This window comes from Dermacentor andersoni, chromosome 3 (assembly GCF_023375885.2).
Source record: "Dermacentor andersoni chromosome 3, qqDerAnde1_hic_scaffold, whole genome shotgun sequence".
Taxonomy (NCBI): domain Eukaryota; kingdom Metazoa; phylum Arthropoda; class Arachnida; order Ixodida; family Ixodidae; genus Dermacentor; species Dermacentor andersoni.
Genome location: NC_092816.1, coordinates 175,733,235 through 175,794,182, shown reverse-complemented (window position 1 = coordinate 175,794,182; position 60,948 = coordinate 175,733,235). Strand labels below are relative to the sequence as shown.

Sequence of the window (60,948 nt, the reverse complement as noted above, 5' to 3'; positions counted from 1 at the left end):
GGAAGTGCCTTGCTGTTTGAGGCTCGAGCTCGCAGCCTAAAGACTAAAACATACCTGCAAAAAGATTCGCAACAATAAGAGTCATGCGTCTGTTGCAGCGAAATTCCGGAGGCCATTCAGCCCATCCTAATATAATGCGAAAGTATTCACTCAGTAAGACCTTGAGCTACCGTAGGCCTCTCAGAAGCGCTTGCATTTAAAGTGGATGGAAGCATCTAGCGCCAGCTGTCAAGATACACAGGAGGCGCTTAGAATATTGTGGAAAAAAATGCGGGAGAAGAGATTGATATAACCGGGTTCATTACAGGCATAGGTAGCGGTGCAATGTAGACATATAAGTTTTGAGGAAGCGAAAAAGTAATTACGGAGATGCAGATAAAATCATACAACAAAAAGTATGTGTGGCATACCTGCTTAACTTAATCAGGTTAGGTGCCTGTTTGTCACTGTCCCGTGTCAAAGGCGACGCCATGACCATCGCGGTCACGGGGGCTAGGGTTGCAAGGTTTGGCTAGTTTGTACCAATTTGGCCGCGTCTGAAGGCTCCTCGCGGAAAAAAGTTTCGGGTAGGCTACTTGGCTACTTTAGCCAACTTGCTGGCGCATTATCTGATGAGTACTACAAATAAACAAGTCCGAATACACACGAAGATACTCCTAGTGGCTCCTACAACATGCAATAACCATCATTGTCCTGTGTACTTGTTTGAAAGGAACGTCGTCCCTTCGAAACTCCTTGTTTAGGAGTGATGCTACAGCTTTTAGTACTGTTTTGTTGCACATATTTTTCGCAGTGCAAGCTTTTTTGTGTGTGCACGCGTGAAGTGGTATGATGGCGATGATTACGATAATATGTGGTTTTTAATGTCGCAAGAGCCAGTTATGTCGAAAGAGCGCCATGAGAAGTGGTAATTTTAATAATTTATTGTGAGTGGTGTGGACAGTGAATTCATCATGGTAGGTGTGACATGGCTTAAAAATGTTCGCTGTTATAGGCGTAAAATATATAGCTACTAAAATAATGACACTGATTAGTTATGGACGTGGACGATGACAATTGTGTTTTAATAAAAACATACGAAAACGAAACTACTGGTACACTAGAGCATCAAGACGGCCCTCGAATACAAGAGCAGGTAATCGCGTGTTAAAATTTCCTGGCCAAATTATTTTAAGAGTGTCGCTTTCGGCTAAAAACTCTAAGACTAATTTCAGGTTAAAAAGCGGTTCATCGCAAAGAAAAACTGCAGGGTGAACAGGTATATTTTCCCGATATGCAGAAGGGAAATACTTTTTCCTCTCTGTTTCTATTGCAGGGCACTGGATAAGAATATCCCCACCCCCGCCATTCAAGAAGTACGAGTGAGTACTGTAAGTGTGTCCAATTCTTGATCGCCAAGGAAGTACTTCCTTGTACGATGTTGTTTTCTCACTTATCCAATTCTGCAGTTTTGGTTTTATAATGTGTAACTTATTCAATGTTTGTGTATCCCACTCTGCTTGCCAATGATTCCTCAATTTACGGCGCAGAAAGGGCTTTAGGTCTGTGGCAGGAATGGGGATATTTCCATCTGTGTCGCTAAAACTCACTGACATAGCGTTTTCGTCAGCTGCTACATTGCCTTTTACACCTTTATGACCAGGTACTCAGCAAACGATAATCGCTTGGTTGCACATATATGCGGAGCACAACAAGCTATACAGCTCATTCAAAACGGTATTCTTATGCTTTCGTAAGATAATTAGGGCTCTCACGACACTTAATGAGTCTGTAAAGTCAACAGCCTTAGCGACATATCTGATCATTATGCGTCTAATAGCCGAAAGTATAGCGTATGCTTGTGCCGTAAAGATACTGGCGTGTGGGTTTAGTGCCCCAGATGTTGAAAATGAGGGTCCGAAAGCTGCGTAAGCAACGCCAGCAGAAGACTTCGAAGCATCTGTGCAAAATTTGTTACAGGAATACTTCTCTTTAAGTTCAAGAAAATGTGATTGTATGTTACCCTCAGGTGCTTGTTTCCATATTTCTAAGAAAGAGGTGTCACATTCTATAGTTTGCCACTCCCAAGGTGGTGAAAGCCAAGTGGGAGCCATTAAGACATCCTCTAAAAGAGGGACCCCTGTTTTTTCTGAGAGTGTTTCCAACCGGAGGGACAGAGGAGGCCGGACACCTGGGCGGTTACGGAATAGCCTGGCCGTGGAGGAGTCGTGAATAATTGAATGACATGGATGATCCACAGCTCATTTTGCCTTCAAGGCATACGAAAGATATAAATGTGTCCTTTGGTAGTATACGGACCATTCATTAGATTCGACATAAATACTTTGTACAGGACTAGTTCTAAAGGCGCCTGTTGTAAGGCCGATGCCTAAGTGGCGGACAGGGTCTAGCATTTTCAGAGCACTAGGTCCAGCAGAATTATAGACTATGGCCCCATAGTCAAGACGTGTTAATATTAGACTTTTGTACAGCTTTATAAAAAAAATTAAATTATGGGGTTTTACGTGCCAAAACCACTTCCTGATTATGAGGCACGCCGTAGTGGACGACTCCGGAAATTTCGACCACCTGGGGATCTTTAACGTGCACCTAAATCTAAGTACACGGGCAGCTTTATAAGGCATCTCCTGTCGCTTCCCCAATCTGTGCGTGACAATAGCTTCAGCAGATTCGTAGTATTGAGGCACTTTGCCTTAAGATACGGCAGGTGTGGCACAAAAGTTAGCTTATTGTCCAGAAATGCCTAAAAAATTGTGTTCACAGCTCACAGATAACTGTTCTCCATTGAGATTGATTACGGGGTCCGCCACTATACCTCTCTTGTTAGAGAACAGGACGCACATACTTTTTTGAGGGTTTAGCTTAAAACCATTTTCTTCCGCCAACTTAAACAATTTATTTATGCAAACCTGTATGTGTCGCTCGCAGATACTTTATTGCATGATTTAAAACTTATCTAGATGTCATCCACATATACAGAATAAAACATAGTACGTGGTATGGCAGTCTGGATCGAGTTCATTTTGACAATAAAAAGAGTGCAGCTCAGCACACCTCCTTGTGGAACACCAGCCTCTTGCGTATATGGACGAGACAGAACGTTACCAACCCTAACACGGAACGTGCGGTTAGAGAGCTAACTGTGCATCACGCTCAGCAAGTTGCCTCGAACTCCCATTTCAAACAGACCACGCAGGATTCCAAAGCTCCAGGTTGTGTCGTATGCATTCTTCATATCTAAAAATACTCACTAGAAAAACTGTTTGTGGACAAAGGCATCACGGATATTTGTCTCGATGCGAACAAGGTGATCTGTTGTGGATCTACCCGCCCTAAAACCGCGCTGTAAGCGTTCGAGTATCTTGTTGCTTTCATGAAAATGGATAAGGCAACGGTTAATTATTTTCTCAAATAGTTTGCATAGGCAATTGTCAGAGCTATAGGCCCATAACTGTTGGGGGAGCAAGGGTCCTTGCCCTCTTTCTGAATAGGAATTACAATTGCTTCTTTCCAGACGGAAGGAATGTTGCGGGCAGAGAACATGAAATTGAAGAGTGACAGCAGTTTTTTGGGGGGGGCGGGCTCAGGGTGTAAGCGTCTGATCATCTCATACGTTATTCTCTCACTTTCTGGAGCGGACTCATTTTAACAGTTCAGTGAGGCCTGTAATTCAGCCATTCCAAGTGGACGATTGTATACTTCATTTGATGTGCCTTTCCGACCCAGAGTCATCTTCTCTGCTTCTCGCTGGTATTTTAGGAATGTATCTGCGTAATGAGATGTACTGGAAACGTGCTGGAAATGTGCTCCTAGACAATCAACCTGGTTGGCAAGAGTATATGCTTGCGTGTTTACTAATGGTAGAGGATGAGGTTCGCGGCTTTTTATATTGTTTACCCTGTTCCAGGCTTTTCTTTCGTCTGTATAAGAATTAATGCCAGAAATGTATTTTTGCGAACTGTCCCTTTCGGCATGGCGGCGCATCCTTCTACCTTCTCATTTTTTTTAAAGCTGAAAAGGGTTTCAGTAGTAGGAGAGTCACGGAGCTGATTCCAAGCCTTAATCTGTTTCTTTCGCGCTTCATTACATTCATCGTTCCTCCAGGGAACACGTCGTTTGATAGGCGATGCCTTTGTTTGCTGGATACATATTGAAGCTTCGTCGACAATAAATGCGGTTAAATATGACACTGCATCGTCAATACTAAGCGCACGAATATCACCTCAGGTCATACATGTCAGCTCTTTGTATCGTTGTCAGTTTGCTGAGTCAGCTTTCCACTGAGGCGCTTGTGGAGAACATTTGTCCCATTTCCTTAATTTTAAAACAATCGGGAAATGATCACTCCCGTATGGATCCTTACGTACTTTCCCCTCCAAGTAAGGCACGACTGTGCTTGAAACAATGGTTAAATCTATAGGTGAAAACGTCTTGTTTGCAACGCTGTAAAAAATTGGCTCCTCTTTATTTAGCAAACACGCACCTGTACTTACGAGGAAGTTTCCAATCAGACGCCCTCTGGTATCACATCGAGAGTCGCGCCACAAGGTATGGTGAGCATTTAGGTCTCCAACGACAATGTTGGATTCCGGGAGTTGTGCAATAAGGCTTTCAAATTCAGTTTTGGGAAGTTGACAGTTGGGTAGAATGCATAACGATGCAATTGTGAGCAGCTTACTAAAAAGCACTGCTCTGACTGCAAGTGCCTCTAGGGACATTTTAATCTGTAATTGCCGGCAAGCAACACCCTTATCTACAATTATTGCCACGCCACCAGATCAGGCATGGGCGTTGTTGCAGGCTTTTCGATAAACGGTATACTACCGGAGAAAGTTCGTGCGTGAAGAATTAAGATGTGTTTCTTGGACACGCAGCACTTTTGCATTGTACTTATTTAAGAGTTCCTTAATGTCGCCTAGGCTGTGAAGTAAACCCCTGGTATTCCGCTGTAATATCTGCGTATCCATAATATGTATGTTTTGTGCTCTGTGTCCAAGAGATTTGATTAGATTAGCTCACGAGACCTTTCCAGGCCCCGTGATACGGAATTTTTCTTTCTTCGCGACGCGCTCCAGGGAGCTGCGCCGTCCCTTGGGTGTCTGAGACGCCAAAGTTGTGCTCGGATCCATCACCTCGTTTGAGGCGGTAGATACAGCCGGGCAGCGGGCACTTTTGAAGGAGTGTTGGGCCGATCTGCACGGGCACTCGCCCTGGGTCCAACAGGCCCGAAGGTCTGCTGGTCCTCCTTTGTGGTAGGTACGAGTATCGTCAGATATCGTGTGAGGCTACATGTTTTAGTGAATCGAGTCATGCTACATTCGGGACGCTACATTGTGGTCGATATAAGGATGCTCGCACTTGTTGCTGTGAAGCGGTATTTGTCGATTTCTAGAAGGTGGCCACATTGTCATGAGGCAAGGAATAAAAAGTTGAAGAGCAGAAAGAAGACACCATGAGATGGAGGCCGATATGTTTTCTTTCTGAAGGACAACAGGAGGATCCCTCTGGTTGGTGAGAAACACCCCTTTTCAGGCTTTGAGGTCTCGTAATAGCCCATCACGAGGCCTGCAGTACACTTGTGCCTACTAAGCAGGTAAGTACCAGTTGCCAGCTCTAGCCTGCATCCCAAAGGTGCGGGCGAATCTCTGCACCGAGACCATCAGTGGTTCGACACGCAGCACCAAGAAGCTGCACCTAGAAGTTTCCATTGGCCTTCTTGCAAGATCCGAACCTCCCCTAAAGAGGCACCTGGCGGGGGGACATCTGTACCCATCAGACAGCACTTCGGTTCCTGGCGGCAACGAGATACAATTTCAGTACGCGCCCCACATACAAAAGGCAATGCTCTACAATCAGGCCATCGTATCTGCTTTCGTCTAGTGAGGAAAAAAAGGCACTCTTGCAATATTTACATAAATCACTTAAATATTACTTAAATATACCACTTGTGTGACACTTCTAACGCTCACACGACGCTGTATAGTAAACACATTTCTTTATACCATATTTATGGTGAAAAAAAGCAAATGCAGGTTTCTCCATGCTTGTTAGCCGCATTTAACATGGTTAAGACAATGCAAGTCAAAGTAAAACAAATAAATACTTATTACTAAAAAGTGCCATTACGATGGGCTGCTCGGCCCAAACTAATTACATGCAGGCGCTTCTCCAAAGTACACGCATCAGGGAGCCCCGGAAACAGGAACCTCAAGGGCGCCCGACAAGAGGCCCGTTAACACGGCTTTCAAGAAAGCCAGATAACTACTGCTGCGCATGTGCACACCGTTCGCACCAAACGCAGTGACTAGAAAAGCATTAGTGGCGTTCCACGTCGCTTATAGCTATATGGGAGTGTCAACTCTTCAGGTAAGTTTTCTGAGAATGGGCGAAGAAATACAGGTAATAAATTGGTTGCTTAAAATCTGGATGTGTGCTTACAGCATCGCATCCGCGAGTCGTCGGTATAGAAAGCTTTTTTAACGCACAGAAGCTATACAGAGGAAAGGAATAAGGCAAGCACAAGCTTCTATGCTTGCGTGAGCTTTTTAGTATCCATGGTTTCTGCTATCCAAAAAAGCTAGGTCAGGGAATACCGACTAGACAGACCTCCCACATCATTGACAAATGTAATGATGTTAAAAGACACGTCGCCGCACTAAAGTCAAAGCTGAAGAGTTTTGTTCACGTCCTTCGCGTTGTTGCAAGAACAAGATGGGGCCCCTCGGAGTCGTCATTACTCCAATTGTACCAAGCAATATTCGTAGGGTATATACGGCACAGCATTCCGGTGCTCTCAAGCATGGGAAGTAGCTGTGTGTGCGCGCTGGAGAGCATTCAAGCTCAAGCATTGCGCACATGTTTAGGCCTCCCACGATGCACGTCAACCAATGGAACAATAGCGGAAGCTTGTACTTGTCCTATTGGGGTATACTTGCCCTGCGAGCCACTTCGAATGTACCTTCGCGTGTTGACCCGACACAGGCACCATCCTCTGTCATCGCTCCCTGCCACCCACCCAGGTTCCAGCTTTTCAAGGTCTATATCGCGCCATTAGAGTGTTTTCCCGTCAAGATTTTCTCCCGCCTTTATTCCGAGCATACCCCCGTGGGTTCAGCCTAAACCTGTCGTTACATTGCAGATCCCTGGATTTACTAAAAAGTCCTCCGTTGCATCTACTGGCCTCAGGCAGCTCACCCTGTTGCACATTTTTGCAAAGTACGGAGATACAGTGCACCTGTATACTGATGGCTCTGTCACGCCATATGCCTCCACTGAGCCCTTCTTTATTCCACATATGATCATCGCTCGGCGGTTTCAACTAGACCATAGCTCAACATCAACTGCCGCAGAACTTCTTGCTATACGGAAGGCACTTCAATTTCTCTCCGAGGAGCCTCCTCACGCATGGACGATATTCTGCGATTGCAAGCCAGCTCTTCAAACGATTGACTGTGTCCTCAGACGGGGCCCGTATTATTCCATGGCCATAGAAATTACAGAGAGTCTCGACCACGCAACTAGAAATGAACACAATGTCACCTTTCAGTGGATATCCTCACACTGTGGTCTGATCGGGAACGAACAGGCAGGCGCTGAAGCGAAAACTGCTTTAGATAATGCTTGCAAAGTACGCATTCCGTTCTCGCGAACACACACAAACGCCCTACTTCGTCGCGTAAACCACAACTCTACGTTAGAAAACTGGACCGAACCAGATCGAAGACACAAGCGATTACACAAATGGGACCAAGAAATGAAATTTCGTATGCCTCAGAAGCTCAAAAGAAGCCACACGAGCATGGTGTCCGGATTCGCCTTGGTGTCACATTCTCCAACCGTTATAGACATATGATAGGTGCCAGTGATACTACCCCAAACTGTGAATGCTTTGAGGTGCCAGAAACACTTGAACATATATTTTGTGTGTGTCCCAAGTACGCGCAAGAACGACAGCAACTTGTCTCTTCCATTGCAAAGATCCATGAAAGAACGCTATTAGACGAGTTTCTTTTGGGTCCTTGGCCTAAAGCAAACAGCGCAGCCCTGGTAACAAGAGCCGCTATTCCTTTTCCCCAAGCCACTGGGCTGGACGCACGACATTAGAGATGCCGCAACTCTGTGAATTTGTATATACGCATCTCTTCCTTATACCATCATCATTCATCAGCCCTTTCCCTCCCTGTCGTTTTTCCCGAGGGTAGGGTAGCAGGCCAGAGCAACTTATAGCTCAGGCCGACCTCTCTGCCTTTCCGTAAATAAATTTCTATCTCTCTCTCTCTCAATGATGTGAACGTTGATTCATTATTATTCGGGTCACATGTAATTTTATCCCTTAGGTTCTAAAAATATTTTATTATAAGCTGTTCGGCAGGGTATTTTAGTATACACCGCAAAGGGCGGCACCATCGTGTATGCATCTTCCTTTCTGGCACTTTCCAACCATGCATCTACGAACGTTCACTCCATGTGTATCGGTACGGACCTGTAAAATAAAATGTGAAATATTGAGTATTTCGCAGTACGCCTGGAGGCGTGCAGCGAAAGGCCTTTGCACGATGAATACTAAATATGCTACATATTCTAATATGTATGTTACTGTGAATTAGAGTGCACACGGTGACAAGGGCAGGAATGACGACAACAAGCACTGACTTCCAACTTTCGTATTTCGATAGCAATTACATGGACACAATATGTATACTTTTGCCGTTGGCGTCACTGTAATGTTTCGTATGAAGTGCAAGGGCAATAAAACTGTCCGCGCGTGTCGTATGCTGTACGTGCGAGTGAAAGCAGGTGAGGGGAGGCGACGATGACGGCTCAATCTGGCGCCTCCCGTGTTCCGTTGCGCGAAACGTGTAGGGGGATGGGAGCGAGGTAGGGAGGAAGGGGGCTGGAGTTGTTCTTCGGCAGCAACAGCGCATTTCACGACAGGCGCAAGGGCAACTGAAGATCGCGGCTCAATCTCGCGCGCGAACGCAAAGAAAGCAGCAGCACTCGCCTTGCGTGCGTGCTACCGTTTTCCATGATTCGCCCTTCCAGCGAAAATGTAATTACTAAAAGACTGCACATACATACGAACTCTTATTCAAGAATCTGAAACTGAGCTGCCACTGCTTCAAACGCGGGTTTCTATTTCGCGTTATGAGACATTCCGTTGGTAGACGTATCAACCACACTTTAAGTATAGCATTATACTCACCATTCTGCTGAGACAACTGCTAACTCATGTTTCAATAAAAAAAAGCACGACTGAGGAAGTGAAATGACGTGCGCTTCTAGTACGGTTAAGAAGAATGTTTTACTAATCACCTGTTTATTATAGTCATTGGTGTATTATCCCAATTGCAAAAGAAAAGCTAAGCCGGGGCTCAGAGCACACCATTGGCTAAATATTTTGGCTTAAAAGCAGTCTCGAGAAATTCGTTTTGAATACGTGACCTGAAATTCATTGCTGTTTCCGGTACCAGTTTTAGGTACAGCATTTTACACAGTACGCCAGCAAAACTCTATAATTTCGCGGGACTAATTGTTCGCGATTTGATAACGTTGGGCATATTCGCTGGTGCTAAAACTTGTACTTTCTGGCTTGTACCCTAGGATATACTGTGGCCCCAACAGTCCACCGCGTGCGTGCGTGCGTGTGTTTGTGCGAGAGAGACAGACAGAGTGAGTGAGTGAGTGAGTGAGTGAGTGAGTGAGTGAGTGAGTGAGTGAGTGAGTGAGTGAGTGAGTGAGTGAGTGAGTGAGTGAGTGAGTGAGTGAGTGAGTGAGTGAGTGAGTGTGTGTGTGTGTGTGTGTGCGCGTGCGTGCGTGTGTGTGTGTGTGTGTGTGTGTGTGTGTGTGTGTGTGCGTGCGTGCGTGCGTGCGTGCGTGTGTGTGTGCGCGCGCGCGCGTGTGTGTGAGGGGGGAGCATTTTCCATTTCCTCTTGAGTGTTCCCAGGTTATGCGAGGAACAACACAAAATGATGCAGCGAGTGCAAGTTCCCGGCGAAACGTGCACAACGTACCTAAAGGAAGTGCTGAAGTTGTGCAAGGCCCTGGACTCTCAGATGACAGAAGAGGACAAAGTTTGTCATCATTTAAAAAGGATCGCCGACGACGTGTACCAGTTCCTCATCGGAAAAGACAGTCTGGACTCCGTAGGTGACGCCATTCGGCACTGCCGCATATTTGAAGCCTCGACAGCTCGGCGTATCACACCAAAGTTCGGTCGCCTGGCGAACGTAACTAACGTCGCCAGTGTTGACGTGGTCCCAGCTCCATCCGACCTTGCGTCAGTTATTCGGTAAGTGGTGCGCCAACAGCTTGACCGATGCAAGGCGGCTTCCCTCTCGACTCCGCGGGCTCGAGAGCTTTTTTCTCACTGCGACCTCCGCGAGACGTCCATCAAAGCCTGCGTAGACGCCTACAACTTCGCTCCTCGTGCAAGAGCGCGAAACCCTTCTATGAGCGCGCATCCCAGTCATCAGTTCCACGACGGTTACTCACCCAGACCACCTGCAGTTTCTCAGGAGTGGGCCGACCGTAACAGTTATCCTGCTACTGGCAATTTCGGGGCGTCCCGTGAGCACCCCATCTGCTTCCAATGCGGTATTCGCGGTCATGGCGCCAGACATTGTCCTCATCGCCGTCGCACGCCACCAGCGTCCCATGAGCGACCACGCACTCTTTATCGGCGTAGCAGTCGGCAGCGTGACGGGACACTCTGGCCTTCTGACTCCAATAGTAGGACAAAGTACTAGGCGAATTACCGTAGCGACTCACCAGCTTCTGTGCGGTGCTCGACGCCGCGGCCTTCCCGCCAGCGCAGGTCTCCATCTCTACGACGACTTCTCACATCCCCGACGCCGGGAAACTAGGCGGCGCGACCAATGGAGATGAGGTCACCAGTCATCAACTACACGCCCCTATGCCTCCGCCAGTCACCATGTGTCATAACAAGATTCGTCTTTGTTTGTGGACAATTTTGCTACGTTGACCTTAGTGGACACAGGAGCGAGTGTCTCCGTTATCAGTCTGGATTTCAGAACCCGACTAGGCAGGCAAGTGACGTTTCGCAGGAGTAACGCTAATGCACTTCGTGTTCTGAGTGGATAGTTGCTCCGACCTATTGGAGTGTGCACCGCGAACGTTTATTTCTCCGATAACATGTATCAAGCCGAATTTGCAGTGCTCGATCAATACACTCACAACGTAAACCTAGGCCTCGATTTCCAACAACAGTGCGGTGCCCCTGTTGACTGCGGTACTGGCGAGCTTTTACTGTCTCTTCTTGCCGACCAACATGCTACTCTTTCACGAGCTCTCGCAATCACTAAAGATGCTGTCTTACTGGCACGTTCCTTATCAGGAGCTCGAGTTGCTGCTTGCGGTGTCGAAGCCAATACATTTGATGCAATTGTTGAGCCTGTGCCTTCGATGGTTGTGAAGAAAAGTTTGCTCGTACCTCGATGCGTCTTCTGTAGCCTGCGGAACAACTACACTGTGGATGTCAAATTTAGCCTCCCAGTCTGTTTGTACAACCCAGCAGTAGGCGACTTGCCTCTGTTTAAGTAGGTACCTCTCTCGGCATAGACGCTTTAACTGATTACACGTGACACAAATCCCGAGAGCACGGGGCTCACCACGGTGTTCCTGAAGACTCGCGATTTAAAAAAAAAATATTAACAAGTCACTGTCTTCAGAAAAGCGTCAAGCCCTGGTCAGCGTCCTTAGCAAGCATGCATCATTATTTGATCTCGCACAGAACGCTAACAAGGTTCGCGTCCCAATTACGCGAGCTCGCCACAGGATCGGCACGGGGTCCGCTCCAGAGCGCAAGATCATCACTCAACAAGTCGACGACATGCTAGCCAAGGGCGTCGTCGAAGATTCATCTAGCCCTTGGGCTACGCCGGTCATCCACGTAAAAAAGAAAGGTTTTGTGTCGACTACGGACTTCTCAATTTTGTGGCGAAAAAGGATGTGTGCCCACTTCACCGGATCGATGACGTTATCGACTGTCTTCATTCCACATCCTATGTTTCATCTCTAGACCTCTGATCGGGCTACTGGCACACACCCATGCATTCAGCTGACAAAGACAACGCTGCTTTTGTGACCCCATACGGCTTGTCGAATTCAACGTCATAGCATTTGGTTTGTGCAACGCGCCTGCAACATTTGAAAAGTTTATGGAAAAGTTACTGCGCGGCCTCAAATGGGAGGTTTGTTTGTCTTATCTAGACGATGTCGTCATTTTCGGCCGCACATTTGCAGAGCACAACCATCGACTGGACGTTGTTCTAACGTGCCTTCAACAAGCTGCCCTCACCCTCAACTCGAAAACATGTCACTTTGGCTAAGGAGAGGTGCTCGTACTTGGACATCTAGTGGACAAGCAGGGGGTGCGACAAGACGTGCAGAAGGTCGTTGCAGCTAGAGGCATTAAACAACCGAACCCACAAAGCGAGCTGAGGAGCGTCTTGGGCGCTTGATCGTACTTCCGACGTTTTGTGCCGAACTTTGCCGATACTGCCTACCCTCTGACTTCATTGCTGCGCAAGGATACCCCCTTCACCTGGACAGCAGACTGAGATTCCTTTTTTCGCCAACTGAAGTTCCTGCTCTCTTCCCGACCCATGCTTCGCCATTTTTTACCCCTCTGCCACAGCATAATTGCACACCAACGCGAGTGGAATCAGCCTCGTTACCGTCCTCAACCAACGTTTTATGACGCCGAGCATGTCGTTGCCTATGCCAGCCGTTCGTTGAGCAAGGCCGAACAGAATTACACTGTCACTGAGCAAGAGTGTCTCGCTGTCGTCTTTGCAGTCCAGAAGTTCCGCCCATACCTATACGGGCGCCGCTTCACGATCGTTACTGATCATTCACTATGTTGGTTGGTCTCTGCGACCCGTCTGGCCACTTTGCTCGATGGGCGCTACGTTTGCAGGAATTTGACTTTGCAGTCCGTTACAAGATTGGCCGACACCATGTGGACGGCGACTGTCTTTCGAGACTCCCTCTACCAACAAGTGCATGTGGTGCCGACAATTTCGATGAGTTTCTGGCCGCCATCGACGGCGCTCTTTTTCCCGACCTGGCCACTTTCCGAGAAGAGCAGGGTGACGACCGCAGCCTAGGTGCCCTCTTTGCCTCAGCTGCTCTACCAACAGGTAAAAAATGGCTTTGTCATCCGAGATGGCCTGCTCTACAAGAATAATTATGCGACTGCTTGCGCTCAACTCCTCTTAGTGGTCCCTAAGAATTTAAGAACCCACATGTGCCGTGCTATGCACAACGACTCGACCGCTGGGCACTTAGGTTTCGCCAGGACATTCCCGCATTCCCCGCATTCAGGGGCGATTCTAGTGGACTACTATGCGACGGTATATAGAAAAGTATGTGGCTGGTTGTAACAAGTGCCATCAATTCAAGAGCCCTGTACTGTTCCGGTCGGACTGCTTCACCGCGTGGCGCCACCATCATCGCATTTCGAAATGGTTGGAGTGGACCTTCTCGGCCCATTCCCGCGCTCAATAAACGACAATCGTTAGATTATAGTCTGCGTCCACCATCTGACACGTTATGCTGAAACCGCAGCGATGCCAACTGCCACGGCGCTTCATGTTCCAAGCTTCTCCTGTCCTTTTTATACTGCGTCATGGACCCCCTCGTGTTATTGTGAGTGATTGTGGTCGCGATTTCGTGGTCGACGTATTCGAAGAACTGTTGGGTCTCTGTGCTTGCCAGTTTTGCCACGCGACCCCGTAGCACCCACAGACAAATGGCCTCAACGAGCGCACTAACATAACTTTGACCAACATGCTTTCGATGTACGTCGATTCCAGGCACAAAATTGGCATGGTATCTAGCGTTTCATCACATATGCCTAAAATACTGCAAAGCATGAAACTTCCGGATACATTTCTTTATGTCAGACCACCCCGCAACTTGCTTGACACCATTCTAGCTTTTACTCCTCATGCGGACTCTTCTTTTTCCCAGACTTTGCCACGCTGACGAAGCACGCCGCATAGCTCAGCACCGCACATTGGCATCCCAGGACCGCTCCAAGATCAGCTAGGATTCACGCCATAAGAATGTACCGTACGACAGAGGGGACATAGTATGGCTTTGGACACCACTTCACAAGCGCGGTCTGTGCTAGAAGCTTCTGGCTCGTTACATCGGGCCTTTCGTCATCACCAATCGCCTAAGCGATGTGACCTACTCGATTGCTCGTCTCGTTTCTAATGAATACTGATCTAAGAAGACGCCGCTCGCTCACGTTGCGCGCCTGAAATGCTGTCATCCCCGTGACTCCGAGCGGACGTTACAGTTACTCGCCCAGCTGGCTTGGTCTGTGAAGGGAGCAGTGTTACGCTAAAGATACAGGAAGAACGAAAGAAGAGGAGACTGAAGTGTGCTTGTCCTTGTCCCTGCTCGTTGTCGGCGCGGCCTGTTTTCATCAGGTAGTCTTTAAATAGACGCACCCATGAATCTGGCTCTTTTAGGCCAAAAAAGAGAGAATTGAGACTTACACCACGGTATGTAAGCACACAGCCCATTCCGTCTGCGTATGCCTTGCCTTTGCCATCAGTGCACTCGAGATCCCACCCCGTCTGTTGAAAAGCAAGAGGGAATTTGTAAGTATTATAACGAATTTTCTTACATCAAAATAAAGTAGTGGCACGAGAAATATTTTATCCCTAATAATGTTGTTTCTACTACTGTTTGCGCTTGAACAAGCCAGTGATTCTATTTGACGTTGCTATACTTTGTGAATGCATAAAAGCAATGGCAGGTATTACAATTTATCGATCTTCCTTGAGCGTCCGGCAGCAAGGCGCGATTGGCATGGTGCGGGGCATCGGAGAGGTGATACGTCGAGCTGAGCCGTGTTGATGGCACGACGAACCCAGCCGAGCGTCCCCTGCGGAATGGAGGTGTCGCGCAATTTCTTGCCTGACGTTAGCTAGCTGACCCTGATGCTATGGGTTCTCCACAATCCCTACATTTGTTGAGTCGAAAAAAAAATTGAGCGCATCCCCCTCATACGCGGGAATTCATGATAAGCAAAGCTTTCATTTTTTCTTAATGCCCTTACTTCTGATCTTTAAGTTCTATGAAGGTCAACGCTTCTCTCTCAATGACACCCTCTCGTTTCATTTTATTTTCTTCACTTTTTTCTCAACAGTTAGCTGCTTTTCTTCCCGAATTCTTCACTTATTGACACTTGTTGAACTTGTCTATTCGGGCACCCTAGCAATGGCACGTACCTACTTATTTATTTATTTTTATGTATTTTTAATTTCTTTATTTATTTAATTATTTATTTATTTCACTACCTTGGGAGCCGGTAGGGCGTTACATCAGGGAATGGAGACATTAGAGATCACAAACGCAAGTACAAATATCAGGTCACAACATTCTCTCTAAGTGGTTCGAAAGCGCAAAGGCAGCCTTGCCGAGAATGGTGAGGCCGCCTTTGACGATGCTGGGTCCACCTATCGAAAGTTAGCCAGCCTTCAAGGCTAGCCAACCAACAAGGACGTTATCCTTGCTTGTGTAACTTCTATTGCATTAGTAATAGGCACAAAGGAAGTGGGCAAGCAGTTGCTATGAGTAAACGTTTGAAGAACGAAAGAACCAAATTGCTGGATAGTACGATAAAGAAGAAGATATTTCTGGCGAAGGTCGGTACGAGATGATATGAATAAAGGATGGGAAATTAACTGTTCCTTAAGTTGAGTATTGCGGTCATAAATCTCGGGAGATAAGTTCAGCCGTGTTATCTGTCTGCATGGAGAAAGTGATGGGGGAAAAAGTTCAGCAGAACGTTACACTCCTCTAACACGTCAAGGCTAAAGCCTGCTCAACCCTTGGTAATGCGCCGTCTCGCATCCTCTCACCAGGGGATTGAAATGACTGCAGTTCTGCGTTGTATGGATGATTTCAATAAATTTGTGCGCGCTTAGCTTAACTTTGCTGAACGCTTGTAGCCTCAGCCTTCCGGTGTATGGGCAATTGCTCACGGGAGTACGAGTGATTGAGAAGGTCACATGGTTTTTTTGTACTACTCGACTACACGCCGCGCTTCTGTACGTTGTACGCGTGATCCGAATAAATGTGTGCAATGTTTGCTTCACTTTGCTGAGCATTTGTAGGCCCCGCCTTGCGAGAGGGATGAGCCCTTGCAATGTTGACTTGCTTAGGGGACTGTGAGCTATTCCTGATGATTACAGTTTTTGTACCATTGGACAGGATGATACGCTTTCCTCAAGGTCATTGGAGATATGAGTCACTTAAGGCATTCGCCTTAATAACTCTGATTGCATTGATGAAACGCTGTGAACCTGGTATACTAAGTGAATGTAAAACATCGGCTACTTTTATACACCTTCAATGTGACTAGTGAGATTGTCAATGAACGGATTTTAACCAGATGATCGGTATTGCAGTTCGGAATGACCAAAAGCTTTTTAAAGAAGGAGTTTAGGAGAATAAGGAGTGATTTAAATGTGATGACTCAGGTACCGTATCACCCGGTTAACATAAATATTACAATTATCATTTGCGCCTGAGCCGCCAATAAGCAATCCAATCACCTTCACTACTGCTAACTTTTGTTTCCAGAAAATATATGTTATGATTATATTGAAGACGTTTTAAAGATCAAATAAACCAGGGTAACCTTCACTTGCTTTGGATGATCCACAAGGGTAAATGTATGCTTATTGAAGAGATCATTTTTTTAAACACTGACCACTTTTGGTGACCGTGCGTTTATATAAGCTGGGAATATGCACCTCCATAAATGCTGCGAGGTCACCAATCAAACTGAAGCTTCGGGCTTGTAACCTCTTATATATTGAGATTCCCATGAAGGACATTTCACACTTGATTTAATTGAACAGACGGCGGTACCACAATCACCCACTAATGGTAAAACATAAACGAATATTAAGCCTTGCGCATTACAGCTATATCTCGCGTGCGTCAACCGCATACAGTATCAGCGCCTTACAACGGCGATAATCTGCAAGACCGGCAGTAGCACGCTCAGGCGCACAGAGCAGCGCTTGCGTAAGCGTCGTCTGCCACATTGTTCCTTTCAGGACGAAACACATCATTTTTTGAAGGGTGCCTGCAATGCGCACAATGACAGATAGAAACGTCACGAACATTTTGCATCTTTTTTATTCCCACTTTGCGTTCTGCAGCATTCACTGTTGTCAATGCTGGCACCTGCTTTAAATGGAACAAACTGACAGACACCACAAGGTAAAAAAAAAAAAAAAAACTTTTTGTTCAGTAGAAAACTACCCTGCCTAGCCTTGGAAAAGGAAGCTACGAGTTGCTTTATTCACGACGTTGTAAGTTTTTCTAGCACATGTTTTTATCCCCAGCGCGAGAAAAAAAGTTTTTGGAAAAGCCAAGTGTGACGTCAGTGAGGTTTAAATGCCCTCCCCATTGTGCAACGCCTGCGATGCGCTTAGGCAAAAGCGCCTATAGTGTGGGTACCAGGTCCATGTCCCCTTCGAGAGTTTCCCATTTCCTTTTCGCTACATTATACACTTCATCGGGTGATGCACTTTCGTGGCTCACTTTTGAATAGTTAGATTTTAGGATTCCAGAAAGGTTTGCAAGTGTGTTCACATCTGGTCCCTGGGGTGGCCAAGGCAGCGTCATATTATGACATTATTGCAGGTGTCCTTACACACCGCGTGCTGTAGAACTTGCGATAGGTACTTCATCCTTAAAGGCGCCATCCAAGAGGTGAGGGAGAAGTTTGTTATCAACCATTTCGATGTAGGCTTCAGCACAGAAGCGACCCTTTATCCGACTGAGGGGCCGAGGCCATCTTTGGTTGCGACACCCCAGATGTTGACACTCTTTCGGCTACTTGACCTCGTGAGTGTACTGGAGAGCATACACACAAAATTAAAATGCACTTTTCACGGCACTACTGGTTCATCTAAAGCTTCCTTTTATTTTGTTACGAAACAAACTGCAAGTGTGAAATTACATCGAAATGCAATTGCTTTACTTTCTTTCTTCGATTCGTCAATGCGCATTCAAATGTTATATGAACTCCGTGTGTGTCCACGCGGCGACATGCGCCAGCAATCATATTGCTACGGAACAGTATTTGCGATGACGAAGAGGCGAGTAGTGTGAAGACGACGACGACGACTATAGGCTAGCACGGGTTGTTGCCTCTTGGCCAAGTGCGGCGTATTTCCGTGTAAATATACTTGTATGTAGGTTTTCGTCTGCGTCTTCCTACGTAACATATCTGGTGGAGGTGGACGTTCTCTGTACCTTGTCACCGAGCTTCGCAGTGGACGGTACGTCGAGCCTTCCTTCATGGCGCCCGGCGAGAACTCGACACCGCCGGCTCCGACACCTGGTGCCACTTCGACGACCTACATCACTCTCCCCGCTCCCCGTGATCCTGGCGTATTCTCGGGGAAAGATGGGGAAGACGCCGAGGACTGGATTAGCCTGTATGAACACGTCAGCCACAATCACCGGTGGGACCCTACTATCATGCTCGCCAATGTAGTCTTTTACCTCGGTGGCACACCTCGAGTTTGGTTTCGGACGCACGAAGATGAGCTCACCAGTTGGGATTCGCTGAAGCAAAAGCTCAGAGACTTGTTCGGCAACCCCTACGGTCACCAAATTGCCGCACAGAAGGCGCTTTCCGGTCGTGTCCAGATGTCAAGAGATCCCTATGTCACGTACATTCACGACGTCTTGGCTCTGTGCAGCAGAGTTGACGCACATACGACTGAGTCCGACAAGGTTTTCCACATCCTCAAAGGCATTGCCGATGACGCCTTCAACTTGCTCGTTTTTAACAACGTGGCGACGGTGAATGCAGTCATAAAAGAGTGCCGCCGCCTAGAACTCGCTAAAAGCCGACATATCGACCAGCAGTTTGCCCGTCTGCTCAACACCCCAGCGACATCTTTGTGTACTGACGCTCATCATCCCAACAACACTGGCGATGTTACCAGGATCGTCCGGCGTGAGATCAAGGCCGCCTATCCGGCTGCCTTCGACTCCAGCCCCAGCAACGCACCTGCAGTCATGGTTTCCCTGATCCACGCAGTTGTCCGCAGGAGTTCGAAAACATGGGTGTTCACACCATCTGCTCGGCCATTCGCCATGATACCCACCCGGCTTCTTCGATTCCGCCCCGTCCCGCATCTTCTTACCTACCACGTTTCCGCAACCCATCTGAATGGCGTACTGCTGACGACAAGCCCATTTGTTTTCACTGCCGTCGAGTCGGGCACATTTCTCGGCACTGTCGCAATCGCTGGAGTTCCCCGACCCGGTCTACTTCCCCGACCCGGTCTACTTAGACGCCCTTTTCATGTGGGGTGATAACGAGGCCTCTGCATTCTCGCTTGTAATCGACCCTCTCACAACACCTCCCGTTCTGGCCCATTTCGATCCTTCTCCGCCTACCGAAGTCCGTTCTAATACCAGCGGTCACGGAATTCGCGCAGTACTGCCACAGCGCCAGCGCGGCCATGACGGTGTTATCGCTTACGCCAGCAGGCTCCTCTCGCCCGCGAAGCGGAACTATTCCATCACTGAGCGTGAGTGTCTGGCCCTAATTTGGGCGGTTGCGAAGTTGCGACCATACTTATATGGCCGACCCTTTTCCGTTGTCACAGACCGTCACGCGCTTTGCTGGTTATGCTCACTGAAAGATCCTACAGGAAGACTTTGTCGCTGGGCCTAACGCCTCCAAGAATATTCGTATTCTGTCATCTACAAATCTGGCCGACTACACAAGGACGCTGCCTGCCTGTCTCGCTACCCGGTCGACGAGCCTGACGACGCCGACAGTAGTACCGCCAACGGCATTTTCTCTGTCTGCCTTGGCTAACATCGCCGATGAGCAGTACTGAGATCTATCTCTGCGAGAACTCATCGAGCGTCTGTGCTCTGCACCTACCGACGCATCCGTTCGCCAATATGTCTTCCAGGGCGGCATTCTGTAGCGAAGGAACTTCCTCACTGACGACTCTGATCTTCTTGTCATGCCAAGACATCTACGACAAACTGTGCTCTTTGAGATGCACGACGCACCCACTGCAGCACATCTTGGGGTAACCCGCACGTACGACCTTGTCCGCCACCGCTTTTATTTTCCTGCTCTCACTCGCTCCGTCCGCCGCTATGTTTCTGCCGGTGATCCATGACAGCGTCGGAAAACACCTCAGGTGCTACCTGCCGGTCATCTCCAGCCGATCACCGTACCTGTGGAACAGTTCTTTCGTGTTGGATTAGACCTCCTCGTTCCCTTCCCCACGTGATCCTCTGGGAACAAATGGGTAGCCGTCGCAACTGATTACGCTACCCGATACGCTATCACGCGGGCTCTTCCTACCAGTTGCGCCACTGACGTCGCAGACTTTTGCTTGCGTGACATTATCTTACTTCATGGCGCCCCGCGAAAGCTGCTTACTGACCGAGGTCGTAACTTCCTCTCGAAAGTTAACGCCGACATTGTGCGTTCCTGCTCCATTCGACACAAACTGACTGCCTCGTACCATCCTCAAACCGATGGCCTGACAGAGCGGTTGAACCGTACTCTTACCGATATGCTGTCCAAGTACGTTTACAAAGACCACCATGACGGGGACATTGCCCTTCCGTACAACACATTTGCGTATAATTCTTCCCGGCACGACGCCACCGGATTTTCTCCATTTTATCTACTGTACGGTTGCGAACCGGCCTTGCCCCTAGACACGGCACTTCCTCCTACTGCGATTTCAACAAGCGAGTATGCGCGCGACGCCATCGCCCTCGCCCTCCATGCACGCTAGCTTGCCCGTGCTCGATTGACGGCCTCGCAAACCACTCAGCAGCGTCAGTACAACGCCCGCCACCGTGACGTACAGTTTTCGCCTGGTGGGCTCGTGCTCATGTGGTCGCCATCTCGTCACGTCGGACTTTCAGAGAAGCTCCTTTGGCGATTCACAGGGCCCTACCGCGTGCGGCGCCAGGTGACGTCTCTGACGTACGAAATCGCTCCTGTGAGTTCAACGTCGTCCTCTACTTTGGCATCTAGTGATGTCGTGCACCTCAGTAGGCTAAAGGCCTACTACACTGCTTCCGAGTCCGGCCTTTAGTCGCTCCGGGACGGCGCTTTTGCCGCCGGGGTAGTGCTACGGAAGAGTATTTGGGATCACGAAGAGGCGAGCAGTGTGAAGACTACGACGACGATTAGAGGCTAGCGCGGGCTGTTGCCTCTTGGCCAAGTGCGGCGTATTTCCGTGTAAATATACTTGTATATAGCTTTTCGATGGCGTCTTCCTACGTAAGAATATTAATTCAGGTACAACCAAATCAGGAAGACCTACTAAGCTTCAACAAAACACTCCCTCGCCAAAACAGGAATTGGCCTCCCTGGTGCAATCTTCGGTCGCTCCCTCCCCAAAAGACTCATTCAATTACCGCAGGGCCCTCAGTCCCCAGCAGCTGCAGAGCACCTGACCAATGCGGCGGTGAGACCTGTAACGCAGCAGTGCGTGCTAAGAAACTCTGGACCCGGACAAGCCGCCAATGGAAACCGACCCTTGCAACGTTTAGCACCCGAACCCTCCCGAGTGAAGTTAGCCTAGCAGCGCTCTCTCACGAACTATCACGCATTTTTTTGGGATATCATGGGACTTACTCAGGTTAGAAGAACTGATGAGGCTTATACAGTGCTGACAAATGGTCGCGTCCTCTGCTACATAGGACTACCAGATAAGAATCAGTTCGGAGTACGATTCCTAATGCATAAGGAGGTAGTGGACAACATTGACGAATCATACAGCATTAATGAGAGGGTAGGAGTAGTCGTAATAAAGCTGAATAGGAGGTATAGAAAAAAGGTAGCACAGACCTTCCCTCGAATCTCCTGTCATAATGATGAAGAAATAGAACTGTTTTTCGAAGATGTTGAATTAGCGATGCGAAAGTGCTAACTCGGTATCCTGTAGCCATCGGCGACTTCAATGCAGAAGTGGGGTAAACAAGACTGATGAACAAGCTTATTGGCAAGGGTGGCGTGGACTGTAGGAACAATCGAGGAGAGATGTTGATAGAATTCGTGGAGAGGAATAAGCTGCGAATGATAAACATCCTCTTCAGGAAGCGTTGTAACAAAAAAGGGGACCTGGAAAAGGCCTAATGGGGAAAGAAGAAATGAAATTGATTTCATGATTTCTCCCGATTCCCGGATGGTGCAGGGTATAGAAGTTATAGGTAGGATGAAGTTCAGTCATCATAGGTTGCTGAGGGCTAGGATTCATCTCAATTTGCAGAGAGAAAGAGTAAAATTGGTAAAAAAGAAACAAGCGAACCTAGATGAACTAAGGCTAAAGCAGACCAATTCAGCTTGGCACTTGCAAACAAATATGCAGCTTTAGAACAGACACAGAAAGAAGGCATAGAAGCAATGAATGAAAACGTGATTAGGCTGGCTTGAGACGTAGAAATTTAAATGGGAGGTAACGCACCAAGGCAACAAGTAAGTAAGCTCTCCCAAGTAACAAAGGACCTAATAAAGGAACGACAAAGAATGAAAATGAACAACTCCAGAGATGAGATAGAATTCGCGGAACTGTCAAAACTAATGAACAAGGCGAAAAGAAAGGATATTCAAAATTATAACGTGAGAAAGACTGATGGAGCTGTAAAACATGGACGCAGCTTGAAAACAGTGGGAACGAAACTAGGCATTGAACAAACCTAGATGTAGGCAGTGAAAGATAGGAAGAATAATATCATCAGCAATATCAAAGATACAGTAAGAGCAGCGAAAAAATTCTGTACTAACCTGCACAGTACCCAATCAGCCACGATACCTCCATTCGAAGTATTAATAAACAAGTTACAGAGGCTCCTTCTATAACTAGCGGTGAAGTTAAAAGGAAGGAGAAGGAGCAAATAAAGAGCGAATACAAGGATGTTAACCGGAAACGCGTTTGGTTAGCTACCCTACTATGGGGAGGGGAAAGACGCAATAGAGGGATAGGATAGAGAGAGGAAGGGGAGGGAAACAAAGGTGAACTCGCGCACGCACGCGGAGGGCCTGAGAAGGTCAAAGCCGTTCACATACGTCAGTCGGCCTCAAGAAAGACAACAGTGCCTTCATAGCTTTTAGGTCAACGAGCAATGGGGACGGTCTTCAAGTAGCACCTGCACAGGCAATGGTCGATCGTACAGTCGTCACAATTTCATAGATAATGTTTGTCTTTCCGACTGAAATCAATTACAATGACACAATAAATGTTCGATGTTCTCTTCCACGCCGGAAACGCCGCATGCAGCACTGTTACTCATTCCATTCAAAGCAGCGTAGGCCTTCGTGAAGGCCACTCCCAACCATAGCCGGTATAGAAGCGATGCCTCACATCGGTGAAGCAAGGGTGGAGGTCGGAGCTGTAGCGAAGGGTTCAGTTCGCACAACCTGGTGTGCCCTATACTTGGGCTGTTCCACTCTGTTAAAGAGCTGGAGTGCCAGGTAACGAAGCTGCTTCGCAGCGTCTGTCTTGGACAGAGGAATGGGAACGATCTGTTGTTCTTGATGTGGCTATCGGGCAGCTTTGTCTGCTTGATCATTTCCGCTGATCCCGCAATGGCCAGTTAGCCACAGGAAACTAATTTCATGCCCTTTCTCTTTGACATCGGGATGAAGTTTGCCGATTTCGTATAAAAGCTGTCCGTGAGCTCCACGTCTGAGAAGTGACTGCATGCTGTGTAAAGCCGGTTTCGAGTCGGGAAACACAACCCATGTACCAGCACTTTGATAAGGAGAGTAGTCACTTTGCACTTTGCACTTTGCACTTTGGTCACTGATAAGCTTGATAAGGAGAGTGGTCACTTTGCAAGCAAAGCTTGTTTCACATGCCCCCCCTCCCACTTTCCAACTTCTCTGACCATGCTACTGGTTAATTTGCCAATCAATTCAAGCAGTAGCGTCAAGGTGTGACGAAGATGAGAACAGAATTCGACAGTGCAATCTGTTGTTCTTTGGAATTCCCGAGGAGGGTAAAGAGGGCTGGTCCACTACAGTATGAAAAGTTATTGGCCTGTGCTCGGATAAGTTAGAAATCACAACTGCTAGTTCTTAGTTTGAACGTGTGCGCAGGCTGGGAAAATTTGCTTCAAATAAATATAGGCTAGTAATTGCTAAGTTCATGTTTTTTAAGGATAAGCAGGAAATTCTCACTAGTGCGCATAAGATAAAAAATACTGTGATCTCTATCAGAGAAGATTTTTCGCTAGCTACTCGACGGGCTCGTAAGAAATTGCTTCAATTAGCCAGAGAACGGAATCGTCTATAGAGGCTGAATGTCGAAAAACTTCGTACAGATAATACCACTTATATTTACGACAGTTGTTCTGATTCCGTAGTACCAGCTCGAAAGCTAGTTGTCGATGCGCGCAGTGCTAAAGACCAGAGGCCACCAACTTCACGTTCACTTTCAGTATCATTTACTAATATCTGCAGTCTGTTGGCCAAAGATGCCCTGCTTGAAACATGTCTTGAAGATAGCAAGTCCGATGTTGTATTGCTAACCAAGACCTGGCTTCGCGCAGATGTATGTGACTCCGAGTTATATCTTACTTCTAATCAGTAAGCGATTTATCCACATGATGGTTCACATCAGAAGGGTGGCGGCGTGTTGGTGGCCATCAATAAATCTATACCTTCTTTCGTTGTTGACACTGACACTGCTCTTGAGATTATTTGTGTGGCTTGTCCGACATTATACGCGAAGTTACTGGTGGGCGTGTGCTATCGCCCACCTGCCTGTGAGCCCCTGTTCGTGCCTGATCTTCATAATACTATTTCCAGGGCCCTTGAACAGTTTCCCACTAACAAACCCTACATATTTGTAGATATTTATTTCCCTGATATTAATTGGTCTCCCTTGTCTTCATGAAGCATTGATTCAGGTAATTTCATTGAGCTGTGTTTAGAGTTCAGTCCTACCCATATTCTTTCTCAGCATACTTGCGGCACTAATACATTAGACCTTATTCTCACAACAGAGCCGCATAGCACAAGCCCTTTCCTGCAGCTTGACGGCTTTAGTGACCATAACCTACTGCAGTTCGCACTTGATATTACACTGAAATTTGCTGGTGCTGAACGTAAGCTTATCAGGGAAAATAATAAGGCAAATCACAAACAAATAAACAATAAAATTGAGGTTTTCTTTCAGAAAATGTTCCTTCCCTCATTCACAAACAATTCTGTTGAAGTAAATTGGAATTCATTCGGAAAAAATATCTCAGTTCTATTAGATAAATATGTGCCACTAGTCACTATATCTAATGACAAGCATAAACCATGGTTTAATAAATCGCTTACATCAACGAGAAGTAAAAAATAAAACGTTATAGGCTTCTGATAAACGTTCCTCGTCATGGTCTAAATATAAAATTGCTTAAAATTTAACTGCCTTGCAATATCTGAAGCGAAAAAGAAGTATTCTCCCACTGATCTGTGCCCACTCTTTCACGCTAACACTAGAAAGTTTTGGCGAGCTATCTCTTATGATCGTGACAGTAATACTGTCACATTACATAACGTCGACAATGTTCCTGTCCCTGAGACTGAGTGTGTGTCAACTTTCAATTCGTTTTCTTTTTGTTCTGGGTTCAATAATGAAGACTCCTCCTCCGTTCCCTGTGTCTCCGACTTTGATTATCGCTTCATGTCCCCTATAAATATTAGTGTCGAAGGCATTTTAAAACTAATACGCAATCTAAAGGTATGAACATCGTGTGGCATTGTCAATATTAGTTCCAAAATTCTAAAAACCATGTCAGCTATGTACTTTCAGATTTTGTACATTTTTCAGCAGTCTTTATTAACAGGTCTTCTTCCTGACGACTGGAAGATAGCCAAAGTTATTCCGATATTCAAAGATGGAAACAGACACTGAAATTGTAACCACAGCCCCATTTCGCTAACCTGCGTTTCTTGCAAGCTTCTAGAGCACATCATTGCCTCCCATATATCCAATCATCTTGAATCTAATAACTTTTTCTTTTAAAATCAACATGGCTTCGGAAAGCGTTGTCTTGTGACAATCAACTATTGCAATTTACGTCAAATTTACATTATGGCATGAATAATAGCAAAATTATTGATTGCGTGTTTCTCGACTATGCGAAAACCGTTGACCGAGTTGCTCACTGTCGTCTAATCGCTGAAAAAACTGCTCTCAAGATTGACTCATTAACATTATCCTGGCTTCGCAATTTCTCAACTAATCTGCAACAGTTCGTATCTGTGAATAATTTTAGCTCCTCCACATCAATTGTAACGTCAGGCGTACCCGAGGGTAGGGTAGTAGGCCCTCTTCCTTCTTTTCCTAATTTTTATCAATCATTTTCCGAGCGACATTTCCTCTTGCATACGACTTTTCGCGGATGATTGCGTAATATACTAAACAATTAACTGTCATGATGACCATTTAACTTTACAAGATGACCTTCACCTAGTTAATCAGTGGTGCGACCGCTGACAAATGGCACTTAACACAGCTAAGTACTTTGTTCTTTCATTCACCCGTATGAAACTATATCCTAAGTTTCCTTACGCAATCTGTTCCGCTGAAGTTCCTCGGGACTCTATTTGGCGTTTATCTTGGCGTTTATTGTTGTACTAATCTTGCAGGAGTTCTCACCTCGAGCAGGTATGCGTAAAGCTAACAGAACTTTAGGGTTTTTACGTCGCCTTCTGCACCTTTCCCCATCTACCATCCGTCAACAGGCCTACAAAACATTTTTAGGCCCTCAATTGGAGTACGCTTCATCGATACGGTCTCCCCATCATCAATACCTAATAAATAAATTGGAATCCATTCGTAATCGTGCTGCCCACTCTATAACTTCTACGTACAGTCGTCATTCTAGCATTAACCAAATAAAACGCGATGTTCCCATTCCTGACTTGCATTCCCGCCGCTATATATAACACTATAACTCGTAGACCACTGGCTCGTCATTTCAAATTCCTTCACACACATCTTCTCGACTTCATAATCATCTCAGTTTAAGGCGAATTTTTGGCCTCACAGTCATTCAATAACTGAATTACCGCGTGCCATCGCACTATGGAATAGACTTCCAAATGATATTGTTTAATTAAAAGATCCAGTCAAATTTCGTGAATATTTGGATCTTCACATGTTCGCTTGACTCTTTTACGACTTTGTATTGCATTCACCTTTGTATCGTTTTTTGACTCTGTTCTGTATTGTATACGCTGGATGCAGTATTTTTCTTTTTTCAATGTTTACCAGTGTTCCTTTTTTTGCAATATATAAATTTATGTGTTTCTCCTACTGTGGAGTTCCCGTTTTTGCCTTCAATATTGTCATTTTTCTTAACTCTCCCCCCACCCCAACCCAACGCTCCTTCGAGCCTGTAGGGTAAATTGAGTAACCAAACAAATGAATAAATAAGAAGGACGACTAGCCGATTGAATCAAAGATGTTGGATGCATGTGTTGGCGACACAAGGACCAGCCATCCTGACTCTCCAAATTGTGGTGGAGGAAGTGAAACGAGCCGCCGCTGTTTTCTTACCGGCGTGATAAGTGACGCGAAAAGTGACGTCAGCAGGGGTATACACAAAGCGCGCACCTACATGGGTGCAGCCGGACAGCATTCTAGCTGCCGCCCAATAAAGTACTACGCAGCTATCTTATCGCTTCTTGCTTTCGTGAATCCGCGAACATTACAGCACTTTAAAGGTGTGTGAAAAGAAAAATGTTCGGCGCTTGCCGGGAAGTCGCACGTGGCGTATGCCCGGACATACGCCCATCAGCTTACTGTCGCGTCTGCCTGCCTCTGACATTTGAGAAGTCCTTTCAGACCGAATCGTAACTGGTATGCTCCGTCTTCTGCACTGCCGAAGGCTGAGCCATCGGGTGTGAGAAAGGTATACTGGCATATGCATATATCGAAATATGTACCGAAACTTCCACTCCCGGGCAAAACGTACGAGTGTCGAGAACAGAGCAATGCCGTTCTGAGCCCTGCGTAAAACAGGCGGCCTTGAAAGCGGCCTTGCTAAATGCTTGGACAGAGCTTACACGAGGCCTCCTTTAAGCTACTTCAAACGTGTCTGCGATCTGTTAGACATTGTTTATGATTTCCCGCGGGGAATGGATTGACGTCCCTCTAACCGCCGCACTTGCAATACAGCAGTTGCGAATATATGCTCGGGATCCGCAGGAACACAAATGGAAACACGCCAAAAACCAATATAAGTGCAAATGTAGAAGAAATAAATGGACGCAAACAACGTCCGTTCTTGACGATACGAAAATCTGTATGTGGACTTTACAACCACTCTCGCTACGTTATTCTTCCTTATACTTTGCGTGTTACAGCACAACGTACCCATCACTTTTCTATCTTTGTTTTGGGCAACAATTTTCGCATCACGTAAGCATATAGGTTTTGGCCTTGTGCTTTGGAATATGCTGCGGATAAATCCTTGTACTTCAGAAGACTTAACTGCTGGCCTAGTTGGTGATCTTGAATACTGAAAAGATTTTGCGCCAAAAAACAACACACACAAGAAAGACGACGACACCACGGGCGCTACTTCAGCTGTTTAATGAGGGTGAAAGCACTCGACATATATAGCCCTCCAAAACACCGCGCATGCGTACAAAGCAACATGGAGTACAAAGTTTTATCAGAGTAGGCGTGATAGAAACTTCAGCTCAGCCTCGTAAAGAAGAACCGATGTATCACTAACACAGTTAGGACCCGCTTTCTTGATGTAGAAGGCTTCCAATGTTTCACGCGATGTCTGATGCCTGCCTCTACCCAAAATCCTCGCTTCGCGGAACCGTGGAAAACAATCGGTGCAAGCCCTGCAGTGATCCACAAGTCACTGACCTTCATTATTCTTTATACCTTTGGCATGCTCCCTAAGCCGGTCGTTGACACAACGCCCCGTCTGTCTAATGTAGGATTTCCTACCCTCATTAAACAGTTAAAGTAGCGCCCGTGGTGTCGTCGTCTTTCTTGTGTGTGTTGTATTTTGGCGCAAAACCTTTTCAGTATGCAAAATCCTTGTACCTTTATTATGTTTAAAGTATTGTTAGTATAATTGAAAAGCGGTTTGTTATGATTCTTTGCTTTACTTATGTTATTATGTAGAATCAGTATTGTGTTGTCACATTACAGTGCGTTGTCAAAACTATATTCGTTCTTATCGTCTTCTTCTGCATTCGTTTGTATTTCATGACACCTTTGTCATCATTGCCTGCTTTACCGGCATAATATGTTCCTTTTGGTGTAATAACCATACAACTTAGTTAGATATTAAGCTTTTTGTAATCTTGTATAATAAACTTCTACGTTTTTTTGTCTGTTTATGAATATGGCATCTTGAAACTACTGCCGCATTACGGTTGCTAGGGCCACGTCAAGGTGTTTAAACCAGCTTTTCGCCAGCATCCAATTCCAATTTGTATTTCTGAAAATAAATAACGCGAGTTGATTGATCACGATTTAGTGAGCTTTCGCCAGAAGTAATATTCTGAGTCTCTACTGCGTGACCTTGTCCAAAGAGTAATGAAGATTATCGGCAGTCACCCTTGAATCGACAAACGCAAATGAGTTAGACAAAAGAACTCATATAAATGCACTTACTTCTTCATAATATTTGTACGCATGCGAAACATCGTGTCCTTCTCCTCCCTTTGTTTCCGGTCCTTTTTTCGATAGTTCTTCTTTCTTCGCGCTTTCTGTTTCTGTTTAAGGTGAAGACATGAAAAAGAGCAATGAGAAAGGGAAAAGAATGCGTGCTTCTTTTGGCGTACATTTATGAGCTGTTTCGAACACAAGGTTTTAACTAATATTAATACTTCAAATGCTCCAGCTGTGGGGTATTACAAAACGTGTGTTGTGAGGTCAGAGAGTATGGCATATTTAAAAGCAGTGTGCCAAGTATTGTTACTCTGTTAACACATCACGTGCATTCAGTTAAGAGCCCCATGGCAGTGGGTGCACTTTCGGCTCCGGCGATCAGCTTTCGCTGATGCTTCAATGCCGAGCTGGTCAGCACCATCTCCCACTTCTCGTGCGTCGAGTTTGGGTTTGGAGGGAGGAGGGGGGCTATTATATATATCTCGCCAGGTCCATGTGGTATGGTATAGGGTAGCTCGCTCTGTATAGAAAGGACAAAATATTTTATGAAGGGGTGGGGTACATGGCGTGTAGGAGCGTGAGGGGCCGACATGGGTTGGTCTGGAGATGCCTCCAGGCCGTGGCTTCAGCTGTTTGTTGACTTCTAACGATATGACTAATACAAATTGGGCCTCACGGTGTCCTTTCTTACCTTGAATTCTATATTTATGTGGTTTTACGTTCCAAACGACAATTTCATTATGAGACATGCCGTAGAGGGGGACTTCGCAATAGTTTGGACCACCAGCGGACCTTTCACGTGTCATCAATGCATCCTTCTTTCCCGCTCATATATATACATGCATGTATAAAAGGCAATCCGTAAATAAGCATTATGCATGAAGATAATCTCAATAAAATCACTTTAAAGAGTACAATGTTGCAATGCCTCGAGCGACAAAAAGAGGATCACCATAGGATTTTGGCCAAACAGCTGAAAACAAAGAAGCTATGCATATAAGCTGAGTAAACCGACCCTAGCTACACACTGGGATTTTGACAGTGCTGAAAGCTGTCTTAGTTCAGTTTCCACAAGACGCACTACTATTTGCTACGGAAAGGAAGTTCTATACATCGGAAAAAAATTGTTAGAACTGTTTTCTAATTCGCAGTAGACTTCGTGCACTGTCATAGAGTAATATTAATTGTTACTGAATATCATTCTGTTATTCTTATTTTATGATACAGTATTATGCGACGCCGGCGTCACCGCTAACTACCCGTCCTATAAAGCTGGGTTGCTGTCAAGTTCTCCGTAGTGTGTGAGCGCAGTTTTCTTAGGAAAAAGCAGAAACGCAAAAACGAGTTGTTTGCATTCACTGTGGAAGAACACTAGCAGCAAATTAGATCCTACTCGAAATAATCGCTAAAGATTGCTGTTTTCATCGCTTCTTTTCTTTTGAGGATTTTGCTTCCAATGTGTTACTTGGCCATGCAATCAACGACCCGCCGTGGTTTCTCAGTGGCTATGGTTTCGGGATGCTGAGCACGAGGTCGCGGTATCAAATCCCGAGCACGGCGGCCGCGTTCCGATGGGGGCGAAATGCGAAAACACCCGTCTACTTAGATTTAGTGCACGTTAAAGAACCCCAGCTGGTTGAAATTTCTGGAGTCCTCCTCTCAGGTGTGCCTCATTATAAGAAAGCGGTTTGCGCACGTAACACCCCAGAATATTTTTCTTGATCCAATGAAAGACGAGACATGCAAAGTTGAGTAGCACTGCCGGATAGATGCCTTCAATAAGTTACATTATCCCATGGATACTATGCTGCTGCTGATGTTTGTCGAGGCCTTTACAGGCCAAATGTGCTATTAACGTACAAGAGTCAACCAGAAACGAGCTCCGCGTACGCAGATGTGCAATAAGCTCGATGAGTGAGCAATACCCCGCTGCCCTGGCCCCAGGTCGCCACAAGAGCGGTAAACCCACCGCAAAATAAGAAAATAAACAAAATTCACGTTGTTCTCGTCTTCTGTCCGAGCCGCGGCGTACACAAGGTGCCCTGGATGTCTTCGCCTCACTACTTTTCATTTGCGTACTATAGTAGAATGCAGAGAATTCCTTCTCTAAGCTATCTTATTCTATTGAGCTGCACGGATCAAAGAACACGACGGAATGGAAGCTTCTCACTTCATAAGTAAGAGGCTAATAGTAACAAGCAAGACCCTGACACGGCGTCACCTTCCGCGCAAGAGTAACGGACTGTAACTAACGCTGTGTGTGCCGTGATATGTGCTCTCTCTATCTCTTCTCCCCATCTTTCATACCCCCCCTCATCCTGCTCCCATGTGTAGGGTAGCAAACCGGTTAAGCTCAACTGGTTAACCTCCCTGCCTTTCCTTCTCCACTTTTTCCTTCCTTCCTTCCTGACACTGCGATCGACGCTTTGGGAGAGCGCACGCCGAGAACTGTATTTGCTAGCTGCTTCCAAGCGTACTTTTTGCAAGCAATGGTTCTGAGAGGAATATCTTGCTGGCGATTCTTTGTAAACGTATATGCTTGCATGGCAGCAAAACTTCCCTAGAAACTCATACGTCCTGTTATAGTGGAGTGTGGACACCGCAGCGCCATCGACATTTCGCAAGCCAACTTCACGGAAAAAGAAATAATGTTTGCCGTTCGAGGCTCTTTGGACCACGTTGCAATGTAGCTGCTGAGTCATCGATAACTCATATCTATCGCCGGAAATAGAGAAACAGAGCACATAGCAACATTTCAAATGCAGCACAAATAAATGAGGATACTTGCCACGACATCGAGTTACAATGCGATGCGAATACAGTTGCTGACCCATCGATAGTGAAGCCATTTTTCTAACGGCCGGCATTACACCGAGAAATCTGAATTGTTTCGCACGAATTCGAATAATTCAATTCGCCCAGATTTCGCACTATGTACCACATGCGCGTACCCGCCGTAATCACGAACATCAGTTATTTCTGTGTGAAGAACAAGCAACACTATGTTGCCATAATTACCAGAAACTACACTTTCATCTTCACTAGCATGACGAGCCTATCACCTGTAGTTCTTTCTTTTATTTACTTGTGTTACCGTACTGAAGGCATAGCTAAGAATGTGATTTAGTAAGAATGGCGTTTATAAATGAATACAGGGAAAATATGCGAAAGTCGGGTGATGGACATTCAAGACGTTGAGCAAAACGACCAAAACGACAACAAGGTGAAAACAGGACCCAAAGTTTCGACACGTGGACTTGTCTTCTTCAAGGCGACATATGCTTTACTCGACACGATACATAGAGGTGGGGTTCTTCTAAAGGGGTGAGGGCGTAAGGCGGGTGGGTGCGGAAAGGAGTGACGGTGTGTTACGCCGAGGGTGTAGAATTGAGAATAAAGGAGTGTTGTGCAAACGGCCAATGACATGGCCAGCTGTTGATCACATGTCAACGGCCGTGCATCAGCCGGCGTGTCTACAGCGTGCACAGCAGCCCTTTATTACCTGTTTCACTGGCGGTCGTGGGCTATCGAATCACTGAAAGAGATAATAGAAGGAACAGCAGAAACCAGTGCTCGTGAAAACAAAAGTAAAAGAAAATACAGGAATGGAATAAAAAAAAACACTAAGCAATCAAACTAAGTTTGTTTGCCTATAGTTTGAAATTTAGCATACCGAATAGATTATAGGCTCCAGTTGAAACATTTATGCCTATTCGTTGCAATGTCTTGAACTGATGGATAAAGTATGATTCTATGTATTTTCTTTCTCGTTCACAACAGAATTTCGACTCTAAGATGTAGAGTTTCAGTTCATCAAAGTTATGACTTGGTTGGTTAAAATCCTCGGCGATGGCTTTGTGAAGCTTTTTAGCTGTCCGCGTGATGCCCGTTTAATGTGACGTTCATTGATTGTCCCGTTTCACCGATATCTTGTTTATTACGGAAGAAACATTCAAGCATTTCAATCACATCCGAACTTGTACAAGCATAGCTAGACTTGACTTCATGTGTATAACTATTTGCGGTGCTTTTAATTTTCAGGTCACTTTGAAGCTGCCTGCAGCTTTTGCACCTGGGGCGACCACATGCTTTTATTACGGAGGAAGGGTGTTGGCTGACTTTTGCGTGCGCTAACATGTGTTTAGAGTAACTGCTGCGGTGATAAGTAACATTTGGTACATCGGGGAGCGATTTTCTGAGACGTTTGTTACTTAATAATATTGGATTGTAGAATATTTTGTTATAAAGGCTGGCGGTCTGTCAGATTCTGGTGTAGGCAGTTTCTTCGCTAATTGTGACTGTCTCTCCAATCTTCACGCAACATCATAAGCTCTATCGAGAGCAACGTGTGGATAGTTTCTTTCTGTTAGCGTTGTTTTAAGGTCATTTAGGCGGTGGATATGATGGGGGTCATTGCTGGAATTTTTCTTATTTGTTTCCCTACTCCGACAAAAAATCCTCGCTGGTAGTGTCACGGGTGATGACTGTTGTATCCTAAATATTGCAGGCTATCCGTAGGCTTCCGGTAAAGCGTCGTTCTAAGGTTTCGGTTTTCTATGTAGACCGTCATGCCGAGGAAGTTGAACTGACTCGGAGAGTGGTGAGCAGCAAATTTAATACTCGGGGGATAGCGATAGAAATGGCTAATTAATCGCTTAACGCGCTTTTGCCGTGTTCCCATATTATAAGTTTGCCGTCAATGTAGCGAAGATAGGTGTGGTGTTTTATAGGGTGGGATTTCAACAGGTCTGCTTCAAGCTGTCCCATGAATATGTTCGCATACGTGGGAGCGAATGGCGTTCCCATGCTAGTTCCGAAAGTTTGCAGGTAGTGAATAGAATCGAATTCGGAGTAGTTGAGCGCGAGTACTAACCTAAGCAGCGACAAGTAAACTTCAGGAGCGCGCGCTTATCGATGCATTGCGAAGGATTTAGAAAAGGCTTCAATTCCTTCACTTATTGGTATGTTAGTGAAAAAGGGCAGAAACATTCAGAGTGACTAGAGTAGCGCGGTCGGAAAGAATTTGCTTGGCATTAATATCGTCTTTAATTAGAAGGAAGTTCGGCGTGCCTTCAACAAAAGATGGGATGTGGTTGGAATGTGTTACAAGTGGTGATTTAGGAAATGAAATAGTGACTCAGTAGTTGTGTTGTTATTAGGCTCAATAGGCCGACCTGGGATTTATGCTGTAAATATTTGTTTGACGGCAACTTTATGTATTTTAGGACGAAAATAAAAGCGGCCTGTTCTTGGGTCTCAGGAAGCGATATTCTGATTCCGTGATTAGTTCCCTGGGCAGGACTGCCGCTATTGTTTTTCACAGAATTGCTGTAGTCTGAGGTTGGCTTAGAGTCCATTTTTCTGGAATGGGTGAAGCTGCTAATAATATGAATTCACAAAGTTTTTTATTAACTACATTATGGACCCTATTGCAATTTACAAATTCTAGCCGTGGAATTCACAAAGTGGATCCACTCGGAAATGATTTTCAAGATCACACAAGTTTCGAGACAAATTCCGGAACAACGCGGTGAAACACATTGGTGTTACAGTTAATTTTTTTAACAAAACGTCGTTTCATGCACTGAAGCACACAAGTAACTGGAACGCCAATGAATTTCTCCGCAAAGTTGGGGAATTTATATCTCGAAAATGGTGTCGTCCTGTGAAGTCGTTCCAAGTGGGTCCACCTTGCGCAGTCTATTGCTAGAATTTGTAAACTTCAATTTAGGTGATAAGACAAATAGCTAAAAATTAATTAGTGAATTCTTGGCAATTAGTCGATTTTGCATTTCAATTCTTTGTTTGTACAATTAGTGTCCGTCGCTTCGAGTACACCGGCTCATAAACTAGAATTGAGCTATCTGCCACAGGCAACCTTTAAAAAATTTAGGGTGTTCGCTGAAAGACTCTGCATATGATGGGCAGCAAAGCAGGCTAACAACTGTACTTTTACACACGAAATCTTTACCCACCAAGACCACTGCATGGTGTGCTGCAGTTTTTAGACTCAACGTGGCAGATCAGTTCTGCGGAAACCCGCAATGTGGTGCAATGTTCATGAAAGAGAAAATTATCACCCACACAAATAAATGCAGCACGACCCCATAAAGGACATCCATACGTGTTTCTCTGAACGAAAGGTTCTCAGCTGAGGAAATATTCCTCCTAGTCCGGGAGTCTAACCTGGGATCAACGTTCTTCCGGTGTGGTAGTTCTCCAGTTTGGGCTAATCAAGAGGCTGCACCATGAGGCCGAATTATTCGTCAGCGCGAAGCAAAGACACAGTAAATAAGGCAAACCTGCCCTTTTCAGTTTCGTAAGTCATTCAAGTACATGACAAGTTATCCCTTCAGGACCTTCCCTCCAATTTGAGGGCTACTGTGCAACTTACTTTCCGCATTCAGTAGAGTGATTTGAGATCTTAAATCAATCAAGCTACTTCGTAAAACGCTTCTTTAAATATCTACCAAATTGCCCCAAACAACTTATCTTGCGCGGCTTTACCTGGCCATAGACATATTGTCTGCACCGTAACCAAGGCAGTACAGGGCCACTGTACTTGATGACGACCCGAGCATGTGTTTCCCTTGACCCACTGCCAGTGTGTGCCGCAGTTGAGGTCGATTCTACTCATAAGAATTTAACACTTTGAACGGAAGGCGACTGTAGTACTTTTCAAAGCATCAACGTGAAAAAGGCGAATAGCATTGCTTCGACTAGCGGATGGTGTATTGTGAAGCACTATGTCATACCCGCATCTATGTGGCCCATAGTGCAGCCTAACACAGAAACATTCAGAGCAGCGGAGCTATCCAGATATTTCGACTGACGATACTGTGAACGACTGCGGACGCTTGGCCCAAGAATGGGCAGTCATTGTCAAATGAGTAACAAAAACGTTAGAGGATCTTGATGATTTCTGTGTGCTGCGCAGGTGTGAGGTCTGCGTCGACGGCACGAGCGAAGACGTCTACAGGGGCATCCGTCGCGGCGGGAGGAGTGACGGCATAAATTGGAAGTGATGCCGAATTGCCAAACATGTTGGCCGGCAGAACGCAATTGAAAGCTTCAGGCACTCGCCGCGGAGTAGGGGATGATGGGCAGGCGGACGAATTGCACACGTAAAGGGCAGCAGAACCGTCGCAAAAATTGACGACAGCAAACGGAAGCAGAATGCTCCGGCGGCGCGCACAAGTGGCCGATCGCGTAAACAGAACAGATGAGTTCGCAGCAGAGTGACATGACACAGGAACCAGAGCGGCGGAGAAAGGTGCGCTATGAATGTAGAGGAATAATGGTCGTCAGGGTCAAAGCACTGCACTGATAACGTAAGTTTGGCACGAGCTGAGTCGATAAGAGCTTGATTGACAGATAGGAAATTCCATCCAGGAATAACGTCGTGCGAGGAACGAGGTAGGACAACAAATTCGATAACGTACATAACGCTCTGAATGACGACCCGGGCTCTACACGACGCTGAAGGCTGAATGCAATTGCGAGGTTCCCGTACGAGGACAAAGAAAGGTAAGGGGAATCGTCACTTTGTTCAAACTGCGGCAAAGCTTCTCACTAAATATAGAAACGGCGGCTCCGGTGTCGATAAGTGCGTGTACGGTGGCGCCGTCTACGGACAGTTCAATTTCGTTCGCCGGGGCAGAATGAGGCCTTGAAATCTTCGGCGCAAACGCAGTTCTTTCCTCTGGAACTTCGACTGTTAGTTTTCCTCTTGGGCTGGGCTGGGTCGGCGAAACATCGGGGAAATGGATTGGCGACGTGGGGAAGGCGACCGGCGTGAATCGAAAGGGAGGCGACAAAGACGAGTCCGGAGGAAGGTCATAGGGGTCCTGACGCGGAAGTCGAGCAGGCCTGTAGCTTGAGGCGCCCCTATTGTCAGGTGGAAGCGCGTGACGGGGGCTGCGACGGCGGCAGAATGGTGCTACGTGGCCCGGAAAATGGCATGAATAGCATATTGGCCGGTATTGCGTATTGGACGGGTTATCGGGTGTTTGCCACGGGTTGACGACAGGGGCTCCAGTGGCCGAGTAAGGGACGACAATCGGACGCGAGGGTGGCGGCGGCACATGGAAGGTGCGGGTGGCCCGGTAGGCATCAGGAGCCGGAGGAGCGTAAAGCCGGGCGACAACGTCAGCGTTAGTTAGCGGTCCAGCGGCAGGCTGCGGAGGAGGGACAGGTGGCAGCGCAGCGGCTACTTGCGTCTGAATGACGTGACGAAGCGAAGGAGCCAAGGTTGTCGATGGCTCGGGTGTGTTATTGGCCAGAGAGTTGGCGTGCGACTTCCTGACGGACGAACTGCTTTATCTCCGGCATTAACGCAGAGATGCATGCAGCGTCGCGGCCGGAATCCAACGGAGATCCGCGGTGTCCTGCTGAGCAGCGCGTGTTGATGCACGCTGCTTGGGCAGCTCGTCGTAATGGCGCGCTCATTGGTACGCTAGAACACGAGTGCACATCCTGCAGAGCCCGCAGTGCCTGTAAAGCTGCGGGCGTGACAAAGACGCCTGGCGTAATCCTGCATATATTTATGTGCACTAGCGCCACCGATGGTTTTCTACATGCGCAAAGCCGTTGCGGACGCCAAACTAACAATGCCTAGTGTCAATGCATAAAAAATACAGAACTCTTGTTTCTTAGCCATTCTTCCATCCGCAGGAGGCTAGAGCTATGTACTCTTATGAAAGGTGAGCTACTTGTAGTGTGAGGAAAACACCTCGTTGCTCGCACTTCTAATAGTAGTTCTTAGATATCCTATCATAGGCAACGTTCGTGGTGACTTCTTCTTTATTTAATATCTGCTGACAATCTACGCCACATTCTCGCTGGATAGCGAAGTCGAAGCTTCCTTACCTTGGGGTGTCGTTGTCGCCTCAGTGGTCGCTTCAGTGGGGAGCAGTTCTGGATCCTGAAGCGCATCTTGAAGCCACCTGTTCGAGCAAGGAATATGGAATGCAGGGCACCAAGCGTGTGCGCACGTTTTCTGGAAATCTGCGCAATAAAAATAGTAATTCGTCTTCCACTGCGCATTCTTAATCATCACTGACGGTACAAGACCTGGTGCTTGTTCTCGGCACAAATACCAAGAAAAAAATATCACGAAAGATTCGCATTGTGTGGCATGAGCACGATTCATGCCATTTTAGCTTTCTTAAAGACCCCACATGGGAGTGTTCATAAGGGATCAAAACGTACAAATAATGCAAGCGTACTACTATGTACTGTCAGTTGGAAAGATGCTTAGACAAATTTCGCATAAACAATATTACACATAGGATGGCAATACTATCGTTAGGAAGTTCGTTCGAAACTAGGACAGAAGGGAACAAAACACGATAAAAGTAGTAGTTTACGAGCGCGGGCTGGAAGCTTCCAGTAGGTAACTGGTGCGACGATATATTTGTCTGAGGTCTTTTGAATGCACAGGAGCCTGTTATAACTGCGGGAAACGAGAGCGGGCAAGGCAGCTTTCAAATTTGACCGGAGGAGGGTATCTGGCCCGCGGTTGTCGCGCGTCGTTTCATGTGAAGTATCTGCGAACACAAAAATCCGACAGCGAGAGAGGCGTACCTGCTGTACCCGCGTGCCCCGAGTCCCGACCACACCGCTGCTGCGAAGTTTCCTAAACCGGAGGATGTTGCCGAATATGAACACATTTATGCCGCGCTCAACAAAGGCGCAACGTATTCTAAAGCGAATAGCAAATTCTGGCTCTGCCGGCCGTTTTCGCGGTCGGTCGGTGGGCGCAGGGTCGGTGTCAGCACGCAAAACGTTAAGTGGTTCGCTCTGTCTCGTTCTTTCGTTTGCTCGTTCTTCGGGATATTGGCTTACATTGACAATCACGTACCCACGTTCTGCATAAATTTTGTCCTACCAGGCACTCTGGCGCATGAAATACCAGCCCTCAAGTTCGTGTGATCAACAGCAGAATAATGAAGTCTACTAAACCTGCCTCTTTTATGAAAATAACTGCCCTTTGAGTAATATTCAGCGTACACATCACGGCCCTAAGAATTAGGTTCGAGAAGAGCTCGCACATTTTAGCGGCACAAGCTTACACTTCTATAAGCGGATAAAGGAAGTGGTTTTGTTGTGATGTCTTCCCACACGTTTAGTGAGGAACCAATGCGAGAAATAGCTAAGAACTTCCTACTAGTCAAAGCGAACGTCAACGAGGCAAATCTTCAAGGCCATACCTGTGTGCAAAGGGTTCATGTGAAATTATCCAAAGCCATCAGTGACTCGAAGCATGGCGCTGTGTCGGTGTTTTCCACTGTTAAGACACATAAACCACATATTCATTTAATTTACATATGGTGAATGAGCTTTGCTAGCAGCTTTGATAGTGTTTTGTTATCGTTTCATTATTTCATTTATTAAGGAGAAGTAATTTCCCCTATGTTGTCCTTGGTATCAATGTTTGTTGGCTTCCTGAGATATGACTAATAACAATCGGGCCCCTCGGTTAACCTCTTTTCTTCTAGTTCTTTGCTAGAAGCATAAATTAGGACTATTTCATGAGATATTCTAATGTGCTTAAGAGGAATGATCTGTTAACTGCTTAAATTATGACATGTGTTCTCTCTTTTCAGTGAATATAGAAGGTTTCTTTTAGTCTCTCCTGGATCATGCACAACAAAATACAACTGTTATGACCGGCAGTGGACTAAATGATATTCATACTTGTTGTGAGGGCTTGACGTATTTTTGTTCCCGATTTCATAACCTTGTTACTATTTTAAGTTTCATCGGCATTCGTTTCTTACAATGATCAACTTTGCATTCGACGTAAAGCATCAGCAGTGGTTCGCGTGTCACGCTAGGTTGACTTAAAAGGCTTTCTCTACTTTTGGGCGGTAGGTGGTTCAGCCGCTTGAAAATGCAAAGGCACTTGGGATTGCTAAATATGTTCAACTTCAATGAATCTTAGAAACAAACCCTTAAGTCACCCACACTACCACAGTGGATGAAATTTAAGGTTGTTTGGGCAGCATTGTAGAAATATTTATATTACATATTCGTTTGCTTGTAGTGGCAAATTACAGCGTTTACACTTGATGCTGAGCTTTTCTTAGCTGCACGTACACTTTCTCGTCAGTATTACGCACGCAAACACAAGGAGCATCTGCCTTTTGACTCGCCTTCTCTAAAGGTGTAAAGGGAGCTTAACTAGTCAAAACAAGTCTTACCGTCGTCAAAGCGCTGTATTCTCACCATCGTCCTCTTTCCGTGGCCGCTGTCGTCTTTCCATCGCCACAACTCACACGTTGTTGTCGTAAACATGTACGTTCGCGTCAGACACAATTAGACACCTAAGCAGTTTTCAACATGGAGTTATCGCTTGAATGCAATAAGAATTTATGGGCTGGATATCGGGATCTCCCTGTAGCATCACTGTTCCTTGTGTTAAGCGGTCTATTCTTTAGGATTACCGAAAGGCGAACCCGGTGCTCACGAACCGAAAACCGAGTTCAAGCGCGACCGGAAATGCTGTGCCTAATGTTGGATTTATTGTGGTTCGTGACTGTTCATCGTCATCGCTACGGTTAATCTCGGGAACAAAAAGGAGGCCGTCATTCTGGTATAACAGCTTGCGAGAATGAGTGGGCCGTAGTACGTTGGCGAAGGTTGCGGGAGACGTTCGCAGTACGACGCAGTAATGTCGTTCATAGATGAGGAGTAGTTTCGAACAGAGAACCAGCGCTTTGGCAGCGATTCACATGCACACAAGCGCGCCAAGAAGGAAAGGGCCACTCAGGTGCGGTCAACGAAGATGCTCCTTTCCCGCTCATAGTTAGTTAGAGCTGAAACAAGCTTGCGCTTAACAAGAACAACAAGAGACTTCCATGGACAACACTTAGGTGAACTCGCACGACGGGGAAACATGTCGTTGACCTGCTCGTTGATAACAAGGCGCTCTGCGGCACATATGTAGTACTGGCGTTGCCGCAGTGTCAGGTGTTTTGCTTTCATTACAAGCGTGGCCCATCCAATATGCTCAAGAACGAATTCGCGAACACCTTCAGCGAGAGTTTTAATAACATTGGATGGGCGACGATGGAGACATGTATTTCTACAGCGCCGCAGTCCTCTCCACGTAGATTGCTACAATCACTCGAAGGCCGGCGTCGCAGCGCATGCCAAACGACTCTTTAACCGTTGCTTCTCCGCTTCTCTATTCTTCCCGATAGACCCTGTGTGGTCTTCTATATACCTGATCATGTGCTTTCAGTCCTGCTTTCCATGGGTGATGAGTTGCCCGAGGTTGAGATACTTACATTTAGATTATCGCCTTTTTTGTTCCTTTTACCCTCTCTATTTTCTTTCTTATTCTTGTGTTTCCTTTTTCCTTTTTCTCTTCATCCCTTTCTTTCCTTTTCACTTTTCTTGCATTTTTGTATGTCTTTCTTTGTCTTCACCTCGATTCTTCTCTCACCATTTACTGTATGACTGAAATGGTAAGTGCCTTATTTCTGATATACCCTACCATTGTTTTTCTTTTTTGATAATTCTGTTTCTTCTTGAGCCTTATTGGTTCCACCGGCCGGTTGGGCGTACGTGTGGGCTCGGGTGATTCTTCTGCGTTGACTACCCGATTGGCCTTTGTTGCAGCACCGGGCGGTCATCGCTTTACCTCTGCAATTATTTTTACTTCATTTCAGATCCCTGTTTACTGACTTCGGCTTGCCTCCATACCTGCCACCTCAACCTGCTCCTGTCATCCTTCACCCGGAGGCCTTCTAACTAGTATCGGGCACTTTTACTCTCTGTCATTTGTCATTCACCGTCTCATTGTTTCATCAACTGTTGTTACAAATAAACGCTCTTCGCGAGTGCTTTCTGTGCTCTCTGACCACACCCTTAGGACACCAGCAGTTACAAACTGTACCAACCCAACTGTTATTTAGCCCAACTGTTATTTTTCCAATTAGCTTTCTCTCCTAAATTACTGCGTTGGGTCGTTTCACACTCCTTTTCTTTCCTTTTAGGTTAGCTTTCATGCCCGTTATTTCTTCCAGTAGGAGCAGGCTTGCCCCCACTTTCTTTTATTTTCTTTTTAAATACGGAGTGTTGAAGAGTTTGGAGTGGGGCGACGATGGTGACGTATTTACACGGTGCCGCAGCCGTTTCCTCGTGAATTGCGACAAGCACTTTCCGTTTTGTGGAGCTACAAAGCGAAGTCACATGGGTGATGATGAGGGGCGACGTTGGAAACGTGCACGCCGGTTAACGGACGTTAAGGGAACAGCTGCTCAGGGTACTTAAGGTGGGTGTTAAAATAAATAAAATGGGCGTAGCGCAACTGTATCAAGGTCTGTCGCGGGTGATGCTGCGCAAGGACATTGAGCGGGTCCATAATAGCTGGTGGTATGACCAACGAAGTCAATCGCAAACATATAGGCCCATCGGCGGAGGCGCATCGTGAAACAATGGGACAGCTTCTTGTGTCCGTACCGACTCACGATTTCGCGGTAACTGAGACATATCGCTGCATAGAACTGTGCAACCTTGTGACTGCATCGACATAACTGAGAGACGCCGCTGCGGCGAGCTGCTCGCAATGTTCAGGCAAGACAAGGCAAGTTCAGGCAAGTTTTGTAGCTCGATGGCGGGGAGTGAGTACGAGATGCAGAGCAGGTTGGTGCGTCTGCCACGGCTGAGCGAATGATAGAAAGAGCTCGCGGTTATCTTCGTCACACAAACGCTTTGATCTATATGAGCCGCGTTGACTGATCGGAAGTGGACCAATCACGCTGATTGTTTACCGTGTGAAGGAGGGCCACGTGTCAAGGATGGCTGCTTGTACCATTATTTGTCGCTTTGACACAGAGTAGTATTTTCCACCACAATGTAGGGGCTCTTTTTAAGCATCATGTAAAATGTGCCGTCTAGTATTCTTTTCATAACATTCTTGATTCTCTGCATTGCCCCATGAAAACGCTGACTGTCTTGCACTGGTTGTCAATGTATTCGATGAAGCTCGCGAATTATTCACCCGATGGCTGTTCTTGTTCCCCCGAATTCCGCTCCGCGCGCAGCTTGCGAGAAGCAAGTCGGGTACATACTCCTACGAAGCACGTCTTGAATGCTGACAACGTCGGCATGCAAATTTTTTCATCCTTTGACCACATCCGCGAGATAGATGTTCAGCTTCTTCAGTGTCGTGATATCATCGCACCGTCAGTCTACGCCTACACTCTGGTTAGCCACAAGCCTGTCGTTGGCCTCATATTCAACCGCGCCTTTGAAGCCAACACGATCGATCTGGATGAGCACACCGGAGCAGACGAATGATGGGGAAGGGATCAACTGCAGCGATATTTCCTAGGTTATAGTTGACGGTAGTACAGGTCAGAGTGTATTCAAGCTACCCTGCACCTTAAGCAATTTCTAAGCGGTTCATTAAATGCAAGTCTCAAACTCCGAAAGTGACGCTCAGGAGACCAAGTCCAAGTACTTGCGGTAATCGCAAGCCTAGCGCTTGAAACTCATCTTTGGTCAGCGTTTGCTGTCTTCGCTAAACTTGTAACTTCACGCTTAGTTGTAAAACACAGGCTCCTAATAGAGTTCTGCTCAGGAACTCGGACGCTAGGGTAAACTCATTTTTGAGGAAGAACAGTTATGACAGTGCACGGTGGCATTCAAGTAAAGACCAATCTTGAGCTTTGTTTATGGAAATATTAGTTTTGTTATGTGACTGGAATGTCATGCGAAGGGGCATAATGCAATGATCTGCTTGGAACTGCTAAGCATTTACCTCGCTTTTAGACTGACAGGCGGCGGGCTCGAGTGGTTGGCAGGCGCACACAGCTATCGAACACACCTGCTCCCAGATGTTACTCATAAACGGATGATTTTCCTACCAGCCCTCTGCTACCGAGCGTCATAATACATCTCGTTAATATTAACATAGGTATTACTTGCTTTTCTTTCTCTCCTCCAACAGCGCCAGAATCTCTGGATCAACAGGGGAATCATTGAGTGCTTCGTTGGTTGTAGGATCCTTAAGCGCGGGGCACCACTCCCGTAGACAGGAATTCTTGCACGCTGTGAGAAACGATCATAATAATAAATTATTATTATAATTATTAATTATTAAAAATACACTTGGTTAGTGCAATATTAGCTGTTTCTGTCTGTTTGAGCACTGAGCCACCAGGTAGCCGCACCATGCAGAACACTCACGTTTACGTCTCCGCCCCCACGCCCCAACAACCCATCCGCCTGCGTATTACCGGAATACCGGACAAGCTAAACCTCTCCAATAGCGGACTGCACCGCCACAGTACATCAGCCCCGCATTGCAGTGCATTCCGGATTGGCGCACACACGGGGAATGTTTAACATCTCCTTCACCTCCGCCGCGGGCCGGCGCGGCATTGTACTATCTTTGGGATCGGCCCACATATGGGCTTAACGCCTGCTTCACCTACGCCATGGGTCGGCCTGGTATTGCACCACCTTCGGGATCGGCCCACATATGGGGAGTGCTTAACGCCTGCTTCACCTCCACCGCGGGTCGGCGCCGTATTGCAGAATCTTCTGGATCTGCCCATTTATGGGGAGTTTTGTGTCTGCACACGGACACGATCCTGGGAAAACTAGCCCTTAATGTTTCGGTGTAAAATTGGTTACGTCGTTGTGTTTCCTAAACAAATACTTAATAAATAATTTATTTGTTAATGACGATGACGAACGCAGGAGCAGTGGCACGAGCGCTTTCGCGCGGTAGCGCATTGGGTGCCAACGTCGTAGCTATGGAAAAAGACCAGCACGCCGGAGACAATCCTGAGGATGATAGTCTTGTGTGTACACGTGGACACGATCCCCCATGAAATAGCCCTTAACAGCTTTGCTGTAGAAGTAATGTTGAAATGATGCTTTAGAAATATACCGATATACCGTGTGACAATTCATCGCACAGGGAGCACTTGAACTGATATATCGGTGTTCCTTGAAAGATAGCGCATTCACTGGAATGTGGGCCAGTTCGCCAGAGTTGCCAAAGCCATGCATACTTTTCCAACTGGTCTGCAACAATGAGGATTTCAAAGCGAAGCTTTCTTTGCCTAGAGTTCCGGGTTTTTTGCGACTGCCTAGCTGCTGTCGGGTCGGTAGGCGTATGAACGGATATATTTTTTAATAATATAGAGAAAGGGTGTGCGTTTCTGAGTGAAAGTGACAGAGAACTCGCTTATATTATGCTTGCACTATTACAAACTATTACAACTATTACAAACTGTTCATATTGCAATCTGCTGACGGCAAATTTACGTAACCAGCGACGGAAGGATCAGGCGTTAACCCGTATCATTATGTCAAGACTCCCCTCCCCCCCCCCCAAAAAAAAAAAGAACTCTGCTCATTTTTAGGAGGGAACTTTGTTAGAAACCGAATAGCCTTACATATAGTGAGTGGTTTTTCGTATCTAATTGGGTAACAGAAAACTAGGATAACGCTTTCGTGAAGAAGGTTTTGGCGGGGCTGTCAGCTCAGTAAAAATGAACAACCGGACGCGAAAGGGGCGGGTGGGGTGGGTTCCCTTTTTTAGCTTCAAGTGGCTGGTTGAAAATCCTGGTCACGTACAACGGAAGCTTAAGAATGCCGCTAAAACAAATCCTCAGCGAGAAAGAGTTGGCGGAGCAACGCGCTATTCGGGACGAAATTGCCCTGTATCATTATAATGTCACGGAAAATTTTTATTACATGCAAATAACTCCATGCTGCTCGGCAGCTCCTAGTAGCCTCTGCGAAAGCGATCGGTGGGAGCCATTTACTTTCTCAACGCGGCAGTCTCCACGTACTAAAGAAAATGTTAACTTATTTTCGGCATGTTATTGCATGTTTCATCCGTACACCTCACTTTGACGCCGTCGCTATTTGTGTTTTTGTGACGTTGCGTCACAGATAAGTGCAGTGGGTGCAGCGCGACGCGTTTGATCAAACCAGAGGGCTGATGTCAAAAAGTTTCGAATCATAAATACATAGTTTTATTTTCTGCGGTCTTTTCCACGTTTCAATAATTTCTCTCGTCATATTCGAGTGCTGATTGCCCTGTTATCGGTTGTTCACGAAACTTCCTCTCAAGTCTCTAAATATTTGAAGGCAGTTTGTAGTGTGCGTATCATGACCACGCAATCTAATATCTCCCTCCGTTTCTCTACAGCGGGTGCGCTTTAAAACCACGGCGCTGCAATTACGCTTCAGAAACTTTCCTTGCCTTTCTTCTTCTCCTCCCTTAAATTCGCTCTCTTAACTACTACACGCAGAGACAAAGCAACAGCGCTCGCATTCGATCCCATAGATGAGATCAATATATATATATATATATATATATATATATATATATATATATATATATATATATATATATATATATATATAGAGAGAGAGAGAGAGAGAGAGAGAGAGAGAGAAAATTATCAGTCAGAGCACTCGTAGTAGTTCAGCCCTCTGGGACGTTCTCTTTTTCGAAAGTAGTCTTATTAGTGTTATTATAATTACACGAAGGTATTTCGCCCTCGTGAGCAGCAGTCCTTGAGATATTTACTCGGGCTAGCTTCCCACGCTAAGAGTGCCGCGCTCGCCTAGCACGTGATCAAGCTTTTCCTAGTCTCTAAAGCCGCTCGAGTTCGCTCTTATCCATGGACGGCCATTTTTCCAAAAAAATTATGCCTTCAGTCCCTTTCCACGTAAGTATTAGGCTCTGGACAGGAGCTATGGCGCTTCAAAGTAACCTGGAGCCTGACGGACCAACCGACTGAGCTATCTTTCCGGGCAAGATCCAAGGGTCACGAGTTCAAATCACCTGTTCTCTTCCTCTGCTTCTTTTTTTCCCCTTTTTAATATCCCCCTGTTTTCTTCTTTTCCTTTCTTTTTTAAAGGCAAAAAAGAATCTTCTCTATTATGTATGGCCACATATGTGCAGGTCATAAATACCAGGTTCTCTAATTGAGCCCCATCCGTGCGGTATAACCGAGCTCAGATTGGTCCACCTTGACTGATCAAATAAGGCCCCACTGTAGGTTAAATGAGGCGTACAACTCCTGCGCGGGCGGTAGAGTATCCGCCTCGCGTGCAAGAGGAACGTGGTTCGAACCCCGGTGCCGCGCGATTCTCCACCGAAAAAAAAAAAAACGTGTGTTGAGAAAATTGCACAAACAGGCCTGGAGTGCGGCCTGATCCCGGTGACCAGAACCGGTAACGCACTGTCACACCAGAGCAGGAGTGGCCACCCTGGTGCACTACTTGGCCATAACCTCCTATATGAATACAACAATCAAACCCCGGCAATCAGTCCCGAAAAGCCGCGAAGCAACTGACCACGGCGGCGGTCAGATCTGTGACGCAGCAGAGGGTGCTAAGAATACCTCGCTCCATACAGCCCGCCATTGGAATCTGAACCTGGCAACGTTTAACGTTAGAACGTTATCTAGTGAGGCGAGTCTAGCAGTGTTATTGGAGGAATTAGAGGGTAGTAAATGGGATATAATAGGGTTCAGTGAGGTTAGGAGGACAAAACAAGCATATACAGTGCTAAAAAGCGGGCACGTACTGTGCTACCGGGGCTTAGCAGAGAGGCGAGAACTAGGAGTCGGATTCCTGGTTAATAAGGATATAGATGGTAACATACTGGAATTCTATAGCATCAACGAGAGGGTGGCAGATCTTGTTGCGAAACTTAATAAGAGGTACAAATTGAAGGTAGTACAGGTCTACGCCCCTACATCCAGTCATGGCGACCAGGAAGTCGAAAGCTTTTATGAAGACGTGGAATCGGCGATGGGTAAAGTCAAAACAAAATACGCTATACTGATGGGCGACTTCAATGCCAGGGTAGGTAAGAAGCAGGCTGGAGACAAGTCAGTGGGGGAATATGGCATTGGCTCTAGGAATAGCAGGGGAGAGTTATTAGTAGAGTTTGCAGAACAAAATAATATGCGGATATTGAATACCTTTTTCTGCAGGCGGGTTAGACGAAAGTGGACGTGGAGGAGCCCGAACGGTGAGACTAGAAATGAAATCGACTTCTTACTTTGCGCGAACCCTGACATCATACATTATGTAGACGTGCTCGGCAAGGTGCGCTGCAGTGACCATTAGATGGTAAGAACTCGAATTAGCCTAGACTTGAGGAGGGAACGGAAGAAACTGGTACATAAGAAGCCAATAAATGAGTTAGCGGTAAGAGGGAAACTGAGGAATTCCGGATCAAGCAACAGAACAGGTATTCGCCTTTAACTCAGGAAGAGGACCTCAGTGTTGAAGCAATGAACGACAATCTTATGGGCATAATTAAGGAGTGCGCAATAGAAGTCGGTGGTAACTCCGTTAGACAGGAGACCAGTAAGCTATCGCAGGAGACGAAAGATCTGATCAAGAAACGCCAATGTATGAAAGCCTCTAACCCTACAGCTAGAAAAGAACTGGCAGAACTTTCGATGTTAATCAACAAGCGTAAGACAGCTGACATAAGGAACTATAATATGGATAGAATTGAACTGGCTCTCAGGAACGGAGGAAGCCTAAAAGCAGTGAAGAAGAAACTAGGAATAGGCAAGAATCAGATGTATGCGTTAAGAGACAAAGCCGGCAATATCGTTACTAATATGGATGAGATAGTTGAAGTGGCTGAGGAGTTCTATAGAGATTTATGCAGTACCAGTAACACCCACGACGATAATGTGAGAGAGAATAGTCTAGAGGAACTTGAAATCGCACAAGTAACGCCGGAAGAAGTAAACAACGCCTTGGGATCTATGCAAAGGGGGGAAGGCAGCTGTGGAGGATCAGGTAACAGCACATTTGTTGAAGGATGGTGGGAACATTGTCCTAGAAAGACTGGCCACCCTATATACACCATGCCTCATGACCTCGAACGTACCGGGATCTTGGAAGAACGCTAGCATAATCCTAATCCATAAGAAAGGGGACGCCAAACACTTGAAAAATTATAGACCGATCAGCTTACAGTCCGTTGCCTACAAAGTACTTACTAAGGTAATCGCACATAGAATCAGGAACACCTTAGACTTCTGTCAACCAAAGGACCAGGCAGGATTCCGTAAAGGCTATTGAACAATAGACCATATTCACACTATCAATCAGGTGATAGAGAAATGTGCAGAATATAACCAAACCTTATATATTGCCTTCATTGATTACGAAAAAGCGTTTGATTCAGTCGAAACCTCAGCAGTCATGGAGGCATTACGGAATCAGGGTGTAGATGAGCCATATGTAAAAATACTGGAAGATATCTATAGCGGCTCCACAGCCACCGTAGTCCTCCATAAAGAAAGCAACAAATTCCCAATAAAGAAAGGCGCCAGACAGGGAGATACGATCTCTCCAATGCTATTCACAGCATGTTTACAGGAAGTATTCAGAGACCTGGAGTGAGAAGAATATGGGATAAAAGTCGATGGAGAATACCTTAGAAACTTGAGATTCGCTGATGATACTGCCTTGCTTAGTAACTCAGGAGACCAATTGCAATGCATGCTCACTGACCTGGAGAGGCAAAGTAGAAGGGTGGGTCTGACAATTAATCTGCAGAAAACTAATGTTTAGCAGTCTCAGAAGAGAACAGCAGTTTACGATAGGTAGCGAGGCACTGGAAGTGGTAAGGGAATACATCTACTTAGGGCAGGTAGTGACCACGCATACGGATCGTGAGACTGAAATAACCAGAAGAATAAGAATGGGCTGGGGGGCATTTGGCAGGCATTCTCGAATCATGAACAGCAGGTTGCCACTATCCCTCAAGAGAAAAGTGTATAACAGCTGTGTCTTACCAGTACTCACGTATGGGGCAGAAACCTGGAGGCTTACGAAAAGGGTTCTGCTGAAATTCAGGACGACGCAACGAGGTATGGAAAGAAGAATGATGGGTGTAACTTTAAGGGATAAGAAAAGAGCAGATTGGGTGAGGGAACAAACGCGGGTAAATGACATCTTAGTTGAAATCAAGAAAAGGAAATGGGCATGGGCCGGACATGTAATGAGGAGGGAAGTTAACCGATGGTCATTAAGGGTTACGGACTGGATTCCAAGGGAAAGGGAAGCGCAGCAGGGGGCGGCAGGAAGTTAGGTGGGCGGATGAGATTAAGAAGTTGGCAGGGACAACATGGCCATAAATAGTACTTGACCGGGGTAGTTGGAGAAGTATGGGAGAGGCCTTTGCCCTGCAGTGGGCGTAACCAGGCTGATGATGATGATGATGAATCATGCATGCTTAGTCTGTATACTTCATATCATGTTGGGGGGGGGGGGGGGGCGTGTTCTCGCGGTTTTCGTGACGTCGCACGACAGACCGGTGAAATGAAGGGGCCCTGGGAAATGTCTGACCTATTGGGGACGGGGGATTGCAGGATTCGAATAGAAGCAGTTTTAAATAGTTCAGCGTTATGAGGTACCAAGCATGCGCACTTCTGGGGCGCACTAAAGACAGGAACTGCCATCATAAAGCCTGAGCATGTAATGTCGACTCACAGGCATCTCTTCACTACACCAGTATGTTTACGGAGTGGTGAAATATATTCATCAAATTCTTCGATGTACTTTATTTTCTTTGACTTTTAGTAACTCAATTATGCCACTATGTGTGTGCGCATTCTTGGCGAATCATCGTGAGTGGGGATGTCCAGTTTGACTCCTACATGAAACCCACGTGTATAATGTCGGAACATGAATATCTCTAAAACACATCTCTAAATGAAATAATAGTGAATTCTATTTGCGGGTCTCGTTTATTTCTTTGATTGATTTCGTGATTTCTTTATTTTCTTTGATTTAGTCATTGCGTATATGCCACTGTGGTGTAACTGTTCTCGGCCAATTTTCCTTACCGAATACTTCTCAATCAAACAGATCAGGTAGAAAGTGCTTAATTGTTGGTGCTGGACACGTTGCTTCATCATCACCACTCCTCGCTCGACATGCTTCATACTTAGTGCTTATCCTTGGGGCATCGCTGCGTATGCGTGTCACAGTGCACATCCGGCTAGTTTAGAGCTGGCATTTAGGCATAGCTTACGAAATGCACAAACGTAAAAAAAACTACATGAAAGTAGAGTTGTCGCCTGTGGGGTGGACAAAGATGCATAACCAATGAGTTTACACGCTGGAAAGGATGCAAGTGAAAGTTAAGCGCGCATGGCCATCAGTTGCAGAGTATTCAGCTAAATGTTTCACTAAGTCCTTGTTTCAAGTTGATTCCAGCATATGAGTTGAAGATGGCTATTTCTTTCTATTATTTAAAAATAGAGCCGTTTGAGGTATGTCAATAGAATGTTAGTGATTTAGAACACATAAAACACGAAAAATTCCAGAGGGTATAAGTTTTGTATAAAAGGAAACAAGAGCAGAACCAATAGTTCTCTCGCCCGCTTCCGAGCGTCTAAAGACAAAGATAATACGACATGATAAATATCTTGCGTAAATAACTATAAATCTCGCGGTATATTGAGGCAACATAACTACTAATATAACTCGCGTTATATTTAGTCAAAGAAATTGAGACCGATCTCAGCCCATTGACTGGCAGTGGGCCAGTGCCGTCAGTGTCTTTGCAGAGGGAGGCGCAGTATGGGAACGCTAGCATGATTAACGGCATTGGAGCCAGCTGTTGAAAAAGACGACGGAGGCGCGAACAGTGGCACGAGCGCGTTCTCGCAGTTACACCACGGGACGCCCACGCGCAACCCTGGAGTGGGCGCCTAAGAGCTGCGCCGTAAGAACTCAAATTCTTGTGCGATCCGGTGACATCATTACAGAGCAAAGCTTGCTGAAAATAATCTGCATGAGATGCATGAGAAGGTAGGTGATTTGACTGAATAATACGCTGAGAAAAAGAATTATTGAGCATGTTCTTATGAAATGTGTTTGGCAGCAGGGCAGGGTCGTGACGATGCCTACACGGGCACCATATAAACGATTACAAGTTATCAATGCCTACTTGTATTTCACTTTTTAGTTTCCCTACAATGTAACAATTTCAAGCGCCCGATTTTAAAGCAACATTCGAGCAGAGGAATGCTTCGAATGATGCTTGTAATACATAGGAACGACCTGGGTGTGAGAATTTTCACTTCTCGGGTCGCCTTCGTTCCATTTCGTTGTGCCGCGGGACTTGCTAGATTGTGCTGCATGAGTACTGTAGCTGTGTTTTGTGTACGTGTAGAACACCAGCCGACCATCAATTTCGTATGGTATTGCCAATTATTTCCATATAACCTTAAAGAATAGTTGCGGACTTCGCTGCCATGATGCGGTATTCTCACGCCCAGGCCGAGAACGGGGAGTGAAAGGCGTGACTGCAGAAAAAAAAAGCTTAGGCAACAACTTGCACTGACTCGCCCCCTTCATGGGTTGAACCGTGTATCTATTCATCGCAACCTCTCTGTGGCTTTCTTTGGACGTCTTCTTTGTCGCTGGGCTCTCTTCTCAACTCGTGCGCGGTTTAGTGCTTCTCTCCTTAGTGCATGATTCTCGAGAATAAAGCGCAAGTACAATATTTGGTCGAGCCCTACGATGCTGAAGCAATTTCAAGCACTCGCACTAATGCTTCTTTCTAACAAGGACTTGGTCATTTCGCTATCTTTGCCTTTTGTTATCAAAAACGCAGATCTTCTCCTGAGAGGGTGGATCCGACCTTTCTTCCGTTATGTACTCTTCGCAACATCGGTGCCATCACCGAGACTCAATGCTGATGACTTCCACTACGCAATTCTATTCTGATGAAGCTGATGACAACCCGCACAGGGCTCTCTCTCCTTTCTTTCAGATTTCTCTTTTCGCTCAGACTGCTTTCAGTTCTTCAAGGTGTCGGACGACAAGCTATTGGCACGAGTGCCACATAGTTCGGCACACGACTGCCGAACGATTTGCCGCGTTACCTTTTCGTCCGGTGAGGCACCGCTTCCACGCCTGCGCACCACACTGGTCTAAATAACGGCCACTAAAGGAACTTTCCCGTGCTTCGCCGGTGTATGATACACGTACAGGGAGTGTCAGGTATGGTGCCTTGAGTAAAATAAATACACGGATCATTCTAAGCGAATATAACACCAATACTGCTTCATCACGCTGTTATTCGGTGTACACGGAGGTGTAGTCGCCATAGCCGTGTCATCGACGCAACAAATAAATGTTTTTTTCGCTAGGCCAACATACGAGCACCAATCAACCTAGCGGTAAAATGCTCGCCCTGAAAAATCAATTACCCTACTAAACCAATCTCACGGAATTTCCCGATTTTACTTATCCCAGCGATTTTTCGTGAGAGCTGTGTCACCAAACTGTCCACAAGGTATAAACCAGTACGAGCCCTACGATTTCCTTCCGCGTCCGTTGGCCTAGCTCCGGACCAGCTGTACATCACCCAAGCTAATCTTGTATCCGGAGTCCACGTAGCAATTGCACGCCGTTCAGGGGGATGGTGGGCATTACCGCTTCACCTAGTATAGAAGAAGAGCGATAAATGGGACCACAATGCAGGGCTCAGCGTGCTATCAATGCCTGCACCATTTCAGAGAGGTACTCCGTCTGTAACATACAGGACTTCGTTCTCCATGACGCGGCTGACACTTGTTCTTTATGTGTCATCAGGTCGAGGTTTAATCGCAAATCCCTGCCAACCCGAACAATGTCTCCAATACCGCGATCATGTCCTTTGGTTTGTGCGAGCAGGAAAGGGGCATAAAAAACATGAAATGCTTTATCGACTAAGACGTCCGCGTCCTCGACCTGTGCTTCATCTATCTCGGCGAAATACTGGTTTCTCTGAGAAAGCTGAAGTCTACAACCAGTTTCATCGCCTACTATTCGACACTCTCTATCCCCGAACCTCATTCTTGAACACAATGAACACACCTGGGACGCCATACGTCACATTCATACGATATCATGACTCAGCAAAAAAGGCTCAACCTTTGCCTGACCGCATCTTGGCTCTGGAAGATTACCCTGAGGCAATCACAACGATGGGTCTCCGTCGTTTCTCCAGGTTCTTCGTTAAGACACCTTGGCCGCTCTACTAGGTAACCAATCAATCACCTGGACACCAGCTTTAGCAGAAGCCCTCCAGGACTGCGAAGCGTCTGCCCTAGACGCCACTCTGTTGTCTCATCCAGTACCAAATGCTCTTTTGGCACTCTTCACGATGCTTCTAGCACTGTTGTTAACATAGGTCATGCAACCCTTCATGCCTCATGGCGGTCATGGCGGTCATGCCTCATTCATGCAACGCTTGGGGAAAATGTCAGCCCCTTGAGGTTCTTCGCCAGAAAACGCGCTGGCCACAAATCGCCCTTTCCGACGTTGGGTTCATCGACACAACTATTACTCGGCGCAGTTGACTAGCCTGATCACTGCAGAGAGCTTCTCGTAATCGACGAAGCTGTTAAGAACTTTCCCCACACCCTCGAAAAACAGTGCTGTACCCGCTATATTAACCACAAATCTCTCAACTGAGTCTTCCCACAATGCCACGATAAGCTTCCACCAGTCCATCAAAACCAGTTGTCATTCATCAATTAGTCTAACACCCACATCCACCATGTCAGCGGGAAGAATATTGTGGTCCTCGACACCCTCTCCCGTATCTGCCATTAAGTTGTCGCGCATCAATAACGACCTCATGATATGTGCAAACACATTGCAAATTCAATCAAGACACCGGAAGCTTTCACACATTAAGAACGGGCATTTATCACGATAACGCGATAAGTAGTCAGTGATGAGATGGCTTCAATACTTAGCGCGGTCAACATGTTTTGCGGCGCTTTTTTCCCACGTGTACGGGAGTGGTGTGGTACGACGAAACTGATTTGAGCTTTTGATGGTGCCGGTGTCTAAACAAATCATTCACGATAATAGGCGCCACCACAGCACCTAAAACCTGTAACTTCTGTGCCAGTAGGCTTTTCAGTGCTATAATTCACTAAAGCGTACAAAAAAACTATCATGTACCTTATTTTGACAGCAGGACGGCAAAGGAGTTGATATAATATCAGACCAATGAACTAATAAGATGTAACGGCGAAGAAAATTTCTGTTGGATCAGAGGAGCAATAATAAAACGGCCTATATTTCCACGGTAAAATGCACTTCATCCGAACTATGTCACTCAAGATTCGAACTTCGTCACAAAATTGCTTACAGAGCAGAATCGTTTCGGACGATGAAAGCTCTTCTGGTTTCTGGCTTCAGCTTATTCACGGCTCTTCTTCTGCTCGTGTTGTCCTCAAATTATTTTATAAATCAGATTTATCCGGTGCTTAGGTGTAATCAGTATTCACCCTATTTGAAAGAATTTACAAGGTAATCAAAATAAAATATAATCTTTAACGTGCTCCTCTTCCTCCACTGATAGCGTGCGGAAACATTGGCCAACTGCGAACAAAGTTTTTTTTTTTTTGTCAGGCTTACGTTTAAAGTTACCGTATTGCAGGAAACGTGCGCAAGACAAATCGCGATATAGCGGAATTATACAGCACATAAAAAAGTGACAACCAATGGACTCTGTGAAGATGGAGCGGCAGCGAAAACCGACGAGAGACCAAGCTCTCAAACGAAAAGCAAAGTGATTCACCTCTGCCGTGGGTCGGCCCGAAGATAATGCAATATCAGGCCTACCCGCGGCGGCGGTGAAGCAGGCGTTAAGCATTCCCCGTAAGTGGACAGATCCCGAAGGTGGTGCAATGCCAGGCGGACTCTTGGCAGAGGTGAAGCAGGCGTTAAGCACTTCCCAAACGTGGGCTCATCCTGACGATGTGCAACACCGGGCCGACCCCCGATGAAGGTGAAGCAGGCGTTAAGCACTCTTCATACGTGCGCCATTCCCGAAGGTATCCAATGCCGGGCCGACACGCGGAGGAGGTGGAGCAGGCATTGTACACTTCCCATAGGAGAGCAGATCCGGAAGATAGTGCACAAAACTGGCCCACCAACGGCAGAGGTGAAGCAGGCGTTAAGCACCCTCCATACGTGGACTGATCCCGAAGGTGGTGCAATGCCGGGCCGACCCTCGGCAAAGGTGAAGCAGGCGTTTAGGACTCCTCAAACATGGGCCTATCCCGAAGACCTCGAAGGGCGTGTTACCTAGCCCACAGGGGTATGTGGCATGGAGCTTGGTCCGTTTCTGCACTGTCAGCAATATCGATCCACATGATGATTTTTCCTGTTGACGGACGCCAAAAAAACTATGGAAGGTTAGTCATGTACAGCTCTAGCTTTAAAAGTATCTATGGCACGGAATGGACGTTTGATGAGCGGGGTTAGATGTTTAAAAAATGGTCACTTACGTGTTGTGCAAGAGGAGAAGTGCCACCAGGCTATAAAAAGAAATGCTCTGCAAAGCGGCAGCTTCATTCTGTAGCCCCAGAACCGTGGGCGTGAACTTCTAGAAAGAGAGAAAGAAAATTACAGGACTCTATACCAAAACAGAAAGCACATTCATATAGATATACAAAAAATGAATTCCTTCTAAAAGAAAATTACGAAGCGTTCACGTATTGTGGATATCTATTTTAGACGTCCGCGATACCTGGAAGTCCGCAATATGCGTGGTATTCCGCGTAGCCTGCTTTTCGGGAATGGCGCCACACCTTTCATGTGCTTGTGGAGAAAACAAAGCTGATTTGAGTACCGCAACACGTGAAAGATGACTTTTCATGGTAGAAATACCACGAAAGAAATCTTCAAAGGCTTTAAAGTTTCATACGCGCACAGCTATGTCGCAGGTAAACTGACCTAGGTGCAAAAGAGTATCTAATTTTGCATAACATACTTCTAATCGTACCGTGTTTGCAAGGCGTAAGTGACTGCAAAGCATTTATTTTAGTGATGTCAAGTATGCGGGCGCTCGAGTTGCAATTAGGCTCTTGGCGCCGCCGCCGCCATGGTGCCCCGCTATCCATGACGCATAGAGTTTGTCGATGCGCCGTCTCTCTATACACGTTGCAAATGAGATAAAACTAAAATGTAGCCATATCTGGTTCACCAGAACACCGACAATACCAAAATAACAGGCAAAGCGTGCATACAGTAGATTGGTGTATTCAATGAGCGAGCCAAGGCAATGCTATGCATCGTAAGAAACGATTAGACTATTGGAAAAGTGATGAGGTATAGGAAGTTTTCCAGTCCTTAATAGTTGCTGCGGTTCTCGGCACCAATAGAGCGACATACCATTCTACTCCGCTCGTTACCAGCGGCGCAAGAAAGGCGACATGATGTGATTTAACGCCGTTTTTAAAATCTAGAAACCCCCACAGCGAACTTTCAAAAACGCCTCCGCCAAAAGGCCACGTCAACGCTTTCCATAAGCCTGAGCTGGGCATAGGCGATCGGCGGTAGTCGGCAGGATTCATGGTCGACAGTTTCTTTGCTCTGTGAAGTGCTTTTCGCCCTAGCATTTCATCAGATTTTTTAATGTGCAGCCTTCTTCACGAAGGCAGACCATTTTTTTTTCCTGCTGGGATGAGACCGTTTCAATGGCCAACTTCGATCCCACGTGGTGCCTTGAGCTCCTGTAGAGCACCGAATAACAATAAAAAAAATTAAATTATGGGGTTTTACGTGCCAAAACCACTTTCTGATTATGAGGCACGCCGTAGTGGAGGACTCCGGAAATTTCGGCCACCTGGGGTTCTTTAACGGGCACCTAAATCTAAGTACACGGGTGTTTTCGCATTTCGCCCCCATCGAAATGCGGCCGCCGTGGCCGGGATTCGATCCCGCGACCTCGTGCTCTGTAGCCCAACACCATAGCCACTGAGCAACCACGGCGGGTTCACCGAATAACAATGTGGAATCACATATCGCTTGCAACGTCCCATCTGGGATTCTAGGCATAGCATATGCATAGGTTTTTCCACAAGTACGCATTGACATCAGCTACGAAGCACAACGGGCTTCCTCTGCCCTAAGCGGTGAATCCACCTGTGAAACCACCAGTAAAGGTATGGTCAAAAGCACACTCGGTTGTACTGAAAAATTATTCAAGTTAGGTCAGTTGAAATGAAACCATAATGACTGATGCTGCGTCCCTGTCGTTATTTGTCTGCATATTTGTCGCCTTCCCCTATGCGCATTACTCCCAATGAACACTGTAAATGTTGGCCGACGTACATTGAGTGATCATGTTAAGTGGTGTTCATGGAAATGACAGTACATAATCTGAAATGCAAAAAATATGACGTTTTACGCGGCACAGCCACGATCTAGTTATGAAGCAAGCCGTGGCGAGGGACTCCAGAATAATTTTCACCATCTGGGGTTCTTTACCGTGCACCTAAAACTAGTTGCAAAAGTGTTTTCGCATTTTGCCCCATCGAAAAGCTGCCGCCGGGGCCGGGGTTAGATCCCTCGACCTCGAGCTTATCAGCCCGACACCATAACCAATAAGCAAGCTCAAACGATGACTTAGGAGTACACCTGCTGGATCCGAATGTACAGTTTGGTTCGGCAGATGAGCAATATAGCTCCGTTGTACAAGTGAAATGCAATGCACGTAAGCTGAGCAAATAGTGCAATCTACAATATACCACTCTGCACTTTTGGAGGCATATTTATTACATGTGAGCCTACATGTTCAAAGGTCGAGGAAACGACAGAAATCCTTCGTTGCGATTACCTCACGGTATTCTTCTAGGGCCCAGATGCGGTGAAACAAAGGTTTAGTACCTTCTGCTGAGAAGCAGTAGCTTTGGAAAGTGACGGATTGTGCCACAGGTGTGCTCAGTTTATATTCATGAACGACGTTCGACGATCGAGGGGCTCGAACAATAGGCGAAGAAGCTGTTGGGACACTTCACCTACCTGAGAGAACCAGTGTATTCCAGAGATAGACAAAGTACAACTTCAGGACACGGATGACTTAATACAATGGGTTTGAAGGTTTTTGTGCCATTTACGTACTCGCAGAAACCAAAGAACATGATCGCATTATTCGGAACGTTGTCCGAGTTGTCATGGATTTGCGATTATACCTTGACAAGATCAAACATGAAGAACATGTGAAAGCCACATGATGGAAGGCGAAATGACGTATATGAAATACAGAGCACCTATCGGAAATAGTGAAGGCCTTGATGACGCCTGCTATCGGTCTTTTTCAATACTAGGTGAAGCGGTGATACTGAAGGTCCCTCTGAGGGGCGTGCAATTGCTACGTGGACGCCAGATACACCGTTAGCTTGAGTGATGCGCAGGTGGTGCGGAGCTAGGGCGTCGGACGCGGAAGAAAATCGTAGGGCTCGACGGGTTGATAATGTTACGCGAACACAGGATTAATACTGGAGACTATTTACAAAATATATTTACAAAAGGTAACTGCAGCGCTAGCGAGTTAAGCCAAGAGCTCGAGAGCCAGAGAGCGTTCGACGTCTTCGTCGGGGCGCCCACGTGCATCGGCCACAACAAACACGCCATATGCATGTGACATTACCCCCGGCGGCAGAAGCACCGTCCCTGAGTGCCTAATTATCGGTGATAACACGAGAGTAATATCGCTTGAAGGGTGCGACATGCACGACGTCAGTGGAATTTGGGGCAGATGAGGCACTGGTACTGACTGGGGCGCTTTTGTTGGTAACTGGAGTCAGGGTCCGCAGCACGCGATATGGGACTGTGTACCGAGACAGGAGTTTTTTTCACAGGCCAACGTGACGAGTCGGGGACCACAGGAGTAATAGGGATCCACGCGAAAAGTGCACGTGTTTGTGTTGGCGATGGTACAAACGCCATTGCTTGTCTTGAGAGGTCAGGTGGCGAGCGCGGGTAATTTCGCGTGCTTGGGCTGCCCTGGTGATGCCATCAAGTGCATACTCGCTGGTCTCCGCTGCGGCAGATGGAAGGGATGCGTCCAGTTGCAATGTAGGTTATCGGCCGAACAGCAGAAAGAATGGAGAGTAACCGGCAAAGTCGTGACGTGAAGAATTATATGCAAAAGTTGCATAAGGTAGGGCAAGGTCCCAAACAGTATGGTCGGACGAGACCTACTTTGCAAGCATGTCTGTTAGGGTGCTATTCAGAGGCTCAGTGAGACAATTAGTCTGTGATAGTTAGACGTGGTCCGCTTCTGCTTGGTGGAACAGGACTGCAGGATGTCGGCTCTGACTTGAGAAAGGAATGTCCGGTCACTGTCTATGAGCAGTTGGTGTGGAGCTCCCTGCTGCAGAATCACGTCGCGTAATAGAAAATTGGCAACATCTGTGGCGCAGCTTGTTGG

General features: G+C 46.4%; 1 long non-coding RNA gene across 2 annotated transcripts; it reads right to left on the bottom strand.

Annotated features, from left to right (window-relative positions):
- Nucleotides 1–5,469: 5,469 nt before the first annotated feature.
- Nucleotides 5,470–38,696, bottom strand: LOC140216477 (uncharacterized). 2 transcript variants are annotated; one of them, XR_011893160.1, is made up of 4 exons: nucleotides 38,565–38,696; nucleotides 29,700–29,800; nucleotides 14,529–14,609; nucleotides 5,470–5,791 (listed from the first exon to the last, which is right to left on the bottom strand). It is a non-coding gene; the product is annotated as an uncharacterized lncRNA (long non-coding RNA). The 2 variants fall into 2 exon arrangements; XR_011893161.1 differs by lacking the exon at nucleotides 5,470–5,791 and adding an exon at nucleotides 8,333–8,482.
- Nucleotides 38,697–60,948: the final 22,252 nt, after the last annotated feature.